The sequence below is a fragment of the Chionomys nivalis genome, chromosome 15, assembly GCF_950005125.1.
Source record: "Chionomys nivalis chromosome 15, mChiNiv1.1, whole genome shotgun sequence".
Taxonomy (NCBI): domain Eukaryota; kingdom Metazoa; phylum Chordata; class Mammalia; order Rodentia; family Cricetidae; genus Chionomys; species Chionomys nivalis.
The window spans coordinates 61,117,428-61,189,516 of NC_080100.1; positions in this window are offsets into that span (position 1 = coordinate 61,117,428).

Sequence of the window (72,089 nt, forward strand, 5' to 3'; positions counted from 1 at the left end):
ACAAATTTTCTTAAAAAAAAAAAACAAAAGAAGAAAGAAAAGCCTGATTTGTAATGTTTGTAATGGATTTTTCCCTTTTTAAAAAGTTTCAGTCGTAATGGAAAAGAATATTTGTGACACGAAATCAGTAAAAGAAGAAATGTTTCATTCGTTTCCACATCTATCGTGTTTTTTTCTCCTGGGGTAGAGGGCACCTTTTATAGTTTCTTCACACGCTTGGTCAGTGGACATCCCCCGCAGCAGCGGTGCTACCATGGCTCACGCGGTTAAACAACAGCACCGAACTAACTAGCGCTCACGCAGCAGCTCTGTTTCCATAGCTCCTCAGCTGGGAGTCAGAAGTCACACCCACCCGCTTTCTCCAGGATGGGATTCTGTCCGGTGTAGGGAGTGTGCAGTAAAAGCACTAAATGGGAGTTTGGTGGGCAGCCTGTGCTGTTGATCTCTGTAGTTGGCTGCTTGTGCCTTTCTGTAATGATCTTCATCTGCAGCAAAAGAAACATTTTTGATGATGAATGAGAGCAACTCTTATCTGAGTATATGAGGACAAATATTTAGAACACAGTTGTAAACTAGGCTTGTTTAGAAGAGTGCAGTGGTAGGTTCTTTTCTAGTTTCCATGACCTAACCAGCTATGGGTAGTTGGCCATTTTACAATGCCAGGCATGAGTTCCCAGGTTTTATGTACAGCTTGGTGGATGTTGGTCACTTCCAGGACATAAGTGCCACTGTTATAGTTTTCCAAGTATCTTGTCCTAGTGCTCGTTATTGTGGTTTCTTGGTGTTCTAACTGGATATGACTATTGACCCTTGACCCCCTTGAGAAACTTCATGGCTCCATTGACTATTATGAGAGCTAGTTCTCAGCATGGAGGATCCCACTTCAGATATAGACCAATTCCTTCATATCACACATCCAAAGCATTTGGTGTCTTCAGCAATAGGATCTTACCCATATTCTGTTCTTACAGGAACCACAGATAATAGCAATAGCTTATATTTTATGGGGGGGGGTCTCTTGGATAACTCTGACTAACAATTCAAAATGAGATTTTCCATTCCTAAAACTGAAGCTTTTGCTAGATAGTCTATAGCTTTGGGAGGGGAGAGGCATTTGTGCCTCAACAGGCATAACTGCAATTAAACTATGCACACATACACACACTCACACGTGCACGCACACACACACATATGGATACACATATGCATATATATACATACAAATAAATATAAATATATATGTATGTATAATGTAATTTTAAGAAACAATTATATTTATTGGAGGGCTACTGATTTGGTTGAGTTGATCTTGTATCCTGCCACATTACTGAAGGTATTTATCAGTTATAGGAGTTCCCCAGTAGAGTTTTCAAGGTAACTTATATATACTATCATATCATTTGCAAATTGTGAAAGTTTGACTTCTTCCTTTCCAATTTGAATCCCCTTGACATCATTTTGTTGTCTTATTGTTCTAGCCAGAGCTTCAAGAACTATGACAAGATCTCCTGAGTAAATTGAAAGCATGAGGACCTTGGAGGAGGGTTAAAGTGCAGGGGAAAGGCAGGGAGGGGAGCAGAGAAAAATGTAGAACTCAATAAAAATCAATAAAAAAGAACTATGTTGAATAGATTCAGAGAGAGTGGACAGCCTAAGACTCTAAGCAATAGAGGAGAGGGTGCCCAAGCTGGCCTTGCCTTGTAATCACATTGATGAATACTGTAAAAGTCACCAAAGACCCTTCATTCAGCAACTCATGGAAACAGAGGCAGAGATCTACAGTGGAGCACTGGGCTGAGCTCCCAAACTGCAGTTGAAGAGAGGGAGGAGTGAGAATATGAGCAAAGGTGTCAGTACCATGATGGGAACACCTACTAAAAACAGTTTACCTGAGCTCATGGGAGCCCATCAATTCCAGTCATATAGGAAAGGAACCAGCAGAGGACCAAACTAGACCTTCTGAATCTGGGTGACAGATGTATGGCTGGGGCAGATTGTGAACCCATTGACAGTGGCACCAGGATTTATCCCTACTGCTTCTACTAGGTATTTTGGGATCCTATTCTCTTTGTATGGATACCTTGCTGAGCTTAGATATATTAAGTAGGGCTTTAGGCCTTTCCCAAAGCAATGTGCCTTACCTTCTCTGAGGAGTGGATGGGGGATGGGATGGAGTGGTAGGTTGAAGGAACCGTAGGAGGGAGTGAGTTAGAACTGGAATTGGTATGTAAAATGAAAACAGGTTTTTTTTTTTTAAAAAAAAGACAAAACATGTAAAAAAAAATTATAGCCAAAAAAGAAACAATAATTCAATTTCCTGTGGCTTATCAAGTGTTATTTATCCTACTTTTTGTCCCTCTCCCTTTGTTGCTCTCCTTCTGGACTCTCAGGTAATTCTACATACTGTGTGCTTCTATTCCTCCCTTTATAGCAACTGTATTATTCTATTCTCCTCTCTAGTGCCCATGTCCCTCCCTCATTCTACCACACTGTGCTCTTGTTTACTTTCCTGGTACCTACTGTCACATCAAGCTGTATGCGGTCATTTAAAGTTTCAGAGCTGGCATCCTTGAATAAAAGAAAAAATATTCCACTTGTCTTTCTAGTTCTGGGTTATTTCATATTGTATAATAATATCTACTTCCTTCTACTTAGCTGTAAAGTTAATTTTTTATAGATGAATAATATTCCATGGTGCATATGCACCACATTTTTATGATCCAGTCATCACTTGAAGGATATTCACAATGATCCCATTTCCAAACTCTCTTGAATATGACAGCAATAAACATTCCTGAGCAAGTATCTGTGGAGTAGGATGTAGAGTCCTTTGGACATATGCACAGGAGTGGTGCAACTAGATAGGGTCATATGGTAGATTTATTCTTAGCTTCTTGAAAATGCCCCATACTGATTTCTAAAGTTGCTGCCTCCAGTTTGCAATCCACCATAGTGAAAGAAGGTTCCCCCTTTCTATACGGTATTTTTTTTATCAGTTATTTTGTGGATATTAACAATTCACACTGCGGTAGAATGAAATCTCAAAGTTGTCTCAATTTTTGTTTCTCTCGTTGCTCAGGATGTCAAACACATTTTTGTTTTTCTACATTTTGAAAAGCAGAATTTGAATTAAAGTCTTATGCATTTCTTCTTGTTATTTCTTGTATTCTCCCCAGACCAATAGATGGGTCAAGGAAATTCATTTTGGCAGCTTATCTTTTCATAAACTGAATGTACATACATCATATATTTAAATTAAATATAAATAATGAAAGAAATTAATGAAAGTTTAGATATTTCCCTTAAAAGTTATACAATAATATTTACTCTTCAATCATCTTGCTCCCTGTCTTTGAGGGCAACATAGAGGATGCAGAGGAAACTCCCAAAGCAATAAATCCTGCATGCTCCCCTCTCCCACTGGCTCAGTTCTACCTCCTTCTAATTTGAGCTATTGGAGATGAATTTCATGGACACAGTAGCAGTTATTGAATGTTTTGATTGTTAATCATTGCAAGTATCTACTGGATTCTTCTAAGCACTTTTTTTCAAGAAAGAGGTTAATTAGCATTCATATGACAACAAATAAAAATTTTTGTTGAGGGCACATGTTTGATGAATTCATATTTAAAAATTATCAGAAATTATCTTCATAAAGATGAAATTAGTAGTGACAGAAATATTAAAATAGGTTTAAAATGAATGCTATTTATTCATAGTACCTTTAAGGGTGAATTGTTATGTTTTGTTTCCTACTACATTTATAACATATTTAACGCCTTAAATAATGCACAATTTGATGGTCTCTATGGATTAGAAGTGTGGGTATAACTTAGGACCTTTCATCCAAATCTCATGAGTGCACTCAACATAGCAGTCTACTTGTGATTTTCTTATATATAAGGATTAATCTCAGCATGCAAAAACAACAAATGCCCATTGCAAATATTAAAGAAAGCTTCCTAGTTGTTGCTCTCATTGTGTAAACAGTAGGTTCAGAAGGAAAGATGATGCTAACAAAATAAACAACAAAATGATAGTTAAAGATCTTTTCAGGAGCAGAGAAACTATACCCTGAAAGTAGAAATAGGAGAAACTGGCCCTATCAAAAACATTGTGGAAAGATTCCCCTAGAATTACTGATCCATCTCTGTTTAAAGATGAGTATAAGCTGTTTTCTTGAACATTAGGGACGGAACATCTTTGAAAATAAAAGTTTATTAAAGTTTATTGTTAAGATTAGACAGTATACACTGTCAAGTTGACAGGACCTAATAGCACTGAAGAGACATGTGCCTTTGGGTGAAACAATGAGGTACTGTCTAGTACATGTTTATAGAGTGAAGACCAGCCTTAACTGTGGTTGGTTCCATTCCATGGCCTGGATCCTGGTTTGAAGAAAAAGTGACATATTGCTGAGCATGGGCATGATCTTCCTTTCTGACTGTGGGAGCATGTGACCCGATATCTCCTTCTCTACCCACTACAGGCTCCTTCCTCATAATGAACTACATTGCCTCAAACAGTAAACTTTATATTTTGTCACAGAAACAAGTTGGATCTGACCTGAGAGTTTCCTCTGTGAGGACTAACCTTCATGGCACCAGAAGACACCATGCAAATTTCAAGGGAATGGAAGCAATCAGTGGTCTTACCTATGATGCTATGAAAAGACAAGTGGTAATTAACCCTAAGATGGCATAGCGGCAGATATATCTTGATGATAATCACGAATGGTAGTGACATTTCATTTGTATTTTAATAAATAAAGCTTGTCTGAGGATCAGAAACGCAAAGTAGCTACAGTGGCCAGCCTTACAGACCAGGCAGCAATGAAACATACCTTTAATACTAGCAGCCACAATGACACATACATCTAATCTCTGTAGCCACACTAGTTTGCTATAGAAGCCAGGTGGTAGTGGTTCATGCCCTTAGCCCCCCCAGAACAAGAGAAGAATATAAAATGGGAGGAGACAACTCTCACCCTCAGTCTCATTCTGAGATTCCCGGAGGCAGGATCGCCATTTCATACTGAGGTAGAGGCAAGAGCCAGTGGCTGGCTGTTTTGCTTTTCTGGCCTTCATGTTGAGCCCCAATTTCTGTCTCTGAGTTTTTAATAGTAATGCTTCATTTGGCACCCAACTTTTGTTGTATGAATTTATAAAACAGCCATTTGCCTGAGGTGTTTTAGGCACTGGAACAGGCCATAGCTGGACCCCCATAGCTGGGTTTGAGAGAAATACTAGCTCCCTCAGCTTCCATTTGCCCCAGCTTAGCTTCCATGTAAAGATAAATTTGAATATGGTATATTATTCTGTTGTCTTTGAATTGTTTGACTGCTGGAGAAGGAACAAGAACTGCTAAAAGACATTTGATTATAAATGTTGCTGGATTAATCCAATTTATATATTTTGAAAATTCCTTAAAAGACATTTGATTATAAATGTTGCTGATTAATCCAATTTATATATTTTGAAAATTCCTTGACTTCAGAATTTAAGTCAACAGGTATGTTACTTTAGAGAAGTTTCCACAGGAAGTGAGAATGAGGCTTGATCAAGGAAGGCCCCCTGAAAAATCTCCTATAGGACTGGATGGTGCAGGTAATTCAACATTTTAGAGCACCTCTGTTGCAGGCCTTCTGAGTTCTACATCCAGAACAGCTTCAAGACTGCTAGCTGAGTTGATCCAGGCTCACAGACTACTCTAGCCAGGACTTACGGCAAGCCCTGCACTTCCCCGTTATGCATAGACCTCTCCCAGTTCTTAATAATTAACACAATTTTTTCTTTCACGATCTCCCAAAGAAACTGTCACCCCCAGAGAACAGGAAGCAAATTTAAGAATATGACACCCACCTTCCCAAGAGGTGGGATGTGTGTTTTTGGTAGTTCAATCAATTATGGATATTTTAGATACAATAAAATAGAAGGGTAAATTATCAAATCTACTCTGAAAAGAAAAAGGGATGATACAAATAGGATAAAAGAAACTCTACTTCATAAGAAAAACTTTCCTGCTTTAACTAGATACTGATATGACAAATGGAGAGAAGGAAACATTAGAAAAGTACTAGGAAATTCAATAGGTAAGGACTCACTGAAAGAGTGGATAGACTATATGATCTATCTACACCTTTTGCTGAAGTGGTAAAAGAGGTTTTGTATAATAGAATTTTCACATTAAACTTGGAAAGTTGGAGGTACCTTTAGGAGTTTAAATTTGAGTTTCCAAGTGGTTATTTATATATTCTGATCTAGAGATCAGATAAAAAGTCTGGATTAAAGATTCAGAGTTACAGTTGATCTCTGATTAAAAGGCGGGTGGGTATAAATGAGATTGTTTTAAAGGAGAGAGTGGGTTTGTAAAAAAGGATGTTATAGGATTAATTTGTTAAGAGTTAATCATTAAACATTTACTACCCTCATTAAAGTTAATGGTGAAGAGAGGAATACCATATACTGTTCTCAAATTTATGAGAAAAATTAAAGAAACATAAAGTGTAATAGTACTTTTTGAAGAGTGTAGCAGTTCATATTTGTAAAATCTTTGGTGTAGAATGAACACTTTATGCATAAATACTGTCATAATTTCTGATAGTATTTTTTTAAATATTTTGGTCTGTTTTTCATAGTTTCCTCTGCATCTCCATTTAGCTGCTTTTAGGCTACCAGAATTCTGCTGATTGGAATCATAAAAGTCATCTTCACATCTTAAGTCCAATTACAAACCCATGAGTTATAGAGACTGAGGACAGCTACGGGCTTTAATGTAGTGTGAGAACATCTGTTACAGATGTTCAAAGTTCCTAGGGTGGAGTTATTCTAATGGTAATTACTTAAAATGCTTATTGCTGTTTGGCAATGTGTTTTAACATTCCTTTTTCACCATTTTCAAGCTGTATGACATATATACTATGTTCAGCCTCTGGAGTCTGCCTGGTTTTTACTCTGTTGGGGAAAAAGCACAACTCTAGATGAAAATAATAATCATTTTCTCTACAAAATTGCAATTTGATACTCAAAGAAAATTTAAAAATTTTTGCATTTTCTTTAATTTATTAATTTGACTTATATCCGCATTTGTTTTTCTCCAAACATTTAAAATTCTTTTGAGCACGAATTATTTATCTTACGAATGAGCATGTTTTATTTATCACAAACTAAAGAGTAGTAAGAGATTAGCAAAAAATACATAAGAGAATTCCTCAGTATCTGTATTCTGGAATAGTAAGAGGATATTCAACACTCTCTCCTACATCGACAGACACTTTTTTTTTAATTAAAAATTTCCATCTCCTTCCCTCCTCCCACTCCCCCCCTCCCACTCCCCCTCTCCCTCCTCTCCAGTCCAAAGTAGAATCAGGGTTCTTTACCCTATGGGAAGCCCAAGGTCCTCCCCACTCCCCCCAGGTCCAGGAAGGTGAGCATCCAAACAGACTAGGCTCCCAAAAAGTCCGTCCATGCAGTAGAATCAAAACCCAGTGCCATTGTCCTTGGCTTCTCAGTCAGCCCTCCACAGTCAGCCACCTAGAGAATCCGGTTTGATCATATGCTCCATCAGTCCCAGTTCAACTGGCCTTGGTGAGCTACCATTAGATCAGTCCCACCATCTCAGTGGGTGGAAGCACCCCTCGCAGTCCTGACTTCGTTGCTCATGTTCTCCCTCCTTCTGCTCCTCATTTGGACCTTGGGAGCTCAGTCCAGTGCTCCAGTGTGGGTCTCTGTCTCTATCTCCATCCATCGCCAAATCAGACACACTTTTTAATGGCAATAAAAGCCATAGATATAAGATCCCAATAAAAAGGTTTTAATGGAAAAATCTGAGATAACTAAGAATTGGATAATAGTTCGAATATAATATCAAAAGCCTTAAGTTCATAGCAATGTAAATAAATTATCAAATAAATGAAAGAGGCAAGTCAAATGTCTCATGCAGGAAAATGTAAAACAATTTATGCAGATAGTCTGTCTTCAAGAAGATGGATGACCATTTGACATCGGATTACCAATTAGTTCACTTTTTCCTAGAAAAGAATAATTTTCCCATTCTTACCATTCTTTAGTTCTTTGTTGTTCCTTTTGTAGGGTTGAGGTATTGTGGCCTTTCCCTTGTCCAATTTAGCATATCTATTTGTGTCATGGTTATTTAGTTCATGTTTAGGCAGTCATGTTAATAAGACTTTATGGGTGTGGTTTCTAACATTACTAGGAAATACAATCTCACAGTTCTGAAAGCAGACACATGAGTAACACTACAGAAAAAGAAGTTATATTTAAGAATATATATACATATATCTACACATATATGCATGGAATAACAATTAATGAAAATAGGTTATGGATATGAAAGAGATGAAGGAGTATAAAGGAGAATTTGGAGGGAGGAAAGTGAAAGGAGAAATGATATATTTATATTCTAATCTCAAAAAGAACCTCTGCATCAGTCACATGGAAAAGGCAAAGAAATAATGATTGTTGTTTGTGTTTTGAATATCCTCCATCTGTGGAAAAATGTCATGTATAGAAATTCCATAGATAACTGAAAAATTAATTAACCCAAATACTTTTTAAATTAAAATGTGCATTCACACACACACACACACACACACACACACACACACACACACATGCACACACTCTGGTACTAAGCATAAAGACACATGTCCATAATGTTAAGATTTGGGAAGTAGAGGCAGGAGAATGGATTATGAGGTCAATGTCATAGTGACAAGCATAAGGAGTTTCAGTCTAACACATTACATTGAATGAGTCTACCTCTGAACAAAGAAAGAGACAAACAAGAAATTGAGCATACAAAAGATGGATTGTAACTGCCGCAAAGTGAGTAAAGTTTGTACATATTGTCGTAGTTTGGATGAGAATGGCCCCATGGGCTCAACCCTCAGTTGGTGGCTTTGTTTTTGGAGGGATTAATGAAGTGTGGCCTTGTTGGAATAGGAGCAGTAGGAGTATTACTAGGGTTGGGCTTTGAGGTTTCAAAGTTTCACATCAAGTCTCTCTCCTCTCCTTTTCCCCCTCCCTCCCTCCCTCCCTCTCTCCCTCCCTCCCTCTCTCCCTCCCTCCCTCTGTCTCCCTCCCTCCCCCACTCCCCGCCCTCTCTCTGCTTCCTGACAGAGGATCAGATATGAGCTTTTATCACTGCTCCAGTGCCAGGCCTTCATGATGATCATGATGATCACAGATTTACCTTCTGAAACTGTAAGCAGGTCCCCTGTTAAATCATTCTTTTTGCCTTGGTCATTCATGGTATTTATTCACAGCAATAGAAAAGCAATTAAGGCATGTACTGTATTTTTTAATATTATGGCATGAATTGGAGAAAAATACTTTTATAGTGAAGAATGGTAGCAATCACCTCAGCTTGGAAGTCAAGTTTAGTGTCCAAAATGAAGCTGAGATATCAGGATAGGGCCTGGTTTTTCTGTAATGAGAATAGTGCTTAACTGTGTAGCCTTACAACCCTTTAACTTCAGTATAATACCAGAAAAAAAATTGGTCAAATTCCATGATGGGGGCATTTCACAAAAGATTTAACTAGCATTCCTCAAAACTTCTAAGGTCATCATCAATGTCAAGGAAAGGCCATCAGAACAAAGAAAAGTAACTGGCCTAAGTGTACAACAACAGAGGGATGGAAAAAGACAATGGGATTTTTCTTAGTCATAGAGAAAAACAAAGCTATGTCATTTCTTATTCTAGATCCTAGCTTTTCTATAGACACATAAAATTGTGTGTGTGTGTGTGTGTGTGTGTGTGTGTGTATATCTTCTGTCTCTCTCTCTCTCATATACATATGAGAGAGAGAGAGACAGAAGATATGAAGGTAGAATTAAAACTCTCCAGAGGAGCCAGACAGTGGTGGCATATGCCTTTAACTCCAGCACTCGGGAGGCAGAGGCAGGAAGATCTCTGTGAGTTTGAGGTTAGCCTGGTCTACACGAGATAGTTTTAGGACAGGCTCCAAACCTACAGAGAAACCCTGTCTTGAAAAACCAAAAACAAACAAACAAAAAAACCTTTCTAGTGGACAATGGAGGCAAACAAGATGAGGATATGTAGAAATATTGGGGTTAGAAGAGGTGTTAGAGAGAATATGGTCAACATTTAATAAATAGCATGAAAGCTGGAAAATTTAAGCAATTTTTTTTAAAAAAATGACTAAACAGACATGGTGACAGCATAGAATTTGCATATAACCTATGTGCACCCTTCCATATATTTCAGACCATCTTTAAATTGCTATGATAATGATATGTAAATTAATTGCAAAATTACTTCACTGAGCAAATAAAAATAATTTAAAATATGCAATATATATGTATATATAATGTATATGTATGTATTGAGATGAGGGTTCATTATGTTGTCCAGGTTGGCTTTGAACTTCTATGCTCATATAAACTCTCTCCTCTAACTTCCTGAATAGTTACTGCCTTGAATGTATGAACTTATATCCAATTTGAACACTTTTTTTCTATGTGTTTCTTCTTTTTTGTTTTATGAGAGAAGGGAAGAAGGTCTTGTGGTGACTTGGAACTCACATCCATGCTCCTGCCTTGACCTTTCAAGGGTTTTCAACCTTCATTAGTTGTATATAGAAAATTATTGTAATAAATTATACATTTAGTTAATTGTATCAATTCTAGTTTTTAAGTTTTATGTTATTTATTTAGTATTTAAGTTTTACATATTTCTCAGTTGTTGATCATATCCAACACCTACTTTATCTTTCAACTTCCCTCAACCTTCCTCACATTCCCCTCCCAATTTTATATCCTCCTCTCTCTGTCTCTTTTTATCACACAATTCAATACTGCCTGAATACTACATTTTTAGTTGTCCCAGATAAAACATGTTAACGTAAGGTATAAATTATAAGAGCAACTGGAAACACAGTAAAAAGAAACACACAATACTATGGTCCTAATTTTTCAAAGCCAGGAGTGTTTTAATAATAAAGCCTGTTGAAAAGACACTCAACAAAACAAGCAAACAAAAACTCAAGTGGTAAGATTGCATCCATTCACGAACCTTCACAGCAGTAGTTTAGGGCCAGGGGGTGGGGGATTCAGGAGGAGAGGGACTACATGCTGTGCAAACCTGGTCTCTAAGTTTGATCACTAACACCCAACACTTAAAACTCTGTATTGTGGTACAGATGTGCTACTAGCAATCTCGGGATGACATGTTAGGCAAGGGTAGAATAGACTGAAGGAACCATAGTTTGCTATCCAGAATTACGAGCACGGTAGCAGAAACAAGAGAGTCTGCCTCAAAGATGAAATGTGAGAACTCACTCCAGAAAGTTGTTCTCTGACATCCACAGGCATGTGGGTATGGCCACACATACAGACATACACACAAACCAAACACACTTAGAAGTAAATAATCAAATGATAAGTACGGAAATAAATAATGGAAGTGACATTTTAGTTTTTATTTCATGCCTGCCAAACCAAAGTGTGTTTTTATTTCCTATTATAGCCTTTTGTTGGAAGCTAGCCAATATAAAAGCTCCTTTAAACATGCCCGTGTCATTTTCAAAGTCTTTAAGTAACCTGAGTTTTTGAAAAAGGAAAAGTTTTTGAGTTCCCCTGATATATTTGTGAGCTTGGTGACAACTTGTAATTATATAACTTCCCTGGATTCATTTTTCCATCAATTAATAAAAATTATAGAACACATATCACATGGCTAATTTATAAAGTTCAGCATCTCTTACAGATAGATTAAGAACAATAAAAGCACTAGAAATTACTATTATTATCATTATAGATCTACATTTTAATCTATTTTTTCTTATTTCTGTACATGAAGATTAGAAGACAAGGAAGTAGTTTCACATACTCAAATGTTGACAAAGAAATATGTAAAAGTAGGGGATTGCATCAAAATTCTCAAATTTAGGGAGAAGAAATTTGAATTTAAAATATGGGATTGCACAGTAAAGCCCTGATGAACCCATTCCTCTACATTGTTTATAGTCATTTCACTTCCGCTTAACCTAGAATAGCAAAACCCAGAAAAAGAACTTGTGTCTGGACTGTCTGGCTCAGCCAGACACTAGGGTACTCACATTTTATTGGCATGGCTTATTTTGCTGGGGAAATCCTGTGGTCTTTCTCATCATCTTTGTTCTTCTTTTGCCTTTCCATGGAACTCAGGTATACTAAATAGGCAAAAGGTTCATTTTTATACTATTTTAATCTTAACAAGCATGGTTTTGCTTCATTAATAATTCTAAGAAGACTTCTGGGTTTCTAAACACCAAGACTGTGGTCAGACATATGCGCTATAAACATTTCTGTTGCAGACACCTGGGCAGTATATCTGCCGCCACAATCTGACTAGGCTGTGATTACCTTTTCAGTGAAAGCTTTCCCCAACATCATTGTCCACTTGAGTCAACTTAGAACATTTTCATCATACAGTATCTTGAGGAATACCTCAGATAATATGTGTTCTCTGTTGTTGGACATGAGTAGTCACAAGTGTAAATAGTTCATTGGTTAAGATAGTGATTCTGTTTTGGATTCTAATTTAATGTAGATATATAAAGATGTCAGTGTTATGTCCGTGAGCACTAAAGGAAAGGGTTTCACAGAGGCTCATTATGGCTTATTTTCTTCTTAGAAACATATGCTACAGAGACACCTCTTAGCAATAAATTGATCTGAAAGTGGATTAGCATTAATTGAAAGGTTTTAACAATAAATTGGTAATAATAAAATTATATGCATTTTCCGTTCTGTACCTTGTAGATGATGGAATATTGAAAAAATGTTATCAAGACATTGCTTTTCACGTACATTCATTAGTAATTCAAAGATTTAGTAGCTGATGGTGATGTTAGCGTAATTAGCAGGGAAAAATGGAAGAAACGCATGTTGCTATAGCAATATGTTCATCATGAATGATCTACAGCATAAACACCCAGATTAATTTGCAAGATGCCAGGTAGAAAACTGCATGGCTGACTAGGCTACTCAGATGCCATGGTATTTGCTTTTATTAAGTATAAGCATTTCAGTGGAGTTTTCAAGGTATGTGTGCTTGTCACTGTCAATTACACAAAGGTTGCATTTCAAAAGAATTTTCAATTCATTTAAAACATTTTCACAGATAAGAGAAACATGCATTTTCAGAGGAAAAAAATGTGTACAAGTACAGATGACATTTTGACACCAAAACAAGTTTACCAATCTCCTCATTCACAGGCACAGTAAGCGTCTGTTTCATCTTAGCTCACATCCAGCAGTATAGGAATGTTAATGTGCAAGCCTATTTAAAAGACCAAAACTGGAAGTCACAGTATCAGGAAGCAAAACCCCGAAAAAAGCACTTGAACACTTGTAGATATAACGATGAGCTGAATGACATTTTAACCGACCATACTTTATCACTAGAGACTTAAGGGACAAAAATGCATCCTTACCTCATTGGGCAGGGAAATGTGATATGTGGGTATATATAGGTGTGTATTCATAAGCACGTCTGAAAGATAGAGTTGCCAACTGGTTTCTGGTTGAAGATGATATTTTGAGGACTGGAGCCAGACACATGGGATGGTACTAAGGACTCACATTCCTCAGATTGGTTTTGGATGGTTCTGTAGCCTTAGCATAAACATAGACCGTGTTTATGATATGACCCCTTCATTCCATCGTCAAAATAGATGAACTAAAATATTGAACAAACATTAATGGGGCTGGCGGGGTGGAAAGGTTGAGAGAAAACCTCAAATATTTCCTGATATGTATAGCTCAGATAATCTCATCTTCATTCCACACTACTCATATTTATGATTCCCTGGTAATGTAAATGCCGAACACGAAATGTGTGGGTGATGTGCAATGGATAAGATTCTTGTCAATTTATTCACATGTTTTAAAAAGTGCAAATTCTGGAGTATGAATGAATTTTGCTCAAGGATTGTTTAAAAGGACTCAAAAAGTGTGGAGAGGTCATATTCTAATGGGACATCAAGGTATAATGTCCACATTCAGTCACCATATGCTTCTAGATCAGTGTAGCACAGAAAAACCATTGTGTCTATGTGGTATACGAAGTTATAATGATACCTAGTGCATAATTCTTAGTAGTATGCCAATAAAACTAGAGGGCAGAGCCTTCAAGGCACTGTCAGAGAGAGGAAGCTATTTTCTCTTGGTCTAGAGAACGATTTGGTTTCTGAGAATGACTCCCAACATCTGGTTAAACCATGTATGTTATGAGACTTGGCTAAGGGGAGTTTTAAACTTCAAACCAGGCCTGGCATTCACCAATACTAACATGAGATTTAGCCTGAAGGCAAGAGGTTGCCAAACCCATGTTTGGACCCTGCATTACTTACACTGTGTGGAGGAAATGAACAATAAACATCATGTCCTCTGGATTTCTACAAAGGAAAACAATAAACTTGCTTCAATCCTGCTTCCAAGAAAGGATGAGTTTCTTCAGGCTACTATCCAAATAAAGACTGTTGCAGACAGGCAGGGAGGCCGTCCCTGAAGAGACAAGCAACTTTCTTTGCTTGCTCCACCCTGTTAGGAAGCCAAAGCTGGCCACCAATGAAGCTGGTGCTAATCTAATCAGGATGTTTTGCTGTAACTTCTGGTGTGGCTTTGTGTCTGGATTGAGAAGGAAGAAAGGGTTTTCAAAAATGCTACAATTCCAGCTGAAATTGTTTCTGTGGGTGTCTCTGTTGTTGATCTAATATAAGTTACCCTAGTAACATTGGTTTATGATGGATTTAGACTTTTCTAACCTTATTTAAAGTATCAAACAATGGTTCTCACTTTGGGATAATTTTGCTCTTCACTGGAGACATTTGGCAAAGTGGAGAAACATTTTCAATTGTTATGACTGGGTTGGAAGTACATGTGTGCTACTGGCATCTAGTGGGAAAGGCTAGGGACACTGCTAATAGCCTACAGTGCACAGCACAGCTCCTTACAGCAAAACTTTATCTTGTGTCAAAAATGTTTGACAGAAACTCCAATCTAGTGATCTAGTACACTTATATAAATATACCTAATATTGACAATGGACCACATGCTAAGAAGAAACATCTGAAGGCATATTGAAAACCAGAAATAATGGTTTCATTTTCACCGTCGAGTGGCAGACACACACACACACACACACACACACACACACACACACACACACTTAGAAGTTATATAATCATATGTATAATTTACAGAGACCTGTCAAATATATTGAAAAATATATATTAAGTTAGAGTAAAGGCAACCAGTTACATAAAAACATTTCAGAGTCTTCTTAGGATTTTCCAATACAATCGAAGAATGAAGATTTACTGATAGTATAGTTTTTGAAGAATGATGTTTCACTTTCAACTTAGGATCAAAAATATTTCACATTGACTGTGTCTGTACTACTCTCAATACAACTTACCTTGTCTATAAGAGATTTCAACTTCCCCAAATATTTATAATGTTCTATATGCTCATTGCTGTGTTATTTGGGAAGAAAGCATTAAATTCTCTAGTTGGGAAAATAGCATCTTTAATTTCTGAAATATTTATATTTCAAGCTCTGATACGTATAGCATCTTCTCTCCCCACCTCTCTATATATGGATGTATACATAGATATGAGTTATATATAATTTGAGTTTCACAACAAATCTTTCAGAAAGGCATAATTATCCTATGACAGATTATGTGAGGTAACTATGCTAATATTTGAAACTATGTCTCTTTTGTCTTGAAGCCTTATTAGGTTTTGTTTGTTTAATTTGTTTGTGAGTGTGTGCATGCATGTGCCTGTGGGTGCATGCATGTGTGTGTGTGCTTGCATGCACATGTATGTGTGCATGCATGTGTGAATGCATGTACATGTGTGTGTGCGTAGTGAAGTTGTGTATGTGTGTGCATGTGTGGGTTTATGCATGTGTGTGTGTGTGTGTACCTGTCTGCCTGCCTCCATATAGATCCAGAAGCTGATGCTGAATTAAAATTCCTTAATTGTTCTCCACCTTATTATTTTTTTATTTTTTGTTAAAAATTTCTGCCTCCTCCCCGACTCCGCCTCTCATTTCCCTCCCCATCCCCCGTTCCCCTCCCCCTCCCTCTCCAGCCCTAAGAGCAGTCAGGGTTCCCTGCCCTGTGGGAAGTCCAAGGTCCTCCCCCTTCCATCGAGGTCTAGGAAGGTGAGCATCCAAACAGCCTAGGGTCCCACAAAGCCAGTACATGCAGTAGGATCAAAACCCAGTGCCATTGTTCCTGGCTTCTCAGCAGCCCTCATTGTCTGCCATGTTCAGAGAGTCCGGTTTTATCCCATGCTTTTTTAGACCCAGTCAAGCTGGCTTTGGTGAATTCCCAATAGATCAGCCCCATTGTCTCAGTGTGTGGGTGCAACCCTCGAGTTCCTGTGTCAGAATGGCTAAAATCAAAAACATCACTGATAGCCTTTGCTGGAGAGGATGTGGAGTAAGGGGTACACTCATCCATTGCTGATGGGAATGCAAACTTGTGTAACCACTTTGGAAAGCAGTGTGGTGGTTTCTCAGGAAATTTGGGATCAACCTACCCCAGGACCCCGCAATACCACTCTTGGGAATATACCCAAGAGATGCCCTATCATACTACAAAAGTATATGTTCAACTATGTTCATAGCAGCATTGTTAGTAATAGCCAGAACCTGGAAACAACCTAGATGCCCTTCAATGGAAGAATGGATGAAGAAAGTGTGGAATATATACATATTAGAGTACTACTCAGCAGTGAAAAACAATGACATCTTGAATTTTGCAAATGGATGGAAATAGAAAACACTATCCTGAGTGAGATAAGCCAGACCCAAAAAGATGAACATGGGATGTATTCACTCATAATTGGTTTATAGCCATAAATAAAGGACATTGAGTCTACCTTATTTTTTTCTTTATTTTATTCTTTTTTAATTAAAATTTCTGCCTCCTCCCTGTTTCCCATTTCCCTCCTTCTCCTCCCACACATCGCCCCTCCCCCCACTCCCCTCCCCCCTTCCCCCCACTCCATTCCCCCTCCTTCTAGGTACTGAAGAGCAGTTCAAATTCCCTGCCCTGCGGGAAGTCTAAGGTCCTCCCACTTCTATCTAGGTCCAGGAAGGTGAGCATCCAAACAGGCTAGGCTCCCACAAAGCCAGTTCATGTATTAGGATCGAAACCTAGTGCCATTGTCCTTGGCTTCTCATCAGCCTTCATTGTCCACCATGTTCAGAGAGTCCGGATTCATCCCATGCTTATTCAGTCCCAGTTCAGCTGGCCTTGGTGAGCTCCCAATAGATCAGTTCCACTGTCACAGTGGGTGGGTGCACCCCTCGTGGTCCTGACTTTCTTGCTCATGTTCTCCCTCCTTTTGCTCCTCATTTGGACCTTAAGAACTCAGTTCGTTGCTCCAAATTGGGTCTCTGTCTCTATCTCGGTCCATTGCCAGATGAAGGTTCTAAGGTGATATGCAAGATATTCATCAGTATGGCTATAGGATAGGGTCATTTCAGGTTCCCCTATCCAGGCGGATGATTCTACGTTTTTCTTTGGGTTCACCTTCTTATTTAGCTTCTCTAGGATCAAAAATTATAAGCTTAATGTCCTTTATTTATGGCTAGAAACCAATTATGAGTGAGTACATCCCATGTTCATCTTTTTGGGTCTGGGATACCTCACTCAGGGTAGTGTTTTCTATTTCCATCCATTTGCATGCAAAATTCACGATGTCATTGTTTTTTACCGCTGAGTAGTACTCTAATACGTATATATTCCACACTTTCTTCATCCATTCTTCCATTGAAAGGCATCTAGGTTACAAACAATGCTGCTATGAACATAGTTGACCAAATGCTTTTGTCATATGATAGGGCATCTCTTGGGTATATTCCCAAGAGTGGTATTACTGGATCTTGGGGTAAGTTGATCCCAAATTTCCTGAGAAATCGCCACACTGCTTTCCAAAGTGGTTGCACAAGTTTGCATTCCCACCAGCAATGGATGAGTGTGCCCCTTCCTCCACAACCTCTCCAGCAAAGGCGATCATTGGTGCTTTTGATTTTAGCCATTCTGACAGGTGTAAGATAGTATCTCAAAGTTGTTTTAATTTGCATTTCCCTTATAGCTAAGGAGGTTGAGCATGACCTTAAGTGTCTTTTGGCCATTTGAATTTCTTCTGTTGAGAATTCTCTGTTCAGTTCAGTGCCCCATTTTTTAATTGGGTTAATTAGCATTTTAAAGTCTAGTTTCTTGAGTTCTTTATATATTTTGGAGATCAGACCTTTGTCTGTTGCAGGGTTGGTGAAGATCTTCTCCCAGTCAGTGGGTGCCTTTTTGTCTTAGTGACAGTGTTCTTTGCTTTACAGAAGCTTAGGGATATAAGGTCGTACCTAACTATAATAAAAGCTATTTATAGCAAGCCGACAGCTAACATCAAATTCAATGGAAAGAAACTCAAAGCCATCCCACTAAAATCAGGAACACGACAAGGCTGTCCATTCTCTCCATACCTCTTCAATATAGTGCTTGAAGTTCTAGCAATAACAATAAGACAACATAAGGGGATCAAAGGGATTCGAATTGGAAAGGAAGAAGTTAAACTTTCATTATTTGCAGATGATATGATAATGTACATAAGCGACCCCAAAAACTCCAGCAAAGAACTCCTACAGCTGATAAACACTTTTAGTAGTGTTGCAGGATACAAGATCGATTCCGAAAAATCAGTTGCCCTCCTATACACAAAGGATAAGGAAGCAGAGAGGGAAATCAGAGAAGCATCACCCTTCACAATAGCCACAAATAGCATAAAATATCTTGGGGTAACTCTAACCAAGGAAGTGAAGGTTCTACCTTATTTTTTGAGACATGATCTTTCATCTGTCATCTACCCTGGAGCTTGCTGATTGACTAGAGTGATTGACTTGAAGGACTCAGGTATACTCATCTCTGCCTCTCTAGTCATGGGATTAGAGGTATTGCTACCACATTAGATTTTTTAAAGGTGCTGGGGATTTAACTAAAATCTTCATGTTTATGTAGCAAACTCTTCACCAGCAGATCTACCTACTTCAGACATGGGCCTTAGTGTTGTCTACTCCACTAAACTAGTTCTGATTAATTTCTAGAGCTTCTGTTTTATGATTTGTAGGATAAAAAGTTTGATGTTAGTATGAAGACAGATGGGCAAGACTAAGATGGAGAAAGTGAAGGAATATAAGATCGACAAAGACACAGAAGGTATCAGGATGAATGGAAATCATCAGGTATTAATGAAAGGAAAGGGTGGGAGGAGTGCTCATTTTCTTGGGCTATAAAAAGAATGTAGCAATTTGTCACATTTTTTTATCTCTGTTTCTAAACTGTGTGCAAATTTTTATAAGTACATGCTATTTGAAAATTTTAAGAGAAAAATTTAAGAGAAGTTCAGTGTTACTGGATTTATGTTGAGGTCTTTGATTCACTTGGACTTGAGTTTTGTGCAGGGTGATAGATAAGGGTCTATTTGCATTCTTCTACATGCAACATCATTGTTGAAGATGCTTTCTTTTTTCTATTGCATAATTTTATCAAAAAACCAGGTATTCTTAAGTGTGGAAATTTATGTCACGGTCTTCTACTCAATTCAGTTGATTCATGTATTTGCTTTTATGCCAATATCAAATTACTATAGCTCAATAGTAGAACATGAAGTCAGGGATGGTGATATCTCTATGTTAATCCTACCTATCCATGAACATGGGAGATCTTTCCATTTTCTGATATCTACTTCAACTTTTTTCAAGAGAAAGTGGGAAGTAGCCTTGAATGCATTGGCAGAGGATACTACTTCCTGAATATAATACCAGTAGCACAGAGAATGAGATTGGCAATTAATAAATGGGACCTCCTGAAACTGAAATGCTTTTATAAGGTAAAGGATACTGTCAACAAGACAAAACGTCAGCCTAAAGAGTGAGAAAAAATCCTCACCAACCTCATATCTGGGCAGAGAACTGATCTCCAAAATATATAAAGAAATCAAGAAGCTAAGCAGCAAAATACCATATAATTCAATTAAAAATGGGGCATAGATCTAAACAGAATTCTCAATAGGAGAATCGCAAATGGTTGAAATACACTTAAAGAATTGTTCAACATCTCTAGTCATCAGGGAAATGCAAATAAAAACAATTCTGAGATACTGTTATACCTGTCTGAGTGGCTAAGATCGAAAACATTGATGACAACTTATATTGGAGAGGATGTGGAGTAAGCACTCCATTTCTTGTTTGAGGGCAAACTTGCACAGTCACTTTAAAAGTCAGTATGGCAATTTCTTAGAAAATTGGGAAACAATCTACTTAAAGACCCAGCTATACCAATTTTAGGAATATGCCCCAAGGGAAGTGAAATCATTGTATAAGGACATGTGCTCAACTATGCTCATAAAAGCATTATTAGTAATAGCCAGAACCTGGAAACAATGTAAATGTCCCTCAATCAGAGAATGAATAGGGAAAATGTGTTACATTTACACAATGGAGTATGACTGAGCTGTAAAAAATGATGAGGTCATTAAAATTGCTGGCAAATGGATGAAACTAGAAAAACATTCTGAGTAGGGGAATCCTGACCCAGAAAGACAAATGTGATATGTACTGCACTCTAAGGTAGTTATTAGAAGTAAAATATAGAATAACCAATCTAAAATCCATAGCCCCAAAGAGGCTAGATAACAAGGATGGGTCAAAGAAGAATGCATTATTTTTTCCTGGGAAGGGGAAGTAGAAAATATCTCCTGTGGTATGGGAGATCCTTTCTGTCTATGTATTGTTTTTATTGGTTAATGAATAAAGAAACTGGCTTGGCCTGATAGGGCAGAACTTAGGTAGGTTGGGAAAAATAAACTAAATGCTGGGAGAAAGGAGGCAGAGTCAGGGAGAAGCCATGTAGCCCTTACCAGAGACAGATGCTGGGAACTTTACCCAATAAGCCACAGCTACATGGCGATACACAGATTACTAGAAATGGGTTAAATTAAGATGTAAGAGTTAGCCAATAAGAAGATAGAGCTAATGGGCCAAGCAGTGATTTAAATAATATAGTTTCTGTGGGATTATTTGGGGGCTGAGCAGCAGAAAACCAACAAGAAGACTCATTCAATACTCCTGGGTACACTGAGGTAGGGGTTGGGAAGGATGAAGGGATGAGAACTAGAGAGAGCAGGTTGGCCGGGTTGAGTTCAGGAGACAGGTTGGAGGCAGGATGGAGGAGGAGAGTAACAAAAGACATGTCTTGATGGGGTGGGGGCATTTTACAATCAAGTATTTAGAAACCTTAGAGAAGATGAAGCCAATTACTAACTGTACTTTCAATACTTCAATAAGATTCTCATTTCCCTGAAAATCCTCAATGTTGTATGAACAATATGGTCAGATTTATTCACACTTCATCAATAAAAGGGTAGCATTTATTAATTCTCTCTCTGTCTCTCTGTGTCTATCTCTGCCTCTCTCTCTTTCTCTGTGTGTGTGTGTGTTTGTGTGTGTGTGTGTGTGTGTATGTGTGGGTAAATCCAAACCAAGCTTTTCTCCCTGAAATGATCTTTTAGTTACATAATTTTAAAGATGATGTAGAAATTCACTTTTTTTCCTTCAGCAAGGGTTTGAAAATTCTTTAGATATAAGCATGCGTACAACTGGAACTGTGCATTAATCAGAAATACAATGAAATTTCACTGCATTTGTTCTTGAGAAGATTATAACACTGTGAAGTCCATTTCTCCACTATGATCACTTCACATTGCTTTTTCTGAATAAATACATGCAAAAGTTCTGACACACTAAGCCTGGGAGGGAAACTTTGGTTAACCATGTAACTAAATATCTCAGGAAGAGCTTATAGTTCTGGTTTTATAATTTTACTTCTCATTTTCTCTGGTGCCTTACTCCAAAAGGTCTTGATATATGTAATTGTTGGTAAATATGCTAATGAAGAGCATTGAGTGTTATACTGAGCTCTATGGAACACCAGCATTTAAGTTCGCCATTGAGAATGAGAAATAAGAGAACAAAAGCACAGATTACAAAAGAACACACAGTACTGTCAAGAAAACTAAGGGAAAGGAGCACATGGAGAAAGGTGTGGTCAAGAAAATCAAATGCCACAGAAGTCTTGGGTCACATATTTTGTAGACAGCTGTCCCAGCTGCCACTTCGTCATGACAAGTTGTTACTCAGATCATAGAATCATTAGGGAGCATTCTGAAATCAATCCTGGGATAGAAATCTCTGTAGTTTTGTGTGAATCTAGATGATTTTTAGACAATGTCAACAATATATATCTAGACCGGATGCCCATGATGTCTAGAAAACAATTATTTCTGTGATCTGAAATCAATCTGTAATGTTATGCCTGTACTTTGATGTATGGTGTGGTAAAACATAATTTTGGATAAAACATTATTGATATTGAGTCAGTTACAAAACTGTGTATTTATAGGAATTTGTACAATTTTAGGGAATGTGTAGTTTTATAAAAAAATAAAAAACATTTTAGTGAACCACCATCTAAACACAAATTGTGGGATTTATTTTGACAAATGATAAACATCTTTCATTTAGCCTTAGAAATTGTTATAATTTATCTTGATTGTTGATTATCTCCAAATGTATTTAGCAAGGATTGATAACATGTTTGATGAGTTTTATAATTAATACAATGCAATTGCACTGCATATTAAGGGAGTCTTTTCATTTTGATCATTATATCCATCTTAGTTTATATACATTCAACTCTTTGTAACAAAAATGTAGCATTATTGAGCAGGTAATTGAATGTATGGTAAAGGAAAAAAATCAGGTGTTCATAAAGGACAAAGCAAAATACATCACATTAAACTAACATTATATAATTCACATAACCCAGAATTGATATAATAGCTTAAATAGCATCATGGATATTAAACTTCATCACAAAAGACATTTAATAGCTAAAAAAAATTCTGAGAAATATAGTATGTTTAAAATTCTGAGTCAATAAACCTTATTTTGTAGGACTTTAGTTCACCAGTTGTACTGTTAAATTGATTCTGAAAATCATTCCAGAATATTCTTGTAATTTCCCTCATAAGGATAATGGTGAAGGGAGCTTATGTGCTCTTTCTGTCTAGGAGGTGTAAAAGTGGGAGGACATTTAGTTTGTGAATATGTGGGAGGCAATATTGCAGACTCTGCTGTCAAGGAGTCATCTCTGGTCAATCCTTCTAAAATATTACCTTGCCCCTAACTGTACACCATACCATAACAATCTCTATATTTTTCATCTGTCTGTCATAAAGTTAATTATCATCTTCAAACTCATGTTTTTTTTATTGCGTATTATTTGTTAAGGATTGTAATTTGATGGGGTTGAGTAATTTGTCATGTTTATTTTCATATCCCAGAATCTAGGGCTCCACCTGACATGTAGTAAGCACTCAATAAATCCTTTCTTAAGTAAACAAACTAATATTTCTACTTTTCCTCTTTACCTGATCACCTTAAGTATAGCAACAATTTATCCATTTTTAAAATTGTTTATACTTTTAGAAAATAAGATGCTTTAGAGCATTCTAATTGGTTGTAGAGTTCCAAATATTCAGTCCTAAAATATGCATACAAGTAACATACAGAATGAACATAATATTATATTTAGAAAAATACGTACACACACAAAATAACAGTTAGTGAACAAAGAGGTCATGAACAGTTACTGAATAAAGAGGTCATAAATTTGTAAAAGAGATGGGGAAGATACATGGGAGAATTTGGTGGGAGGAAAGGAAAAGGAGACATGCTGTAATTATATTATAATCTAAAATTTTAAAAATAATTTAAGAGGAAATATAAAATTCTTTAATTGATATTCTGATGCATCATATTTCCAAAAAAAGTTAATATTACAAATTTACAAATTTATCTTTGTCTCCAACAAACCTGGCAGTTACTGAATATTTTTCTTAAGGAATAGGTAGAGTACTCTTTAGCCTAGAGCTATTTTTATAGAAACCATTGTTGACCATGTGCTTACAAATCTATATGTTTAAACAATGACTATCATCTAGTATGTCACCAGAAAGCATGTATCCCAAAGCAGGGTTAGCAGCTATGGCCTTGCCATCATGATGGCCAATCAATAATAGGTGTACCAAGTGGAAGTGAAGAGTTCAAGAAACTGGAGAAAAGCAGAGATGTCCTGGTCAATTCACTATCAAGAGCCCTTGCATGTGGCTCTTCCAACCCAGACTCTTTACTTGGTTGATTATTTTTGTCAACTTTGAGTTGAGTTTCTATCACTTGCCATTGAAAACATTCTAGGGCTTAGTGCAGTTTTCAGTCTTGCCTTCACTCTCTGCCTCTAATAGTTGGCTAAGTCTCTGGTCCTCTCTCATAGACGGTTTCTGGTTTCTTCTTTCTCCTCACCCTACAGGGTCCTTTTTCTATGAACTATGGGTAACTTGCTAGTAGTGTTGTATAGCTCTTATTTAATGGCTTAAATTTTACAAAGGCTCATGATACTCAGATGACATCAGGAAAAAAATTTCAACTTTTAGAATAGAGTATCCAGATCTATCATTCATTGCCTTCTATTTTCTGGAACACGTTGATGAGACAACATAACTTAACCTTTGCCTCTTCTCAACAGAAATTAATTGCTTTTTTTCTTTTATTGAAAATTGATTTGTTTCTCACAATATATTCTGATTAGGTTTCCCTTTCTCTACTCTACCCCCCTTCAATCTGATGTGCCCCTTTTCTGAACTTCAGGAGATAATAACAAAATGTACTATCCTATTATACGCAATACCATATCAGACCATGCCATACCATCCTATACTGCTAGTACATCAGTTTAGCATCAGTTTGGATAAAACAAACAATCTGAAGGAAAAGAGACCTAGAGAAGACACAATAAACAGAGACTCACACACACACACACACACACACACACACACACTCACACACTCTGGAATCCCATAAAAACACCAAATTGGAAGTTGTGAGAACTATGCAAAAGACCTGTAGGTTAAAAAGAGAGAAAAATATAAAATAAAAATACAATAAAAATAAATAAATACAAAATTTAAAAAGGAAAAGCCCTAACACATTATGAGACAAGGAAACTCTAAAGATTCCTTTGTGTTCATTTTTTTATTGATCATCTACAGTTGGACATGTAGCCTACAATTAAGGGTGGTTTTTTTCCCCAGTAGTCTTCCTTGGAAGGAACTAAAGTTTTGGTCTCAAGTAGCTATCAATTGGAGATAGCTTCTAGGTTAGGGAGGGGAGCATGTGCCAGATCAGTCAGCTCAGAACCCCATCTGGCGCAGACCCATACGTGTCCTGTGTTCGCCTCTGTGAGTTCACATGTGCTTTGTTGCCTTGGTGATCTCCATCTCCTCTGGCTTTTATTCTCTTTCATCTCTTCTTCCTTGAGTGCTGAGAGAGAGGTTTGACAGAGACATCCCTTTAGGGCTGAGTACTTTCCACTCTCTGTGAGGTTAGTTGCTCATTCCCCTGTGTCTCTGTGGCACTTTCCACATTCATTCATTAGCACTGTGTAGTTAGATCTCACTTCTAGATTATGGGCCACTGAGATCCAAGTCTAAATGAAAACATTTTTCCCAACTTACCCAATGGCCTCATATGTCGTGAACTTTTAATATAATATTCGCTGGCTATGTGAATAACGCGTAGAATTAGTCTCCATGGCTACATTTCGAAGCTTGCACTCAGTGCATATTCACAAGTACTTCCTTGACAAAGGAAACAATTTAAAGCAGACAATACCCAATATCTAGCGCCTTATATAGATGGTTCCTCACAGAATTTACAGCTGCACTCATGAATATTGTTGGTTAACTTACCCAAGTTTAGACTCATTTTAAGACTTATAATTTTCTTTCTTTTTTTCTGAAAGACTTCTCTTACCTCAAAATGAAACAAAGTCAAAAAGCAAGAGGAAGCCTAAGGTCTACTTGCCTGTATTTACTTGGTCTAAAATAGCAGTGGACTTTTGTTACATGAGGTTTTCATATGATTTGGGAGGAAAAATTTTAACCTGCTGCTTTGTTTAAACAGTAATAGCAAAAACTAAAAATAACACAAGATTCCAAATGCGTATATGGAAATTAAAACACAATTTTGGGCAATTGCTGTAAAAACTTCCACACTCCTTACACACCTTTAAACTTAGCCCCAGCCACCTCTGCCCACAAAGGCGACGCTTAACTGATAGGTCTGCTCAGTCAAGGGGCCACAGCTTGGGGGGTTTGGGCAAGGGAAGTGTGTGGTTCTCTCTAAATTTCATCCAGAACTTCTCTCCCTATTTGACCCTAGAAATTGCTGTAATTTTGGCTTCCTGTGGTATGCAGTTAAAAAAACAAAAAACAAAACAAAACAAACAAAAAAAAAACCCTAAATCAGAAATGATAGAAATACACTTTGCCAAGTGAATGGAGCTTATAAACTTGCTGTGCTTCAGCTGGCTATGAATTGACAAACGACACAGCCTAATTCAGTCTTTACCAGACATTAACCATTCAGATTCCTTGAAAACGATTCAGTCACCAGGGCTACTGTCATGAGTACGTGTACATACATACATGTATACACAAATTATAAATTACCTTAAAGCAATTCTTTTAAAAATAAGAGATGAAAACTTTATGTATTGTAAGACCTTATTCAGGAAATGTCTGTCTTCAGATGACAGGGTAAGGCTGGAGAAGAGCGGTGTGAAGAGGAGGTCCCTGGCTAAGCGGGCAGTGTGAGTAGTTACCATAAAAAGAAAGGTCACAGTGAGGCAGCCAGCTAAGTCGTCTGAGCTAAGAATACCACAGAGCTGCCTGCTGCACTAAGATGTCTTTGATGAAAAATGACAAATGAGATTGACAGGGGCATGTGAACCATTGCAGCTGTCCCATTTCAGGCGTTCTTCTCCAGGGCGGCTACTGCTTGGACTTTAGAAGCTGCCGACAACAGCCATTTAAAGAAATGGACACTGTCGAAATCACCTGAGAATGCAATTTGGAGCAGAGTATCAGTTTGATCAGAATATGTGGACCCTAGCCACCTCACCATTTCAGCTGGCCTCTTATGATCTCAGTGAATTTCCCCTACTATCTTATATTGCTCTAGTCCATCCTTTACCCTAACCTAAAGAGAGTTTCCAAAGTTTAAGGTCTTTAAATATTTCACCTGCTTAAAACACTATGTTAATGTAAAATATTATAGTATTAATTTGGAAATCCTTGATGTAAATGCATTTTATTATTTAATTGATGAATTATTTATTTATTATTTGTAAAGCATTTTAAAATTTGATATGCATTGGTAACTCCTATGTGAACCTCATTAAGATATGCATTACTAGCAACATGAAGGGAGGTATAATTTGTGGGGCATTGGGGTTCTTTTAGGCAGTCGACGGTTCCTGGAGGCAGCACCATTCTGCCATGTGGAGTAAACTGCATTGAAACTATTTATAATTAAAAGACAGCATGTAGGAGAAACAGGTGGTTAGCTCTCCTTGTTTTTGAGGCCAGCCTAGTCTACCTGAGCAGTTGCAGAACAGCCAGAGCTCCACAATAATGACCATGTCTCAAAAAATCAGAAACAAAAACAAATAGTCCTGCCAACTACATATAATTATACATTAAAACTATGAATATTATGTATATTTGAAGTAAGCTGGTAAGTAATATATTTCCCCATGAATCTTTAAAACAGTCTTACTGTCAATTATTCCTCCTTCTTTGGTCTTCCTCTCTGTTTTAGGTTCTATTTCTCATTTCCAGGTAAGAGCTCATATATTTCATATGCTGATTTTATTACTAAGACTCTCTAATTAAACTTTAAATCTGTTATGGTAATCTCTCCAGCTCCTTTTTGGTTAGGATTATTATGTCTATCTGAAGACATCTGTGTTTCAGATGAAGTTTAAAATGTTTTTCTCTATTTCTGTGAAGAGTGTTGTGGGATTTATTTGTAATTGTATTGACACAATTTTATTCTTTGGGTAGGATGGACATTTTCACAATATTAAATCTTCTAATCATGAGCATGGGAGATCTTCCCATCTTCTAATGATTGCTTTAACTTAATTCTTCAGAAATTAAAATTCTTATTGTAGAGGTCTTTCATCTCTTTCTAAGTTTTTTCTTTTTGGTATTTTGTGAATGAAAGTATTCCCATGATTTTCTTTTTATTATATTTGTTATTAATATATTGAAAAGCTACTATTTTATAGTTAATTTGGTATTCTGATACTTTACTTGAAGTGATAATCTTTTCTAGAAGTCTTTTGTAGGAACTCTTAGGATTTCTTATGTGTAATATATCAAATGGGAACCATTTCTTCTTTTCTTGTTTGTGTTCCTTTGATTTATTTTTCTTGTCTTATTGCTTTAGTTAGAACTTTATACACTGTATTGAAAAAGAGTGAAGATAGTAGAGATACTGTCTTGCCTTGTTCCTGATTTTAATGGACTTAAATCTGGGCTTTCTCCACTTAAGACTATTTCAGGAATGGGTTTGTTATGCATAGGCTTTCTTATATTGAGCTATGCTCCCTTGGCCCCTATTGTTTCTACAACTTTTGTCATAAAGGCATACTAGATTTTTCGAAATTGTGATTTCTACATCCATCAATATGATAATACGGTTTTGCCTATAAGTCTTTATATGATCTATCTTATTATTGGCTTATATGTGTTAAGCACTCCTGCATCTATGGTAAAGACAACTTGGTTGTGGAACACAGATACGCATGTATGTATGTATATATGCTTGGATTCAGTTTGGAACTTCTTTGCTGAGAATGTTGCATCTATTTTTAAAGAAGCCCCCAAAGCAATGTAGGTTATTGTCATTGCCCTCAGTTTCCCACAAGAACAGGAAGGTAAGATGCTATTGTTGAAGATGCTACACACTTTGATTATAGGATATGAGTAAATCAAGCTACTACTGAACTAAAAGTCTCCCTGCTGAAGGCTAACTCTCCATGAGGGTTAGTCTGAATGTGCTATGTAAGCTGCCAAGAGAAAGAAGCTGTCAACTATCCTACTCAGCTGTAAATCCTGAGAACAAAAATAATGATGTGGCCTATAAGCTATCTCCAATGGTGTAATAGTGGCGTTTGTATTTTAGTGGCAACCAACAGCTGTCTAATTGTTATTAAAGCTTGCTAAATTGGATGGAAATAGTGCCCAGTGTTGCAAATTGAGCCAAGAATCTTTGGCTTGTTAAGTCATAGCTCTTAGAGAAGAACCTACTAACTGCTACCATAGTACTAAGGTAATAGAGTTTCCAACTGGCTTCTAAATATACATCTTTAAATTTACATAGATAAGTGGAGCTCTCATATATCATCAACAAGTCTTCTTTTCAAAGCAGATGGAAACTTTTAGAAAAAATACGCAACTAGTTAAAATCAGAGACTAAGTGGCTATGGGGTGCAAGCCCAAATAAGACCTAAATAACAAGCCTCCACCTAAGGCTCAAGGAAAATCATGAAATAGTGGATGAAGAGATTGTAAGAGCTTGAGGGCTGGGTCATCTATTGTAAGGCATCATCCTGTACACAGGAATGGGATATTGCTTCCAGGTATCCTCAACAATATAGTTTCTTGAAAAGACCTGCAGTGACCACACACATCAACATGACAGAACAGATGAAGGAAATTTTGAAAGAGATCTACCCCAGATGATGAACTTTCAAGCAGTCAATGGCTGATGAAGGAAAGATAACCTAGTTTTTGTTTTAGTTTTGTTCTGTTTTGTTTTGTTTCTCAGGGATGAGATCCCCAATCCTAAAAGCTAAACTGAACTTGATACATTTTATGCGGTGTGTGTGTGTGTGTTTGTATGTGTATGTGTGTGTGTAAAGGTTTATAAAACAAGGTTATTAATTTTAAAGGAGGTGATAGATGATATATGGGAGAGGTTGAGGGGTAAGGGAAGTGGAAAGAATGTGAATACGGTGCTATAGAATATAGAATCTTCAAATTAAAAATATATGCATTATTTCATGTACCATTCTGGTGGTGTAAACAGCTACAATTTCTTTTTATACAATATCATACTTTATCGTACACTTTGCGTGCTTTCATCACTCCGAATTCATGTGTTGGAAGCTGATTGTCAAACCAATAATGTTGGAAGTGCCTAATGAGAGATGTTTGGGTCATGAGGCCTATACCATCATGAAAGGATGAACACTGCTATACAAAGAATATTCAGGAATGCTTTAAATTGTTCTGATCTTCTGCCACATGAAAAATAATGTCTCTCACACACACTGGAAGATGCACTATCCAACTTGCCATTGAGTAATGGGAGCCTAAGACCTCATTTCCCAACAGATCTAATAGGGCGTTGATGCCAGACCTTGAAGTTTGTAGAAGCATTGATATGAATGTCTGTTCCTTGTGCATTGCTCTTCCTTTGGTTTTCATTTGCAACAGGACAGAACATACTACGCAGTCATGCAATGCTCTTTACCGTCTGTCACTCCTCACCCTTGCACTAAAGATTTCACTCTTTGTCCTCTGAAATTCATTCTGGTATTCTGCAGCTACCATCTTTCTCTCTGCCACAGCTTTTGCACCCACCGTGCTGCCTCATACAATAATGAGTTCAGCTTTTTCCTAAACATAAGAATGAGACTGCGTATTTTTGTCTTCCTGAACTTGGCTTTTGTCACTTTTAAAATGCCATACATGTTCATCCATATTGTGCCATAGTAGCTTAGATTTGATGACTAGTAAAGCTGTCTATTGTATATTTGTGTACCTTTCTTTGAAACCAAGATATATATTTGAGTCTTACAGTTAAGTTCTCGAATCAGTCTAAGCTGTTGCATCAGTATGTTGACTAAGGATATAATTGAGTATTTCTGTATGTGGAAGTCTACTTGCCCCAATACCTGTATTTAAACAGTTATCTTCTAATTTATATGCTTGATATTTATGTTGAAAATCATTTACTTGTAGGTGCATGGATTTGTTTTGATGTTCACTGTTATTTTTACTTTTACTTCATTTCTCCCTTATACTGCTCCTTGATCTCTTTTAAAATCATGGCCTCTTTTTAAATTAATTGTTACATATATATATATATATGTGTGTGTGTGTGTGTGTGTGTGTGTGTATGTATACACAAACATAACTGTAAATACACAAACACAGGCTGCTCAGCTGTGTATTATTTTATGTATCTTTCAAGCTGAGCATTTGGCACTATATAACCCCTTGCGGTACTCTTCTGTAGCATTCCTCTCAAACTGATGTCCTCTGTCCCACTCAGGCTTTGTATTGCTGTTATTAAACAACATGACCAAAACTCATGTTGTGGAGAAAAGGGTTTATGAGGTTTACACTTTACAAATGCTCTTCATTACTGAAGGGAGTCAGGACAGGAACTCAAACAGGACAGGATTCTGGAAGGCAGGAATTGATACAGAGGCCATGTATCAAGGGGAGCAGCTTACTGGCTTGCTTCCCATTGCTTGCTCAACTCACTTTCTACTAGAAGCCCAGGGACGTCACCACTCCCATGGACTAAATGAAAAAATACCTTACAGTTGGATCTCAAGGAGTCATTTCTCCTTCCTCTGATGACTCTATAACTGGTGTCATGTTGGCATACAAAACCAGCCAGTACAGCTTCTTTTTCTTGAGGTCACTGTTATGTATACACATAGTGTACATAGTGTACATATGTGTATACACAATCCGCTAGGTTCACTTTTGTTATTTATGTACATAAAAGGGCCGACCATTGATAACCAATTACAGGGCCCATCTTTGGGAGAAGGTGATTCTCTCTCTCTCAGAAAACACTAATTGCTTGTTCTTATTTGCCTTGGGGTGGAAGTCTTTGAGACTTTCCCTGTTCTGAATTAGCATGTTTATTAATATCGCCATTGCTTATGTCTTGTTTAGACAACCAGTTCTAGGAGACACAGCTCACAGCATACTTCCTGGTTCTTGTCATGCTCAGTCCTCTTCTGTGATTTTCCCTGAGCTTTGAATACAGAAGTTGTGCATCTGTTGGTCTTTGCATTGTGTTTAGTTGTGGTTTTCTGTAATGTTTTCCATTGGCTCCAAAGAGAAGCTCCTTTGATGAGTACTGAGAGAGCTGAGAGCTACACTTATCTGTGAGTCTAGCAATAATTTTTATCTAATACTTTTTGTGTTTGCTGTATGCTTTTGATTACTATAGCTTTACAGTCTATTTTGAAGCTACTACATCTTCCCTCGAGATAATGAGTAGAATAGTGCATTTTAAAGCCATGAATTAAAGTAAAATATATGAAGAATCTTTTATTAAATTTAATGTTTATACCTGTAGTCTATTTCATATAAAATATTTATTTTATTATGCTATAAATCTTTTTGCAAATTTGTAAATATTGTATTAAGGCAAGCTAAATTTTAAAAATACAGTGGGGACTCAAACCTTTTTACAATTTTCATAATTTTCTAAAATTTGAAACCTTTGTCTTCATACATTATTTTATTATATAATATCTTTATATACATTATTTTATAGTTGTAGGCCACTCCCTTTTGATAAAGTATATATATATATTATATACATATGTATCTTTTTTACAAGAAAACTATATATGGATAAATATGAATAAACATTTGAGAATATGCATTTGTACCAAGCAGATAGAAGAATTTTTCTGTTACATTATTCCATGAACAATGCAGAATAACTGCAACTCATATAGCAAATATATTCAATTGGATGTTATAAACTAGGTAAACGTTTATGTAATATTATAGCATTTAGTGTAAAGTATTGCTGGTACAATCATCCCAATGACTACTGAAGGACAATCAGCTCCTGCACATACATGAATACACATGATAAATGTGTGTAAGTGATGTTTAGGAGGACATCACATAGTTAATGTAAAAATAAAAAAAAAAACTCCTGCTATCTGTAGATTTAGAGCATTCTTAAAATACCTAATTTAGAATTAAAATGAAGTCTTAGCATTTGTATAAAGCAAAACAACCTAAGTATAAAACAATGATGTCTTTTCCATATTCAATTTTGTCATAGGTTCTTTGGAATATGTCAGTAAAACGGTTAGCAACATTTTAGTGTATGAATCAGATCAGATCAAGATACACTGGACTAAAAACATTCCATGTTAATGATTTTGAACTGTATATTTTACCTCTATAACAACAGTGAAAGTGTTTAATAATGTTCAGATCAAACAATGTTGATTATATCTGTGCGGTGAAGAACGTTTCTCTTGTCATAATTTAGTTTAAATAATTTTTACAGTAGCTGGATTCTTTTTTTGCACAAACATGATGTCTTTGACATGTTTCTTGCACAAAAACAATGTCTTTGTTTTTTATTCTGAGGAAGGGCCTTTTAAATTTAAACTTGATCTGTTGTATTGGCTTTAAATACCAATATATTGTTTATTACCCATCAAGAGACTCTTTTTTTCTGCTATTCAGAATTAAATAAACCAAGACACAACACATGTCTTAAAACCACAATAGTTTATTTATGAGAAGAAAGACAGCCTATCAAACTTTCCACAGGAATTTTAAAAATCCACTGGGACTCCAAGCCTTTCCTTTCTTTCCATTCATATAATTTTGGTTTTGGCTTAACACTTAGTACAATATTCACTTCAAAGGAATATCCCTTGCATTTAAAGTAAACAATCGCTGTTTTACACAGACACTTCATTTTTTCCCTCTGCCCTTTGCCTCTTTTCTTCCATTCTGAGACTTTGCTAGTATTACATTCAAAGCACATCAAATAGAAATTTTTTTATACTTTGATATGAAATACAAATTATGGGTAATCAAATTGTTACTTTTTTCATTTTCAATGACTTTTTACATATAGTTTCTTAACATTTTAAAATGATACTTGTATTATAGAGAAGGAGATCCATGAAGTAATTACAATTAGAATGAAATACATTCTATCTTAGGAAACTAAAGTCAGTTTGAGCATGATGTGGGCAAAGAACTTTCATTCTGAGACTCAAATTCTGTGGTACCAGATAAACCAAAACATATGCTGTTGGGTGGCTTTAGTTTCATCCAAAGTGGGTTTCAAAAAATAACTTAAAATCTCACTTCCAAGGAGCCTGGTTAACAATAATCAAGTGAAAGTCGACAATGAATATTTGCAAATTGCAAATCTTGTCTCTTGCTCCTCTGTCTTAAAAAAGTTAATAAACTGTAGAGACATCTGACAGCCAGTGCTCTCTAAAATACATAACGTTCCATCGTGTCTGATTCACTGAGATATGAAGACTTAGTTCAGTTCCATTTACACTGAAAATCCCGAAGGATTGCATTCTTCCAATGATTCTGGTTCACAAAACTCTTAATTCAAACAGTATACTTTTAGATAAAACACATTTGGACTTGCCAATAATACAAAGTGCTTTGATGATGATAGTGAAAAGAATCGTTGCCTTTCTTTATAGAAACATTGTGGAAAGCATTGTCTGAAAGAGTAGACAACGCTGTCTTTGGTCCTGAGGGTGTTCACGGACTCTCCTATTTTTCTCATAGGAAACAATCTAAGTCCTGGGGACAAACAAAGTTGTTCTCAGTCTTACTTCATATTCTTTTCCAAAGGCATTTGCAAATAGTCTTGAGGGGATTGAAATATGAATTTATAAATATGAATCCCACTCTAGAATATAAACATATTACAGAATCTCTTAAAATCTAGGATATTTTATTGTTTTTATCCATACATATGTTTACTGTAAAGATATCTTTGCCAATGTGGTACTTATTAATTCTGAATCAATACATGATTATGGCCTATTCTTGCTCTTGGTCTTACTTGACCTCTCTTTCAATTCATGGTTAGGAGGCAGTAAAATGGAGTATGAAAAGCCCAAATACAGTAGAAATACCTGAAACTTTTAAAAAAATAATTCAGTGGGCACAGAAAGAAAATCAGTTCTCTGTGGTAACTACTAATATCCTGTAACTTTGTTTCCTGCCATCTGGCCTCCAACCAACACCTTCATTTTTGCTGGGAAATTAAATTTAAAAAATGCTCTTCCAATTTTTAAACATTATATTTAGGAGAGCTCAGTTTTTTAGATTAAGTATTTTAAAGTTAGACATTTATTCTGCTAACTTCTAGTTTAGTAACTAGGATGAGAAGAGTCATCCATTTCCCCTCTAGGTGCCTCACCTGAAAAGTAAGCTTAAGAAACACAAACATTGAGGGGATGGGATGGTTGAGACGGGGAAAGGACACAGAGGGAGAGCATGGAAAGAGATATCTTGATAGAGCGAGCCATTATGGGGATCTGGCACCAAGGAAATCCCCAGGAATCCACAAGCAAAGATGACACAAGCAAAGACCCTAAGCAATAGTGGAGAGGGGGCCTAAACTGGCCTTGCCCTGTAGTCAGATTGATGACTATCTTAAATGTCACCAGAGAGCCTTCATCCAGCAATTGATGCATGCAGAGATGCACAGCAGCACACTGTCTTGAGCTTCCAAATTCCAGTCAAAGAGAGGAAGGAGCAATAATATGAGCAAAGGACCATGATGGAGATACCCACTGAAACAGATTACCTGAGCTAATGGGAGCTCTCCGACTCTGACCTGACAGTGGGGGAGCCAGCATAGGACCAAAATTGTCCCTCTGAATGTGGGTGACAGTTGTGTGACTGGGGGAAACTGGGACCACTGGCAGTGAGACCAGGATTTATCCCTACTGCTTGTTCTGACTTTTTGGAACCCATTCTCTTTGGAGGGATACCTTGTTCAGCCTAGATATAGTGGGGAGACCCTTGGTCCTGCCTCAAAGTAAGGTGCTAGACTTTGTTGGCTTTCCATGAGAAGCCTTAACCTCTCTGAGGTGGATGGAAGGTGAGATGGGGGGAAATGATGGAGTAGGAGGAGGGGAAGAAACAGGAACTGGAATTGGTATGTCAAATGAGAAAAGATAGTTTTTTAAATTAAGTAATTAAAAAAGAAACATATTTATAATTAACATTTCTGAAATCAGGGGAAATGTAATAGAATTAAATAACAACTTGCAATATTATTTGTTTGTTAACTGTGTAGAGCATGATTTCATGTCTAACACCATGTAATACCTTAATCAATTTTATTTTAATCTCTTGTAGGGTGTTGCAGAGTTTAAAAGAGTTAATGCAAATAGTACACCTAGCATAGTAGCTGGCAATAAGCATCTTTTACCACTGTATGTACATCATAGAATCTTTTGATTCTAGTTGAGACTGTCAGATGGGGAGTATCACATCCTGAAGAGGGAGTCAGACTAATCTATGTTACAAAACTCAACAAAATGAGACAGTTAATTGCCTTGACATTTCCATTATATTGTGAAGACTTAAAAACAGAAACCGAGTTTCCTCTTTTTACTAACTATTACACTTTCACAAACGTTAGGCTACCGTTAGCAAATGCTTATGAATCATGTGTCACCTATTTTGTTTATTTAATCTTTCTATCTACAAAACAATAAGAAATACTTCATATACACAGTGGAATTTGTAGACAGCTGTATGGAAAAGTGAAATAATAACATTAGAAGGAAAAGCAGATGGAAATGGACATTACTATGTTAAATTTAATAAGCCTGAGCTGGAAATACAAATACTTTATGTCTCCTCTTATATGCAGACTGTATATTTCAAATTTTATACACAGTGTGCCTATATGTGTGTAGATCATAACACTAGGTAGTGTATCATGAGAAGGGGTTTGAAGAAAGAATGAGAATAGGAAGAGAGAAAGAATGTATGTGTCACTGAAGCAAATCAGGACACTGTCTAGAAGGAAGCGGGCCAGCACAGCTTGATGCTTCAGGGAATGCAAATTGGGTTTGACTACAATGACACACAGATATGAAATACCACAATTAAATTCATTGCTTTATATTTTAAGGTAAAAAACACTTAAAAGAAAGGAAAATTAGAGAAAGCTTAAGAATTAGAGGACACAGTGGTACCTACCTGCAGTACCAGTACTCAGGAGGCTGAACTAGGTGGATCTTTAGTATGAAACTTGTCCAGGCTATATAGTTAGATCTTGAATCCAAAATATATAAAAATATTAAAGAATCATCAAATTAACAAGTAAAAAACAAATGAGCATTAATAATGCTTGATCAAGCCCCCTTTTAAAAAACAATGTTTTCTTTTTTTTTCAGAATTCCATGCAATGTATTTTGATCATATTCATCCCTGCTCCAGCCCCACCCAAATTCCCAGCCATCTCACTACTTACCCACCCTCCTGTTATCAAATATCCCTACTTACCAAATATACCCTGATATCTCATGGGTATCAACAAAGCATGGCATATCAAGTTGCAGTGAGAATAAGCACTTTCCCTTGTCCTAAAACTGGGCAAGGTTACCCAGTATGAGGAATAGATTCTCAAAAGTCAGCTAAGGCATTAGGGACAGTCCCTGTACTTATTAGTAGTCCCACTTCCAAGCTGCATGGCTGTCACATATATGTGAAGGTCCTCAGTAAGTCCCATGAAGGCGCCCTGATTGTCAGTTCAGTCTCTGTGAACTCCTATGAGCCCATGTTAGATGTTTCTGTGGGTTTATTATGCCCTTTACCCCTTTAGCTTCTATAATCCCTCCTCCCTCTCTTCAGCAGGATTCCCAGAGCTCAACCTAGTATTTGGCCATGGATCTCTGCATCTGTTTTCATAAGTTACTGGATGAAGGCTCTCTGATGACAATTGAGGTAGTCACCAATCTGGTCACAGTATTTGGTCAGTTGACTATGTATCCACTGTTGCTAAGAGTCTTAGCTGAGGTCATCCTTATAGATTCCTGGAAGATTCCCTTGCACCGGTTCCTATCTGATTCTGAAATGTCACCTCTTCCAGTCATCTCTGTCAGTACTCTGCCCCTCCAACCCCTCCCAATCTGATCTCTCATATCCCCATGCCCACCTGCCTCCAGTCCACCCACAAGGTCTCTTTTGTTTCCCGTTCCAAGGGAAATCCATGCCCCCCTCCATGAACTCTCCTTCCTACTTAGCCTCTCTAGGTCTGTGGATTGTAGCATGGTTATTCTTTACCTATCAGCTAATATCCACTTAAAAGTAAAAACATACCATGCTTGTCTTCTGGCTCTTGGTTACTTCACTCAGGATGATTTTTTTTAAAACTCCATCCATTTGTCTTCCAATTTCATGATGCCATTGTTTTTAACAGCCGAGTAATATTCCATTGTGAAAATGTACCACATTTTCTCTATTCCTCGGTTCATGGACAACTAGGTTGTTTCCAGTTTCTGGTTATTACAACTAAAACTGCTATGAACATAGTTGAGCAAATGTCCTTGTGGCATGATTGAGCATCCTTTGGGTATATGCCCAAGAGTGGTATAGCTGGATCTTGAGCTACATTGGTTTCCAACTTTGTGAGAAACTATGATATTGATTTCCAAAGTAGCTGTATAAGTTTGCACTCTACCAGCAAAGCAGGAGTGCTCTCTTGTTCCACATCCTCTCCAGCATAAATTTTCAACTGTGTGCTTGATCTTAGCCATTCTAACAAGTATAAGATGGTATCTCAGAGTCATTTGATTTGATTTTGTCTACGGGCTAAGGATGTTGAACATTTTTAACTATGTATCTGACTTTTGAGAATCTTCTGTTGAGAATTCTCTTTTTAAATCTGTCCCATTTTTTTAAAACTGGATTTTTGGTTTGTTGATGTCTAGTTTCTTGAGTTATTTATATATTTTGGAAATTAGCCCTCTGTCATATGTGGGGTTGATGGAGATCTTTTCCTATTATATGGAAATTATTATGTTTTTCTACTGATAATGTCCTTTGCCTTACAGAAGCTTTTCACTTTCTTGAGGTCCCATTTATTAAACATCTGTCTTAGTGTGTGCGCCACTGGTGTTCTATTTAGGAAGTTTTCTCTCATGCCAATTCAATCATGGTTACTTCTCATTTTCTTGTCTATCAGCTTCAGTGTATCTGGGTTTATGTTGAAATCTTTGATCCTCTTGGACTTGAGTTTTGTGCAGGGTGATAGATATGGATCTATTTGCATTATTCTACATGCTGGCATCCAGTTAGACCAGCACCATGCATTACAAATGCTTTATTTGTTCTATTTTTAATTTGCCTTCTTTGACAAAATTGGGTGTGTGGATTTACCTCTGGGTTTTTGGTTCAGTTAAGTTCTATTGATTCACCTGTCTGTTTTATGTCAATAACATGCTGTTTTTATTGCTATGGTTCTATAGTATAACTTGAAATCAGGCTGGTGATACCTCTAGACATTCTTTTATAATATAGGATTGTTTTAACTAGCAGGGTTTTTTTTTTGTTTGTTTGTTTGTTTTCCCCATATTAAGTCGAGTATTGTTCTTTCAAGGTCTTTAAAAAGTTTTGCAGGAATTTTGGATGGAATTGCTTTAAATGTATGGGTTGCATTTGGTAAGATGGTCATTTTTCCTGTGTTTATACTATCAATCCATGAGCATAGAAGAGCTCTCCATCTCCTGATATGTTCTCCAAATTCTTTCCTCAAAGACTTGAAGTTCTTATCATACAGGTCTTTCACTTGCTAGGTTCTGGTTACCCCAAGATATTTTATATTATTTGTGACTCGTGTGAAGGGTGTGGCTTCCATAATTTCTTTCTCAACCTATTTATTATTTGTATATTGGAGAGATACTAATTATTTTAAATTAATCTTATACCCAACCACTTCACTAAAGGTGTTTAACAGTTGATAAAATTTTTATATTCACAATGTTAATCCTACTAATCTATGAGCATGGGAGGCCTTTTCAACTTCTGATATATTTATTTATTTAATATCTTAAAATTTTATTATAAATTTTTTTCAGATCCTTAGTTACATTTATCTTTTTAAAACTTTAGGCTATTATGAATGGTATTATTTCCCTCATTTTTTCCCTTGGGATGTTTATTATTAGTATACAGAAAGGCTATTGATTTTTTCTACAAATTTTGTTTCCTGCTACTTTGCTGAATATGCTAATCTGCTTCAGAAGATTTCTGATACAGTTTTTTGGCTCTTTTATGTACAAAATCATATTAAATGCAAATAAGGATACCTTCATCAATTCCTTTCCTGTTTAAATGTATTTATCTACCAATCTATTCATATTATTAATACTTCAAGCATTATATACTGAACAGGAGTAGAGAGAGTGAACATTTTTGTCTTGTTCCTGATATTAGAGGAAATGCTTTGTGTTTTTTTTTAACCTTAATGTTGTACATGGGATTGTATATTTTCAATATTATGTAAAGTATGTCCTTTATAGTCTTATATTCTCCTGTACTTTTATCATGAAGTGCTGGTAGACTTTGTCAAAGGCATTTTCTGCATCTGAATAGGTTTTTGTGTGGTTTCTGGCCTTTAATCTATGTGATTGTATTTATAAATATTGAACCATCCTTGCATCTCTGGCATTAAGTATTATAAATAATATTTTTGGTGGGATTTTAAATTCAGTTTACAATTCTTTTAAGTTCAATACTATTAAGTTTATTAGAATTATATATTATTTCATAATTTTACAGACTCATTTTTTAAAAGCTTGTTTTAAAATGTATTAAGAAATTTTGGATATACTTTTAACAAAGAGATTGCTCTAATTTGTTGGCTTTTTGTATTATTTTAGTATTAGGTAATATTAGACTCATGTAAAGAATTTGAAAATGTTACTTTCTTTTGTAATTCTGAAATGCTTTGAAAAATATTGGTCTTAACTCTCATTAGAAGTACTGAAGAATTTTCCATTATATCTATCTGTCCCTAGATGCATTTTAGTTGGCAGATTTTTTAAAACAATTATTGCTTGTGTTTCATATATTATTATGGATATCTATAAATTATTTACTTTATCTTGGGGTTATGAAGAAACCTGATACTAAGGAAATTCCCAAGAATCTTAGCAGCAGTAGAAGGGGTGCCCAAACTAACCTTCTCCTGTAATCGGATAGGTGAATACCCCATCTATCACCACAGAGCCTTCATCTAGAAACTGATGGAACCAGATGCAGGCCAAGCTCTGGAAATCCAATCTAAGAGAGGAAGGAAATATATGAGCTCAGGAAGTGAAGATAATGACGGAGAATTCTACAGAGATAACAGAACCGAGATCATGGAAACTCAGGAACTCTAGCTGGACAGCTGTGTAGTCTCCATGGGACTGAACTAGGTCCTCCATATTGGGAGATAGTGGTGAAGCTTGGACTACCTGAAGCACTCTTGGCAGTAGAACCAGGATCTCTCCCTGGTGCTTGAACGAGTTTGCTAAATCCCTTTCTCTATGGTGAGATGGCAAGCTCAACCTTAATGCAATGGAGAGGGTCTTGGTCCTGACCCTACTTAATGTGCCAGACTTTATTGACTCCCCATGGGAGCCCTTACTCATTGGGAGGAGTTGGTGCAGTGTGATTCAGGAGAAAGGTGGGGGGGGGGGCAGAAGAAAGGGTAGAAGGAAAAACTGATTGGAATGTAAAATTATAAGAATAAAAAAAATTTAGGTAATATATGTTTAGACATTAATCTACTTCTTTTATATTTTCCAGTTTAGTATAGATTATTAAAGTATAACTTATTAAAGTTTGACCTTATGGTGTTTTGATTAGTCTTAATGTTTGTTGTATGCTTCTCCTTTCAATTTTGATTTTATTTATTTTTGTTCTTTCTCTCTTTCTTTTGGTTAATTTGACTCCAGGTTTATTAATCTTGTCATCCTTTTTGGGAACTAAGGGTTCAATTCACTTATTTTTTTATTTTTTATATTTCAATTTTATTAATTTCAGTCATTATTTTAAGTTTTTCTTTTTATGTACTGGTTGAGAGAACTGTTATTTTTCTATTTCTTAAGCCTTTAGAGGCATTAGTAAGTTAATATTAGATTTTTAAAGAAATTTGATAGATGTCTTTAGTCCTATGAACTTTCTTTCTATTTTTATTATGTCACATCAATTTTTGTATGTTGTATTAAAATTTTTACTTAATTCTGGGAATTTTTAAAGTTCCATTTTGAGTTTTCCCTTGACCCAATTTTCTTTCAATAGTGTCTTATTTTTTTTCCAGGATTTGTAAATTTTTTGCAGTTTCTATTGCTGTTGAGATTCCGATTTGCTAATTTGTTATCAGAATTTCAGGACGTTAATTCAATTTTCTTGCATTTGTTGAGATTTGCTTTGTTTCCTCATATGTGATTGATTTTGGAGAAAGCTCCTTTTCTTCTAAGAAGAAAATGTATTCTTAAGTGTTTAGATGAAATCTTCTGTAAGTATCTTTTGCATTTTTAAAAAAAATGTTGTCATTTAACTACAGAATTTCTCTATTTAGCATTTGTCTGGCTATCTGGCTATTGGTGAGAGTGGAATATTGGTGTCACCCACCCTCACTGTTTTGCGTTCCGTCTGGGGTTTTGTATGGAATAGCATCTCTTTGATGAAATTTGGCACTACTGTGTTTAAATAATCTTTTTTCTTTTTTTGATGAATATGAAAGATCTTCCCCAACCTCTTCTGATGTGTGTGTGTGTGTGTGTGTGTGTGTGTGTGTGTCTTTTAAGTCTATTTTGGAAGGTATAATAATAATCACATCTATTTTGTCTCCATATGTTATATCATTGGGGAGTTCAGACAATTAACAATGAATACTGCTATTGAAAATGCTTATTGATTTCTGTTATATTATTATGCTGGTGCTTTTTTAAGATCATTTTTGTTTAATTATTCTGGAACTGCTTATTTTTGTCTGTGTTCTTGTAGGTGTTTAATCTTCTCTTCACACTGATATGCTCCTTCTAGTGTGTATCCTCTGTAGAGCTGTCTCCTTAGTTATGAATCTCTCATATCTGTTTTCCTCATAGAAATAATTTCATTCTTCTATTATAAACTGACTTTTTTCTGTGTATAATTGTCTAGGATGACGTCTGTGGTTCTTCCAGAACATGTAGAACACCATCCCAGAATTTTCTGGTTTCTAACATCTCCATTGAAGTGAAATGATATTCTGAAGTGATTACTTTTATATATGACATGATCTTTCAGCTTTTCAGTTTTAAATGTCCATTATTTGTTCTGTACATTTAGTATTTGATTATTACATGATTTATGAGGTTTGTTTTAAGTCTTCTGTATTTTGTGTTCTTTTTTCTCTCTTAAAGCATAAGTAGGTGTTTCTTAGATTAGAAAATTTTCTTCCACATTTTTTTCCCATAATATTACCTGTGTCTTTCACTTCTACACCTGTAATTCATATTTTGTGCATTTTCAAAGGTGGTAATTTGTTCTTGTTTTTTTTTTGTTTTTTTTTTTTTTGCTTTTAGATTTAACATCTTTGACTGAGTAATCCAAATCTTTTATCTTGTCTCCAGTATTAGATATTCTCTATTTCACTTGATACAACTATTACTGATAAGGCTTTTCTTTGATTTCATAAGGTATCTGTTGTTGTTGTTGTTGTTTTGAGTTTTATTTTATTTTAATTTTTTAAAAATATTACAATCATTATTAATTCTAATTTCAAAATCTTCAATTGTTGTTCCTATTTCATTACCTTCATTTTAAGTTTTTTATCTTGACATTAGTTGTATCACTTTAAATTTCTTCAATATATTTATAATTACTAATTTGAAATCATTGGTTTATTACTAAGTTCTTTCCTCATGGGATATTACAGTGATGTTTCTAGTTTCTAGAACAAGCAAATTGTTTTTGTTTTACATGTTGTTTGTTTTTTTGCAATGAGACCTAGGCATCTAGACTTAGATTGATGTTTTACTTTCTTGATAAGGATACCTGGTTTTACCTTGGTAGCTTGGGCATTTGTATATAAATGTAGTTATTCTATTTTATTTATTCATGGATTGGTCAATAGTGCTTTGGATTCTGCTAGGGGAAACTGTGTTGTGTGAATGGGTATCAGAAAAGGGTTGAAGCATAGCTTGGGTTAGATGAAAATTCTGAGCTCAGGAGCAAAGTTCTGTAAAATTAGAATATTCTCCTAGATAGTCTTCAGAAGTGGAGGAAAGACTTGCTGGGTTCTAAATGTAATCTTTTGGTGGCAGAGGATAGAGTCATAGCAAAAATGGAAAATGTCTGTGGGTTCAAGTCACAGAATTCCTCATAGTCCTCAGGTGGCTTTTGTTGGGATGGAGGCTACTGTGAGTGACTACTTGGGGATGAGATCTCAGAATGCCACATGCTACTCGTGTATCTCATAGGTGGAGGGGCTGATGGCTAGGCAAGTGGACAGACTGTGCCCTCTGGGTCATAAGAAGTCCACTGTTCCTGAGCAGCCCAGTGGGAGGAGACTGGGGGGTGGGAAGGCAGACTGACTGACTCTGCTGATTCCTATGTGAGATTCCAGGCTGTAAGATGTTTAATGGTTTCCCTAGAGGCACAGTGTTGTGCAGTGACTGCCAGTTTAGTAGTCAAACTGGTTCATTCTGGGATCATGAGTTGCAGGACACCATGTGACCACTTGAAGTCTGACCGTACATGGTGCTGTGGGTCTTATCAAGCTTCCTAAACCATTGACAAATATTTTCTCTTTAAGTGGGAAGCACACTTGAATTCATTGGCACAAGAGACCATTTCCTAAATATAAACGCAGTAGCACAGACACTGAGAGAAACAATTAATAAATGGGACCTCCTGAAACTGAAAAGTTTCTGTAAAGCAAAGGTCAACAAGACAAAATGACAGACTATAGAATGGAAAAAGATCTTCACTAACCCCATATCAGACAGAGGTCTGATCCCCAAAATATACAAAGAACTCAAGAAATTAGTCATCAAAAGAAAAAAATAATCTAATAAAAAAATGGAGTGCAGACCTAAACAGAGAACTCTCAACAGAGGAATCTAAAATGGCTGAAAGACACTTAAAGAAATGATCAACATCCTTAGTCATCAGAGAAATGCAAACCAAAACAACTCTGAGATGGAAATCTTATACCTGTAAAGAATGACCAAGATCAAAAGCACTGATGACAACTTATGCTGGAGAGGTTGTGGGGAAAAGGGAACTCTCCTGCATTGCTGGTAGGAATGCAAGCTGGTACACCCCTTTGGATGTCAGTATGGTGATTTCTCAGAAAATTAGGAAACAACCTTCCTCAAATCCCAGTAATTCCACTTTTGGGTATATATTCAAAGGATGCTAAACCGTGCTACAAGGATATGTGCTCAACTATATTCATAGCAGCATTGTTTGTCATAACCAGAACCTGGAAACAACCTAAATGCCCCTCGAATAAAGAATGGATAAGAAAAATGTGGTACATTTACACAATGGAGTACTACACAGCAAAAACAAAAACAAAAAGAAAAAAAAACTAATAATGATGACATCTTGAAATTTGCAAAAAATGGATGGAGCTAGAAAACGTCATTTTGAGTGAGGTAACCCAGACCCAGAAAGACAATTATCATATGTACTCACTCATAAGTCGTTTTTAAACATAAATCAAAGAAAAACAGCCTACAAGTCACAATCCCAGGGAATTTAGACAACAATGAGGTCCCTAAGAGAGAGTTACATAGATCTAATCTACATGAGAAGTAGAAAAAGACAAGATCTCCTGAGTAAATTGGGGGCATGGGGACCTTGGGAGAAGGATGAAGGGGAGGGAAGAGGTAGGGAGGGGGGCATATAAAAATGTAGAGCTCAATAAAAATCAATAAAAAGGAATTATTTTCTCTTTAACAAAAACATTTTACTAGTATGTAGCCTGAGGAACCATAATTTAATGGGTAAATGGGACCTCAAGCATATTTATGTATAAGTATGCTGAATGTTTTCATTATGTCTCTAGTTTATTATTGGTCCCACCTTGAAGTTTAGTAGACATCTTATATTTTTAATATGTCTTCACTATGGATGTATCTAAATATTTCTTCTCTTTTGCTCTGCTCATTAAAGAATAGAGAATTCTGGGTAGTCTCATTCTCATGTTTTATTATTTGAGTGATGCTCTGTTGCAAAAATTGTTTCCACATGTTTATTCCAAAACTTACCATCTTCTTTAAGGGAAGTAAGTGGTTACAGTAAGTCAGCCAAGATAACCTAGAACATTGGCCTTTCTGTGGCCTCCTGAAACCTAGGAGTGATGGGCTTTGAAGAAACGGCCTGCGGAAGAAAGTAAGGAATACTTGAAAGTAATCCAACTTTTTACAGATTGAAGGAAAGTAGATGGAGGAGGAAAGAGACATCTGACTATGTTTGGCCCTGAAGTTTATAAAGTTCCTAATTCAATGTCAGGATGAATAACCTTTAAAAATAAATATCTAGTTAGAACTGTTTGAGACTTTGCTGATCATATGGTTTCTGTTGCCACAATTCAACTCTATTGTGGATCAAAGGCAGCTTTAGACTACATAAACCGAATGTACCTATGATTCAATAAGACTTTTACAAAATGTATGGGAAGCCAAGTGTGGGGAATATGTTTAAGGCCATAGATTGATAACTCCAGTTCTAGATAAAGACATTGAATTACTATCTTAATGTATTTATTAAAATAAAATCATCTATTATTTGCTCAGTATATACTTTGAAAAGTCACAAGCCACTTTTTTTCTCCCAGTTTCTGTATATCTTTACAATTGTCTCGTGGTTAATATCTCATTGTGAGGTTGGTCATTTATTTTTCCAATGATAAACATTTTAGGTTTATATTATTTTATGGATGACAGGTCTTATGTGTGCCTGAGAATGAAATGTATATTGGATGTGCATTTGGTAGAAATTAGTTTTAATAGAACAGCTTTGTCACATATTTTATTTAAAAATCATCCACACGTACATTGCAGTTATTTCCTTTTCACCTACATGGTCATTGCCATAAGATGAAGGAATTATGATCTTGAAAATACTTAGAGGTGGTATCCATAGTTCTCCCTGGGATATCAGTGACTCTCTTTTTCATGATGATGTATTATTTCTTTTTCTGTATGGATACTCTTACTAGCCTTCCAGTGACATAAGATTGACATTCCTTTATAAGCTTCTTGTTTAATATTCTTTAATTAACCTCACCATTCATAGTGTCCTACTTGTGGGAAATATGTGTTGAAGCAATTAACATAGTTGTGTCATGCATGACTGCAGAAATTGTGCTCATGCTTTTTGTTTGTTAACTAGCATGATACTGTGACAGTAAACATGAGTTTTGCTTTGATTCAACGTGTTTAATATGTTCACTATGTTCATCCTGCAACTGGAAAGGTAAAGGCAAATTCTAGGGCTTTGTTTTATTACACACGTGGAGAATGTGCAAATAGTTATGACTTTATTTTTTCCATAGATTTATAAGTCACAGTTTTCCTCTCAGAAGTAGCTATATTGGCACTACTACAAACTTCTTAAACAAGAGAATAATGCTTTGAAGTAAAAATATCTGTCTTTTTCATGTAATATACAGTTAAGCATTATGTATATTTTTGCTCTTTTTGCCTACTACTGTCTATGCATTAGGTACTAGAATTGTCTCCATGATTAGATGCTTTTCAGGCATTTGTCTTAAATTAAATTTCCATATGTTTAAGGCAATGAGTTACAAACACAGAATTTTGACATTCACATGCATTTTATTCTGTTGCAAACTTCTATTGCATCTGTAATTATTTAATGATCAAAACAGTACTTGATCTTGTCAATATTGTTATTTCCAACGACCATATGAAAGTGGAGATGTTCTCTTTCCCCTTTTCTCATATTAATTATCACATGAAATTGAAAAACAGAGGGAAATAAGTTTTCACTCTTATGCAATTATTGCTTGGCATCCCAATCTGAGAAGCCTTGAGCTAAATGAACAGTACTACATTTTTTTTGTTTGTTTTTGTTTTTGGTGTTTGTTTGTTCAAGACAGGGTTTCTCTGTGTAACAGCCTTAACTGTCCTGTTGTAGGTCAAGCTGGCTTCCAACCCAAAAAGTCCTCCTGCCGCTGCCTCCCAAGTGCTAGGATTAAAGGTGCATACCACTGTGTAAGTACCACTTTTATAAATACAAAAATCAAGTTTAAAGTTAGATTTTTGTGAGATCTCTGCAAAGCAGCTTACTATAAGTTAATAATAGTTATAATTTCTACATTTATCATAAAGGAACACTAAATACCTACTTTGCTAGACACCTGGCTTACACAATACTGAAAACATACTCAATGCTCATAAATAAAAATAACATCATATTTCAAAAAAAATAGATTCACAGACTCTTCTATACTTCAATATGACCTCTTTATTTATTTTCTTTCTTTTTTTTTTTTTCGGTTTTTCGAGACAGAGTTTCTCTGTGGCTTTGAAGCCTATCCCGGAACTAGCTCTTGGCTCTTGTAGACCAGGCTGGCCTCGAACTCACAGAGATCCGCCTGCCTCTGCCTCCCGAGTGCTGGGATTAAAGGTGTGTGCCACCACCGCCCAGCTATGACCTCTTTCTAAACTAATTTTATTTCATTTCATTTTAAAAATTAAAAAATTATAAAACATCCCAAATAATACTTTATCTATTACCCATTTATGCATCTGATTTTCAAATTCCAAGTTAAGAATAGTAGCTCTATTGTCTGTTTGTGCCCAGAATGACTGCATGGAGTAGAAAACATGAAGTTTGCAAGAATAATAAATAATATTCCACTAGGGGACTATAAAGGAAAGCTCTACCTAAGGTCCATGTTAAATGTTAAACTTTAATAAGCTCATAAAAATGACAAGATTTTTGAGAGAAAAATCTAGTTGGTTTAAGTGAGTTATTTAAGCTTCTAAAGGAGGAAGAAAAGCAATAAATAGCAACAGATAATAGTCTAAACTACTGGACTGAAGACAGATGTTAGTACGGCTCAGAGAGCAGAGGATTGGGCAACAGAAGAGAAAACTTCATATGATGGATGTCGAAATAAACCAAAAGTTCCATGAAGTAAAGAACTAAATGTTGGGAGGATGTAGAGGTTTTATTGAAATGTTAATATCTTTATAATAAGAAAGGTTGGAATTATATTATAGTGGTTCAAGGAAGAAATCCATAGTATTGGTTAAGAAGAGAGTACACAGTCAAATAGGCCTATGAAAGGCTCAATTTTGTAATATAATTTCTGTTCAGTCTGATTTTGAATGTATTAATATCTAAGGAGCCACTCTGTGACTTCAGGTGAGCACTCTCCTGGACTCCAGTCCCGCCTTCTTTTGTGGAGATAAATGCTCGGGCTCATGCTCCACCTTTTTCCCTTGAGATGATATCAGAATTTTCCTCAGTGTTCTCTAGGAAGAAGTCCATTTTGGAAATTTAGAGCTCATAATTGAACTAGTATTTTGTATTCCTGTATACTTTATATAATGTCATTTTTTTTCCCTTTTTAGGATTGTGGAAGGGAGACTGAGTGAATTATATTAGAATTTTTTCTCAGACTATGGCAATGAAAATTTGCTCTAATTCTGTGCTCCTTTCCTGCCCATCAAGCTATTTTCTTACCTCAATTTTCTCTCAATTGCAATCATTACTGTGCCATTGTCTTCCAATATTATGCTTTAGGGCCACTTGGTTTTTATGATTTCCACCACAATTATTTAATGATAACATTTACTGAGAATCTTTTCCTAGAAGACTCTTTATACATGCTATACTTCATGTAGTTCAGTAGATCAAAGGAAAGCAATTTAAAACTCTTCTGTCAGATTTTTAGTTTGTATTTTTGTCTCTCAGGGGTTTCTCTCTCCGGGACTTGGATGGAGTTATAGGCCTTGTGCCAGCTGGAAGCTGGACTGATTTCTATGAGTGGAGTCACAGCACTCATAAGTTAGTATAGAATTACGGTGGTTTTCTGTTTTCCATTAAGCATTTAAGAAGCACTCAAATGTGATCAGAATTTTGCAATGTAAGTTCTCTATAACACTGGAAGCCCTGGACTAGTGACACAAAAATGGGAAGCACAATGAACAGCCACATTCGGAGAGTCTCAGAGCTGTGTGAAATTTGGGCAAGAGTGATGGAAGGTCACACATCCAAGAGTAGATAGTAAAAACAAAAACCGACTTGTTGGGATTTTAAAAAGAGGACACAAAGTTGGATAGATGGAGAAGGAGATGGATCTTGGAGGAGGCCTGGTGGGTGATCTGATCAAAGCACATTGTGATAAATCCTCAGCAAATATCTCACAGTGATTATGTGGCATAGACGCCGCATAATAAAATCAGACTGGTACAATGGTCGTGAAAGGGAGCAATGTGCACAAGCAAGTCAACTGGGGCATGCTAAAGGAGGATTTGCCTTGTGTTATAGCTGCCCTATTTGTGGGAAGTTTGTACTATCTAAAAATAATATTCTTTCCCAAGATTATTCATGCCCTCTCCCAGTTATTTGCTTTCTTCTACCTGTGAGAGCCCCATCCCCATATATTTTTATCAGAATGTTATCTCCCTCTCTTTCTTCCTGTTCTCCCATACTCACCCCCCTTCACACACACACCATCTTTCTTATATATTTCTTTCCAGTGAATATATTAGTCACATTTTCTCACAATTTCTAGGACTCAATGTGATGTCTTAACTGTAATTGATTGAAAGAATCAGAAAATTCTTGAATGGGATAATATGGCATGATGATAGTTAAAACCCACCAACCACTGTTTTAGATTTTTCTTCTAGCCCGTCTTCATTCCTTTGTGTCAAATACCTATACTATCTAGCACAGACCCCCAGTAGCCACACTGCGCTGAGACTCAATGGATTTTACTATCCTTGCTGTCTTCCATTAAGATCATGTCAGACTTATTTTTATTCTGGTTAGCGGCTTGCTTACAAGAACTCTTTCTTTTAACCTACATTCATTCTCTGGGGATTTGATGTTCCTTATGGACCTCAATAGTCCTCGATTTTTATTGTAACTCTGCTTGAACTTCGCTCCCAGCCTAACTCCATTCTTTTCTATCATGTGCTGACTTGTGGAAATGCACTTTCTACCATGCACCTTGCAGCCACCATACTGTCCTAGGATCCAGAGAAGGCAACAGAGACAAAAGGACAGAATGCCCACCCGACAAAGACAAGGCTAGTTAGTGACACCAAGAGATCTCTCTAAGTCATAACTCCAGATCCCAGTACTAAAACATAACCATCACCTCCAAGAAAATATGCATCCAGAACATGTCAGTAATGCTATTGCAGTGGATGTTCAGAAGTGCAATGTATCTTCATCATAGGACAAAGACTTAAAACAGCAGCCATGATTATGTCCAAAGAGGACATGAGTAAATCCCATAATGAAGTCCATGAAAACAAAAACAGTTAGATAAAATAATGAAAACAATTCAAGACATGAAAGCAGAATTTAACAAAGAAATAGTATCTCTGCCCCTCACATACACACAGAAAGTTAAATAAAGTTGCAAATGAAAATTTTAGAATGTCAAACAAAAAACTCAGAGGTAAGCCTTACCAACAGATTACAGGAAATGGAAGGGAGAATCACAGGTGTTGAAGACAAGGTAAAAGAACAAATGGATAGCCCAGACAAAAAAAAAAATGTTAAACCTAAAATAATCCAGGCATAAAACATGCAGGAAAACCTGAGACACAATAAAAATACCAAATTTATGAATAATGGGGATAGAAGAAATAGAAAAAAAAAAACAGAACAAAGAGACAGAAAATATATTTTTAAAAAATTAAGGAAGTTCCCCTAAAGTAAAAGTCCTCTATCAAAGTAAAAAGAAGAGCAGAGATTATCAAATATGGCCAGAAAGGAAATTCCCCATGATAATAATCAAAACAGTAAATGTACAGAACAAAGAAAGTATATTACGAGTTATAAGAAAAAGATGTCATGTAATATATAAAGACAGGCCCATAAGATTAACACCTGACTTTTCAGGGGACATTCTGGAAGCCAGAACAGCCTGGATAGATTTTGTACAAACTTCTAGAACACCACAGATGCCAGCCCAGACTACTATACCCATCAAGACTATCAATCACAATTTTAAAAAAAAATATTCAAATATTTGACAATAAAACCAAATTTACAGAATTTTCCACACCAGTACAAATTTATACAAAGCAATAGAAGAAAGACTTCCGTCTGAAGAGGTTAAGCACACCCAGTAAGACATAAGGAGTGAAAAACACAAACATAAATAATACTCTTTTTTCTTAGAAGCTCATGTAACTTTCTCTAAAATTGACTGCATCCTTGATACCAAAGAAGGTCTTAAATGATATAATAAAACTGAAATAAAATCATGCATCTAATTGAGCACTATGATATCCACAACAACAGAAAGTGTGAAAACTCATGGAAGGAAAAAAAAACCTCACTACTTAATTCAAAATGGATCAAGATTTTAAGATTTTAGAATTGAATGGAAAGGAAAGCATAACATGCCCCAAACCTATGAGAAACAATATACGCAATTCTAAGAGAGAAGTTCAAAGTCCTAAGTGTCTGTATAAAGTAATTGGGAAAATATCATATTAAGAAATTAGTGACAACACCTGAAATGTCTAGAGCAAGAAGAAAAAACAATGACCAGTAGATGCCAAGAAATAATCAAACTCACAGATGGAATCAATGAAATAGAAACAAACAAACAAAATAATACAAATCAATCAAAGAGTTGTCTCTAAGAGAAAATTAATATATTGATTGATAAATGCTAAGTCAAATTAACAAAAAGATGGAGAGAAAAGACTAAAATTCATAAAATTATAGATGCAAAGGAGGGCATAACAATTACAACACTGAAGAAATTCAAAGAATAAGAAAGATATACTTTAAATATCTGTATTCCACCCAAACTGGAAACCTAAAAGAAATAAGTAATTTTCAAATTTATGTTACCTACCAAAATTAAATCAATATTAGATAGCAATTGTAAAAAATAACTCCTAGTGATATAAAAACATTAATTTAAAAGTTTCCAAATCTAAATAAGTAAATAAAATCCTAAGGCCAGATGGATTATGCATAGGATTCTAAAGATCTTCAATGAAGAATCAGTGACAATATTCCTCAAATTATTTTACTAATAGAAGGTGAAGGAACGTTTTTCTATTTCTTTATGTGAAATTACTGTTATCTTTATACTAAACCCACATAAGCCCCCCAAAAAAACAAAATTATAGACCAATATCTTTTGTGAACGTAGATTAAAAAATTCTCAATACAATACTTGTAAAGTGAGTCCAAAAACACATCAAAAGAATTATCTATTATAATCAAACTTATTCCATCCAAGAGATGAAAGGATAGTTTTGCTTATGAAAATCAATAAATATAATCCACCACATGAACAGGCTGAAAGAAAGATATAACACATGATCATGCCATTAGGTGAGAATAAGTCCTTTGACAAAATGCAACACCCCTTTATGATAATGTCCTGGAGAATGTAGGTATACAGGGGATATACCACAAAATAATAAAAGGAAATGCATAGCCAACACATAGCCACTATCCACCTAAATGGAGAAAAACCTCAAAGCATTTTCACTAAAATCAGGAACAATACAAAGATATTAATTCTCTCTATACATATTCAATACAGTACTTGAAACCTTAGCTAGAGCAATAAGACAACTGAAGGAGATACAAATAGGAAAGCAAGAAGTTAAAATATCTTTATTTGTAGATGATATGATTTTTATAAACAAAAGACCCTAAAAAAAATCTACCAGAAATCTGCTATAGTGGAAAAATACTTTCAACAAAGTGGCTTGATATAAATGTAATATATAAAAAATGGTAGCCATCCTATATACAAACAACAAACAGACTGATGAAAAAAATCAGTGAGACAGTACCCTTCATAATAGAAGCACACAGAAACACTCACACAAATAAAGTATTTTGGTATAACTCTAACCAAGCATGGTGTAGGAGGTCCTTCTGTATTTGTGTTGCTTTCATTGGGAAAACAAACAAACAAACAAAAACAAAAAAAAACAAAAAAAAAACTGCCTTGGCCTAGTTGATAGGGCAGAACTCAGGTAGGTGGGGAAGACAGAACAGAATTCTGGGAAAAAGAGCAGAGTCAGGCAAATACCATGAAGCTCTGACCCAAGATGGACATAGGTTAGAATCTTTCCTGGTAAGCCACAACCTAGTGGTGCTACACAGATTATTAGAAATGGGTTAGATCAAGATGTGAGAATTAGCCAATAAGAGGCTAGAGCTAATGGGGCAGGCAGTGTTTTAATTAATACAATTTCTGTGTGCTTATTTCAGGGGTTAAGCTAGCTGGGCAGTGGGACACAGCCCATCCCTCCTACTACACAAGCAAGTAAAAGACTTGTATAATTTTAAGACATTGAAGAAAGAAACTTAAGAAGACACTAGAAGATGGAAAGATCTCCCATGATCATGGACCAATGGGATTAATATTGTGAACATGAACATCCTCTCCAAAGCATTCCACACTTTCAAATACAGTCCATATCAAAATTCCAACACAACAAACATCCTCTCCAAAGCAGTCCACACACTCAGGTATACTTCACATCAAGATTTCAATACAATCTTCACTGAAATTAAAAAATATCCTTAACTGTATAAGAAAACAAAAAATTCAAGCATAGCTAAAACAAGCCTGAATAATAATGATAATTATTAATAATATCAAAATCAGTTGGAGGTATTATTATCCCAAATTTCAAGTTTTAAGACAGAGGTATAGTAATAAAAACAGCATGGTATCAGCATCAATACAGACACATTGATCAAAGAAACTGAATTGAAGACAGACAAGTTCACATGCCAATGCACACCTGATTTTTTTTTTTTTGATAAAAAAGCCAAAGATACACACTGGAAAAAAGATAGCAATTTCAACCAATGATGTCTGCCCAACTGCTTGACGGCACATAGAATAGTGCAAAGAGATCCACATTTATTATCCTGCACAAAACCACTTCCTGATGTTTTAAGATGTTAACAGAAAACCAGACACCTGAATCTAATTGGAAAAAAGCTGAGGAATAGTCTTAAACTCATAGACACAGAAGAGGGCATTTTTCCCCTTTTGGTTTTCTGATACAGGGTTGATCTGTGTAACAGCCCTAGTTGTCCTGGAACTAGGTCTTGTAGATCAGGCTGACCTCAAACTCACAGAGATCTACCTGTTTCTTCCTTCTGAGTGCTGGGAATAAAGGTATGCCACTACTGCCCAGCTAACAGAAAAGGGCATTCTGCACAGAACTCTAGCATAGGCACTAAAAACAAACAATGAATAAATACAGCCTTATGAAGCTGCGGAGGTTTTGTCACATCATTCAGGCAAAGCAACAAGTTACCAAATGAAAAAATAAATTTTCCAATACTACATATGATAGCTCATTTATATAAAATATATATAAATATTTTATAAAATATTTATAAATATATAAAGATTTAAACAAACTGAAGAAAAAAGACAAAAATAACCCAATTAAATCATTAGTTACAAAACTAAGCAGATAGTTCTCAAAAGATGAAATGCAAATGGCTGAGAAACACTTAAAGAAATGATTAACATCCTTATCCACCAGGAAAATGCAAACTAAAACTACCTTGAGATTTCATATTATATCTGTAAAAATGGCAAGATAAATATAATGAATGACAGTACGTGTCACAGATGCTGGGAAAGTGGAACACTTCTTCATTGCTGGTGGGAGTGCAACTTGTATAGCCACTCTGAAAATCAGTGTGGCAGTTCCTGAAGAAGCTAGGATTCCGGCTATCTTGAGATATAGCTATGCCATTCTTGGGTATATATGCAAAGGAGTCTGTCATTCTACTGAAATATTGCCCATTCATGTTTATTGCTGCTCTTTTCATAATAGCCAGAAATTGAAAACAGCATAGTTGCCCATCAATGGATAAGAAAAATATTCAATATTTACACAATGGAATAATATTTAGCTGTTTAAGAGAAAAAAATCCTGAAATGTATAAGTTAGTGTGCAAAATAAGACTGTTCATTCATTTCCTGAGCATCCAGACCCAAGTAATCACACAGAAATTATATTAATTGCAGCATTGTCTGCATATTTATATCTAGCTCTTACATCTTAAATTAACTCATTTCTATTAATCTATGTATCTCCTCAAGGCTGTGGTCTACCAGTAAATGTCCAGCATCTTTCTCCTTTGACAGTTACATGGTGTCACCATGACTCCGCCTTCTTTATCCCTGCATTCAGTTTAGTTTTCCCACATAGCTCTATTCTGCCCCGTCATAGGCCAAAGAAGCTTCTTTATTATCCAATGGTAATAAAACATATTCACAGCCTACAGAAGGGAATTCCACATCATTAGTAGGTGGAAGTAAGGAAAAAATATCATCCTGAGTAAGGAACCCCAGGGTCAAAAAAACAAATTTGCTTGTTTCTCTTTTTTCTTATGTGTGGATATTAGCTTTTATGACTTCAATAAGTGTGCTACAATCTGAATGACCACAGAGGCTAGGTACCTCCTAAGGGATCAGGGAAGAAGTTTAAGACCACTTTGGGACTGAATGGCCCTTTCACAGGGGTCATGTATCCAATGTCCTGAACCTCAGACATTTATAGTATGATTCACAAAAGTAGCAAAATTACAGTTATGACATAACAACAAAATAATTTTATGGTTGGGGGTCCTGAAGAACTGTATTAAAGGGTTGCAGCTTAGGAAAACTGAGAAGCACTAGACTGGGGGAAGAGAGAGGATCTAGCTAGTAAGGGAAAATAGGATATATTGCTATGGAGAGACAAACAAGAAGACAGACTAGGAAGATTAAATAAGGAGCAGCATGGAAGAGATGTGTAAAGGAAGGAATATGTGAAGGAAGAAATAACACTGAAGGTCATATAAAATATGGAAATTTAGTATTATAGAAGCTTTCTAGAATATATATGAATATGAAAGAAATCTAATTGGAGTCACCAAATAATAGGGAGGCAATGCCCCAACTAGACATCTTAAGCCACCAAATAAAACTTTTAGTGCCAGCAATATGCTATATCTTGTTGAGTTTTTGGTCAAAGGGGTCCTATGAAACTATTCACATATCTCAGACTATTTACAAGGCTATTTGTTACTCTCTATAAGGTGATGGTAAGGGTAAGGTCTTACTACTGAAGATAGCACTTAACACATGACATTTAATATAAAGAAGTTGAGCTGGTGTATAGCTAGAAGTTTTACCCCTACTGGGTAGCATTCAACGTACTAGAAGGTACTCTGAATGCTACTAGATGTCTTCAGTCTCTCCAGTCTCTCTCAGCTACAAATCCTATTACCTAAAACAGTGAAATGCCTGTACTGGTTCAAAAGTGGAACAGATATTATAGAAATAAACAACTACTTTTTGGTTTGATATAAGGCCCATTTCAAGAGATGGAACCCATATCTGACATGACTAATGTGACCAAGGACCTCCTAAAGGAACACAGCAATTTAGTAAATCCTAATGACATGCTGCTATGCCATCGATCCATGCTTTACTTATAAAAGAAGCTTATTTTGGTGATAAAGGTGAGCTAGCATGGAGACCCACAAATGAAGGATATGCAGAGAGTAGGAAACTTTGTAGCACTAAGTTATAAATATGATGTCCTTATAAAATTCCATCCTTCAAGTCTCAGGAACCTATGCAGAAAAAGAGGAAGCACGATTATAAGAGCTGGAGATTATGAAAGCCTCCAACAAAACAGCGCTTTTGTGATTGTGTGTGTGTTTCTTTTACTTTTGGCTTGAGTTGATTTTTGTTTATTTGCTTGTTTATCTTTAGAAAGAAAAAAAGAAAGAAGATAAAGTTGGGAGTATCAGAATTTAGGAGAATTTGGGAAAAACTGGGGAGACGAAATATCAAAATTTATTGTATGATTTTTTTCAATAAAAAGCAATCAACTGTTGCTGAACAATGGTGGCTCACTCTTTTAATCCCAGTACTCAGGAGGCAGAAGCAGGTGAATCTCTGTGAGTTGGAGACCAATTTGTCTAAAGAGGTAGCTCCAGGACAGCCAGGGCTACTCAGAGAAAACAAAAACAAGAGAAAGAGAGAGAGAGAGAGAGAGAGAGAGAGAGAGACAGAGAGAGAGAGAGAGAGAGAGAGAGAGAGAGAGAGAGGGAGGGAGGGAGGGAGGGAGGGAGGGAGGGAGGGAGAGAGAGAGAGAGAAAGAGAGAGAGAGATCTGTACAACTGTACATGCATGGGTTATTTCACTTTGTTGGGCCAATTCAACGACCATCAACCCCTTCCCACATAAAGAAACAATATATGAATGCCTCTGGAACCCTCTAGGGTCATCTTTGAGCCTCCCTTTGCCCAAAGTATGATTTCTTTGAATCTTCTGATTTGAGGTTGTTAGAAAAGTACTGCAGGAGGTTTGATACAACTCAAGTTTCTAAATCGATAAACGCTAGGAAATATATTCTAGGTTCATGAGTATGCTGAGAGTAGCCCTGTCTGTACTTATCATCACATGTTTTTAGTTACCTCAGCATGCAATGGCAAATCCTAACATGTTGTAGTGTGAAGAGATCTAATGGGGCTGCGGGAAGATGATTCCAGCTTGCACTGATAGATACAATCTTTGGCCCCTAAGGTATTTGCAGTCATGAATCACGATCCAAACCACAAGTATGACAATTCCTTGAGCCATACTCGTCAGCAAGTACTTTGTAGTGTGACCACATTAAGGCCCAGCCCACATTGCTCTGGAGTGTTCAGGACTTTCTTAACCCTTTTATGTCTGGCTAATATCACAATGTGCCCTCCATATGTGAAGCCAGTTAAATCAAAAGCTGTCTTTTTCCATTCTGGAAATTTTTATTTACTATATTGAGTTGTTAACTGTGATATATGAAGGTAAAACTACAATGTGATGCTCTGAATCACAATAAGAAACAAAACAAGCACATTGCTTTTGAAAACGACTCCTAACAGAGCACCCTTCATAGCAAATAAGTCATATTACTCATGTTATTGGAGAAGCCTTTCCAGTGTTGATCTAGCTGGGAATAATGTATTCACTTTTAGCTTTGAAGGACAAAAGTCCCACAGAATCCTGAGACCACCTTTAAGCAGGATGGTTGCTGGGATACTGGCCTTTGTGTTCCAAGTGTCACAGTTAAAGAGACACCACTATAAACACACTATCGGGCAATAGACTGACTTATTTATGATTTTTCTTTCTGAACAATCTTGGTAAGTCAAGTAATTCAATTAATTGAGCATTATTTTATTTCCCATACTTAGGGATTTGGACTCTAGTGTTATTAAAGAGCACCTTTGTGTTTCAAAAGAAAAATGTCCTTTGGCTAATTTTCACTCTTCTGGCAAGAGAAGGCTCAGACTCAAGAATATATTCTCAAGAAAATGGAGAAAGGCCTGGGAGAAATTATTAAAAACAATTTAGTTTTCCTTTGGATAATACAAATTTAGGGTGTATAATGAGTGTGGTTATTTCCAACTCTAAAAGTCAGAAATGAGGTCACTTGATAGTTCTGGTCTGTGAATCAACAAAAGGTTTTGTTCCTAGATACTTGTTTCAAAGATAAAGGAAGACCTGTGAGTTTTTTCTCTACCAGTACACCTTCACAGCCACCTCAGAGAAACACTGTTGTTTCTTGAGACTGTTGATGTCACTTCCTACTGCTCTCCTTCCTTTGCTTTTGCTCCCCATCAAATGCCATTTGCTGTCCTAATCTGACTCTGGAAACTGCACTTCCGGATAGACTAGCACAGGTTCTTCCCCCATTTCTTTGCCCGAGAGCACTTGTGTCTATTGACTGAATTGAGACCAGTCCCTTACTTTGTAGTTTATGTTGAACTTGAACCACAAGGAGATATTGATAAGAAACAATTGGTGATGAGAGGAAAATGATGCGACCCACACTAGTCAGGCTGCTTCGCAAGAACAGTAAGGCTCTGTGGAAAACCCAGTTCTCTTGTGTTGCCCTTCATTTCAGGGATATTTGCAGCTGTGCCCAAGTTTGGGGTCCTCTTCTTTTTCTCCCCCCCTTTACATTTGCTGTCATGCGGGAAGAGAAGTTCTTCCTTCCTGCTGCCAACAACTGCATCTGACTCCACCCCTAGGCTTGCTGCTGCCCTTGTCAACACTCTGTTAAAAACATGAACTTTAGTCATGGTTAGATCATTCACTAGCTATCAAAATGTTAAGAGAAGAGTAATTAATACTATAGAACTCACCATTTTAAGTATATCATTTCGTTGTTTTAGTATTCTCATAATGTTGTGAAACTACCACAGTCTGAATCTAGTATATTCTTGAGACTAGCATCAGTCAGCAGGCATTCTTGAGTTTTCCCTGCTCCAAGTATATCCAAAGACTAGTCTGGAATTATACACTGTCTCCATTTTTTTTTAATTTTTTTCTGACAATTTCAGTATTCCAAGAATTATCTACACTGTAGTGTGCATTTTATTCCTTTCTTTAAACTTGTGATATTTAGTTTTATGGATTTATTATATTTATGTCATTTCTACCTCTGAGCTATTGTTGATCCTGCTCCTGTGAAAGAATACTCATCAGTTCTTTAGAATGAGCCTGCGGTTTCAATTCTCTTATGGATATAACTAGGAGTATATTTGCTGAATCAGAAAACTGATGAGATATTTTCTGTAGTGATTTTACCACTTTACACTCTGTCAACAGCAAATGAGCATTATAACTTTTCCACATTTTTACTTCATTTGCTATTTTCTCTTATTTTTAACAATAGCTATTCTAGTGGACACTATTTGCAATATTTAACTTTCAGTTTCCTGATTGTCAATAATGTTGAGCTTTTTTTCTGTCTGCTTATTATCTACTTGAAGATGTTCTTGAAAAAAATGACTAATTAAATTCCTTTGTTTGTCCCTTTATTGTGTAACTGTAATAACTTGTTTCTGTAGTGCTAGGTGTTGAACACAGGCTAGAATATGCTATGCAAGCTCCCAGTCACTGAAATACATGCAGCCCTTAACTGGTTTCCTATTACTGAATTTCAAATATTTTCTCCTATGCTATTGATCAGTCTCCTTTCTTGATGACATCATTTAATAGATGAAAACTTTTAACTTTCATAAAATTTTGTCTGAAAAAACTTTTAATTGTTGTTTTGGTTTTGGTGTCATATGTAAGGAACCATTCTTTGAACTAGGGTTATGAAGATGTCTATATGGATTTTCATCTACAGAGTTTTCTTATTTTTATTATTATTTAAGTCTTTTGTTAATCCTGATATGATTTTTGAACACTATATGGAGTGGTGACAATCTGCTATTTTTCATATGGCACTCATTTTTTTTCAGAAAATATTTTTGAAGAGGCTGTTCCTCCCAGTGAATGACCTTCTCAATTGTTCTAAACATAAATAGGTCATAGATACATTGACACTGTTAATTCTACTCTGTTAATATACATATCTATTGCTTTCTTCTGATTGCCTCAACTTTATAAGAGGTTGTGAAACTCAGAATTATGTTTTCTCCAGCTTTGTTTTTTAAGAAATAATTTCTCTTAAATTCTGGGCTCCTTGTCACTTCATATGAAATTTAGGATCTCTTTGTCCATCTATAAAATAGAATTCTAATGAGATTTTGTTTTATCTGTTATCAACATAGAGAGTTTGACTTAATTATGTCCAACATTAAATTTCACAATCTAGATCATAGGATTTATTTTCACTTATCAATTTCTTCATTTTGATGAACACTGCTTATAACAATGTGATTTTAAATGTTGACATACAGAGGCTTCCTTGTCAAATATTAAATTTGTCCACTGTTCTGTATTGTCCATTGGAATGATATGGAAGCAAATCTGCAGAGGACTGTTCTTAGTGGCTGAAGCAAAGCTTGACATTTTTTAATACTTTCATCATCCTTGTCCAATTACAAAGGACTGAAGGTACCAGACTGCCTAAGTGTGATCAAATATGCAGGAAGGAGAGGGGGAACATCCTCTGAGCAAGATCAGCATGAGAGGTATGGCTTTGCACATTTAAGACATAGTCATTTTATCTTAGAGCAGTTTAGGAAAATTATGAAATAGTATTTTGAGACTCTGTGCATTTCCCCTTTCCTTTCATGGCTTCCCAATAAGTTGTTGTACTTATAAAAGTCACTCATCTAGTAATATAATATTTCTCTTTTAAGATTTCTGTTTGCCTCTGGTTTATGTAACTCCAATATGGTATGTGTAACTTTGTGTGCTTGTCTTGCTTAATAGTTGTGAGATCCTATGATCTTGGGCTTTAATGATTGTCATTAGTTTTTGAAATATTTTTAGCAGCTATTACATAAAACATTGTTCTACCTCATTCTCTCTTTTACTTGTAACACTAAAATTTTGCAAATATGACAATGGCCCAAGTCACACAGTTCTTGATAGTCCTGTTCTGTATGTTTTCATTATTCTTTTCCATTTGACTTTGGTTTAAAAAAAAAACTCTATTGATCTATTTCCAAATTCACTGACTGTTTCTTTTGGCATATGTGGCCAGCTCCTGTGTTTATCAAAGATAGCCTTCATCTCCTAGACTTGTCTTCTCCAAGCAGCTATCATCTTCCAGCCTTCTTAACCAGAAGTGGGACTTCATGAACACCTTCCTACTCAATCCTGAGATTGTATGTGGCTTTTGCTTACATCGATCTTACATATGCTGTCATTACTGCTGTGATTGCTATGAGTTCTTACGTATATCTATGAAGCTGTATCTGGAGAATGTTTCCAATGTCAATTTTGAGTCTTCAGTTATGTGTTTTGGAATATTGGAATATTGATAGTGGCCAGGAAATTAGAGGAGAAGAACTGGGGAGTTTGAAGAGAAGAAAGACAGAATGCAGTAGTACAAAAAGCTAAGAAAGAATAATGGAAAAGAAAGGATTAGAAAGGATAAGGAATGTGAGGGCAGGATTGAGGAGGGAATGCTTAGAGGGATAAGGGGTGAAAAAGATATTTTTGAAGAGTCATATAGAAAGCTACTGCAGTAGAGGTTTCCTAAAATATATACATATCCAAAAATAAGAGTTCAACTGGAGTTATACTAAAATAGGACAACAAAGCCCTTACTAGACACCATAAGATAAAAAATAAAATCCCAGAAGCAGAAATGGGAATCCCTGGGATTTGTTGGCCAGTATGTCCCATAATCCTCCAGACATTACAGATCCCTGCCCCCCTCCAAAAATAATAATGCTTGGTTGTAAGACCATGCTCCTAAGGACACCATGCACATAAATTGTAGAACATGAAGAAACCAAACTTCACTGACCCAAAAGTTTTATCCCTACTGGACTGTTTTCTACTCAAGGAGAAAAGCAAGCATAAATCTTACCCAGCTGTGAATTCTATGAACTACAGTAGTTACTGGCCTGACAAGACATATCCATAGTTGCAACAACAGCATAAATGTCATGGAAGTAACCAATCACTCTGATGAGATTAAGACTCACTCAACATGAGGGAGCTTATGACTGCACTCTTGTATGGGTCAGGAACCTGAAGGTAGTTAGGTCATATTCCCTTGGAAAGGACATCATATTAAATCAACTACTAAAGACTATGTAAATTAGCACATCTCTGAACCCTATTAAGAGAAGGTTCATTTTGTAATAGTGATTAATGTGGAGAACCAAAAACTGGTCAAAGTACAGCAAAGAAGAGGCTGAAATTCCCAGCTAAATAGGACATGTATATCACACCTCCTCTTCCTAAGGCTCAGAGATCATTCAAGAAGAGGAGACATAAATACTGTAAGAGTCAAAGGTAGTAGATGAAGCTATTTATTTTAAATATCTTTGTGTAGTATATTGCTCTGTGTTATCTTTGGGATCCACAGTGATACTTTGATTTTCTTTCCTTTGAGCTATCATGTTTCCATGCATATTCATGATCTTGTGGTTTGGCATGCATCTGTGCATTGGAAGACATAGGAAACTTTTTTATGTAGTTTCAGAATGGCTTTAACTTAAGAGTGTGTCTGTAAGTTAAAGACTCTGATTGGTTACGCTGGTGAGGAATGAATGCTTTGAGAGTCTTTGGTGAGCTTGTTTGTCCACTTGTTCAGTGGGATAGAGGGTTTTGTTCTATGGCAACAAGACCCCACTTGGTTTATGAATCTTAGAAGACAGATTTGGCACTTGATAGCACATGAATGAATTCAAAGTCTAGCTTAATCTGAGCCAGATTAAAGTCTTAATTTTTTGTATGTGTGATTTTTTTGGGGGGGGCATTGTTTGTTGGTTTGTTTGTTTGTTTCAAGACAGGGTTTTTCTATAGCTTTGGAGTCTGTCCTAGAACTAGATCTTGTAGACCAGGATGTTCTCGAACTCATAAAGGTTTTCCTGGCAAGTCTTAGTTTTTAATTACAGGCATGGTACTCTGATGGAGGAAGGTCATTGGTTAATTAATAAAGAAACTGCTTGGCCTGATAGGTTAGAACATAGGTGGGTGAAGTAAACAGAACAGAATCCTGGGCGGAAGAGGAAGTGATCTCAGATGCCTTGCCACTCCTCTCCAGGGCAGATGCGATGAAACAAGCCACCAGGTCAGACATGCTGAATCTTTCCCAGTAAGACTGGTAATACACAGATTACTAAATATGGGTTAGGCAAGATAAGTCACTACCTCATGGTTCTACACACATTAATAGAAATGGGCCAAGCAGTGTTTATATGAATACAGTTTGTGTGTTGTTATTTCGAGGCATAAGCTAGCCGGTGGCTGGGAGCCTGGTGGCAGAAAGCCAGCTCACAGCTCCTACTACAGTACTCTATGGTAAACCTGATGAATCCAGTTTCATAGGCTCAGGTATTTAGGTAAAGTAATATAGGTATGCGTGAATAGTCTTAAGACTTGAAGCAAAAAGCTGGGTGGTGGTGGCCACACCTTTAATCCCAGCACTCCTGAGGCAGAGGCAGGTAGAGCTCTGTGAGTTCAAGGCCAGCCTGGTCTACAGAGTAAATTCCAGCACCGGCACCAAAACTACACAGAGAAACCCTGATTCAAAAACAAAATGGAGCAAAAAAACACATAAAAAACAAAACAAAACAACAACAAAAGACTGAGGCCACATATGCTGCTAGGGCCTCTTTGATGGTGTCTAAAGCTAGAGTCAAACCTGCCAGGCTTTTTTTTTCTTAGTCTTGAGGGAAAGGGTTAAAATCCTGGGCCATGGTGGCTGTTGATAAATTGTCATTTCTTGGAGTCTTGAACTCTATGTTTTAGTCTAGAATCTAGGCACAATTAGTGCAACCAAGCTTGTGCTAAATTGGGCCTAGTGTCTGGGATTTTAGCATAAGACCACAAGATGGGCTTTGGGAGTGGTTTGATGTCAAATGGAGCTTGACTTCCTGGGAGAAGTTAGGTTTATAAGGAATTACCTATCACAGGAGGCTTTGTGGATCTTGGTAGCACTATAGTGTACCTGGACCATGTTCATATGAAGGTATTGAGCACATGGTGTGGCATGGACCAGTAACACTGATGTGAGTTGGGATATTGAAGACAGTTATAGGCCTAGATCTATGACGGTGGCTTAGAATTAGGATGACCTTGGATCATCAGTCCATGATGGAAAATCTAATGCCTGGATCTTCAAGTACTGGTCCAACATCTGAGGCCTCTTGAGTCAGCTTATTTCTGGAGCTGGCCTGAATCCTGAGGTCATAGTAATGAGTTTAGTAATAGAGCAGACCTAAACACTATATTTACAGGGTTGTTCTTGTTCTGGCAAGAGCTTCACATCTGCATCTTTATTTAACTCGACTAATGCTGGGAAATGCCCATAGCTGAGTTTGTGAAAATTAGCCTGGAGCCTTAGCCTATTGGAAGAGGACTAAAATCCAAGTCCAACAGAACTATCTGGCTCTTTAGTGTTAGCTGTAGCTTAGAGTTTGGGGACTAGTGCTGTGCATCTGCAGGTTTAAAGCCTGGAGATATGGGAATCAGCCAAGTTTATAACTTCCCTGAGTTGAGATTGTTGCTGGGATCCAGAGTAAATTCTAATAGTATGTTGCAGAGGGGGCCGACTTGTTTGTCCTGGCCACCCCCCGCATAGATTAGCCCAGAAATAACCACACAGAAACTGTATTAATTAAATTACTGTTTGGCCCATTAGCTCTAATCTCCTATTGACTAATTCCTACATCTTAATTTAACCCATTTTTATTAATCTGTGTATCGCCACATGGCAGTGGCTTACTGGGTAAAAATCCCAGTGTCTCTCTCTCTCTGGCGGCTCTCTGGCGGCTCTCTGGTGGCTCTCTGATTCAGCTTTCTCCTTCCCAGAATTCAGTTCTCTCTTCTCTGTCTACCCTATCAACAGACCAGGGCTGTTTCTTTACTCATTAACAAATGAAAGCTGCACATGGACAGAAAGACCTCCCACACCAATAGTAAATCTTTTTTTTGTATAATCTGAATTTCTTAACTTCTTGCTTGGGTTTTTGGGAAGAGACTTTTTTCTTTACACTTCACTTTTTGTTGTATTGTTTTGTTTTAAATAAGCCTGTAATCTGGGAAATTTTCTGAGGTTTATTTCCATGTCTTAGTTGAAATTGTTAGTCTCATGTGTATTGGAATCTTGAAACATGTGATCAAGTTAGAGACTGAAAAATTAACTAAGAATATAATGTTAAAAAAAGAGGGAGAAATGTTTCTGTTTTAACTATACAATGGTGGATCTGCTGATGAAACTGTATGCGGCAACAACAAACCAGAAGAAAACAAATTTTCCTCTGTAAACTAAATTGATCCAAACTTCTCATTTAAGTAATCAATACCATTTACAATTTATTATCATATGTATAAAGAATTCTGCTTTAATTTTTCTAAGACTTGGTGGGGTTTTATAAAAAATAGTACAAAATAGGGGTAATTCCAATAGTTTTTTCCTGTGATTTATTTTGTACAGACATAATACTTTGCATGTAAAATAGTCTTCAAGAGACCACAATAATGCTGGTTTCACTGACACATCACATGTCCTATGTTCCCACTATGGCTGCCTCTTAGTCCATCAATCCTTAGTGAATGAACATCATTAGATCAAATGGCTGTAAAAGGTCTTAAGTGGAGTGATTTTGATGTGTTTCGCACATTTCCCCCGGGCTTTTGTCCACATTATATAATCACTGTGCATTTGGCACAGTATGTTGCTTTTGAAAGAGCTTCAAGTTTAAAGAAGCATGAAGACAGGATTGCTCATAAAATAAGAAAGGATATATGTGTGGGCTTGTGTGTATATGTGAGTTGGTGTGTGTGTTGCACACTGAAACCGTCCACCTTTACTGTAGAGTAAAAGCTCATGCTTAGTTAAAACTTTATGATTAAGGACTCAACATAAACAGCATTAAAGGCTATTTTATATTATATGTCTTCTCATTTGGTGAAGTTAAGAAAATCTGTTTACTAAGAAATTGAAAACTTCTTAACTTTGTTCTTTTGTGCATCATACTACCTTTAATTATCAGAATCTTAGAAGTTTTATAAAAAGCACTTGTTAAAGACTTTTACTTAGTTTTTTACTGCTTTTATTTGAGCTATGCATTTTTCTCTGCTCCCCTCGTTTCCTTCCCCTTCCCCTTCTATCCTCTCCTGTGACTCCCATGCTCCCAATTTACTCATGAGATCTTGTCTTTTCCTCTTTCTTATGTTGGTCCATGTATGTCTGTTTTAGCGTCCTCTTTGTTGTCTATGTTTTACGGGGTTGTGGACTATAGGCTGGTTTTCCTTTGGTTTTAGAATTTCTAAGAATGCAAACTTAAAATGAAACAGCTATTTAAAACTGTTAAAAAATATTATTGCCTGATTAATTCACTGAATGACAAAGCATAGTATTACATATGCTTTTGAAGTTGCTCATGTCTCATGTGACATACAGTAGAAATAGCTGCCAATGTCATGTCATGTTCGTGTTTTCTTAACTAATTGACCATTTATTTTTCCACTAGAGGGATATTTAAACTTGAAAGTCACTAAATTCTAGTAATTGGGACTGAATTACTATTTTATTGACTTCATAATCTTGATTAAATGATGCATAAAATCTTAAACCTGCAGTTTAAATTCACCTTTTTTCATATCCTATATACCGTAAATAGCACAAAAATTAAAGACATATTCTTCCAATATTTGAAAATTTGTCTTTAATTTATTGAAGTTGGTCAAACACATCATGGACATATGAGTACATGTCGGATATATAACCTTTCAGTTACTACAGTCACGTATTTACTATTGAAAACTTACAATCTACCTCAAATGATTGTAACATACATAATAAACTTACATGCATGGATAGAATCAGTCAGTTTCCAAAATAAGCATTGCTACATACATAAGAAGGGTTCTAGGGTCCACGAGAACTTGTATAGATATGACTACTGCAAACTCTGTGATTTAGCATATATGTACTACTTATTTGGTACCAAGTTGAAGCTGTTTTCTTTGATTATTGTTACAAGATCTCAATCTTGCTAGTAAAAACATGAGTATTTAAAATTTACTCTTTGAATAAGTGAAATACAAAGATCAAAATGAAAACACAAATTTAAAGTTATAAATTATTTCGAATGTGAAAAAATTCAATCTCATGCTATTTTTCTCCATAGTCCATGTCTTTTCTTAGCACAGTTTAATAACTTGTACCAGTTTTTGTTTTGTACATTCTCAGATGTATCTATATGTAGATGTGTCTGAGCACATTGTAGTATGAATTTGATATGGATATGTGCTTTACATATGTAATTATAAGCTTACTGAGAAATTAGCTTTGGAAATCTGTCTTAAATATTTATTTGTGAGGCTGTTTACTACAGTAAAGTAGAGAAAAACAAAAACAAGATTTATCAATAAGCCACACGTTTAAATAAGTTATGGTGCATCTATAAATGTGGTTTGTTGCATCGTTAGAAAAAGTGGAGGCATATATGCATACTGAAATGCTTAAATGGAGATATAATAATCCCATATTGTTATGTGAAAAATGCTAGTGAAACAATCTATCTTAATGCTAATCTTCATAAGAAATCAGAAATAATAAGGATTTTTAGGATGCCCTCTTTTTCCTTTAACACACATAGACAATTATCCTCAAAGATAGAAAAAGTGAAAATCAAATAATTAAATTTGAGAATTGAATAAATACTTTTTAGTGAAATCCAAATTTAAATAATGGGACAGATAAAATTGAGAAAAATAACAGATAAATATGGTATGTCTTCATAATGTGATGAAACTTAGTAGTGTGAGACTCATGACTTGGTAAAAAAAGCTTTCTAAAACAAAACTTATGTAAAGAAAGGAAAAAGTGGTCAAGGCTGACAAGAGTCTTATATGGGCCTTATGCCTATGCTGCCACAATGAACACACAGGAGGACTAAGTGTACTCTTTAAAGCAGGGACTAGTGATGATTTTCTTTTATTTCTTGAATCATTTTTATTTTCTGAAATGTATCACTTATTCCATATTGCTGGAGTAGGCGATAAACTATTTTTAAAATGTGATTGAAATCTTTCTAGAAAAGAGTAATTGAAGAATGAGACTCCAATTTGGTGTCATTATTAGTTGGGAGGAGGGGCATAAGTCATTCTTGATATAGAGGCAATGCCTACCTCTCTCATCCCTCCCCTTTTCCATAGGTGAAACACTTTAGGTTCAATACTTATTGCAGTAGATTCAGTAGATCAGTAACTAGAATGTAGGTGGCATAAGAGAAAAATATTTACAGTTATTACTCCATGGTAATTATAGTTTTGTAAAACACATTACAAAATACACTAGAAGACTGGCCTTATACATTTAAGTTTTATTAATTTATGGATATGTTAAGTGTCCTAGTAAATAAAACATTTTGCATTTCTGTAAGCTTAAATATTGCTTGAATCAGGCAACAGCATGAGAGACTTGAGATCAGTTATCAAAAATTTTCAAGAAAAATATTCTATACAAAAATAGTTTAGTCCAGAAGGGAGAGGTGACTGTCAGCACTTACAGTTCATTGGTTTTTTTCAGTGTATGGAAGTCAACTGCTTGCAAGATGATCCAACAAACATTCTCTTTTTCTGTGTCTGTGTAGTTTGTGTCTTTATCTTGACAATGTTCAGTTTTTTATATTGAATAGAAACTGAGCTGAATTTCCATTCGTATCTCTACAAAGTGAATCCATAAGCAATGCTGTGAGGACCCAGCCCTGTCTTCTTCACAGGACATTCTTTACATCTCTTTCACTATATCCTAACTCTTTGACTATTATCTTCGCTTGAGAAACTGGTTATAAATCTATTCTTGTTAAAGCTACCAGAGAAAAACCTTCCATACCTAATATTTTGTTCCTACCAAGTTCATATGCTATAACTTAATTCCTTTGGAAAAGCTTAGCCTGTTTAGACGCTCACCTTCCTGGACATAGATAGAAGACCTTCGTCTTCCCGCAGGGCAGAGAATTTGGACTGCTCTTCAGTATCGAGAGGGAGGGGGAATGGTGTGGGGGGAGGAGAAGAGGAGTGGGGATAGGGGGAGAGGAGTGGGGGGAGGGGGCAATATTTGGGAGGAGGGGAGGGAAATGGGAAACGGGGAGCAGGTGGAAATTTTAATTAAAAAAGAATAAAAAAAAAGAAATTTTATAAGAAACTCTACAATCTGAAGCGACCACCGTTTCACAAAGATGAACACGAACAATGAAATATATTCCAGCTACACAAATATTTTCACAGAACTTTATTCTTTCATTAGAAAAACTCTCTTTCTGAGAGTAAGTCTTTAATGCTTGTCCTTCCAGTTAGACTGTGAAGCTGTCTTTGAACAGAAAAAATAATCATTTGATGGTATAGACTTATTCCTGGTTCAGAATACTCACTAAGTGAAGGTCTCAACCATTCTTCCTGTATTTCCTAGAATGTCATGTTTGAGACTTATTTAGTGTTCTAAATGAGTTTTTAGTCAATTTAGAGGTTTCCTTGACCGACTTTTCTGTAATTTCTTATCTGGATTCCAATGCCATTTTTACGTTACAGTGTTAGATCACATTCTATTGTACTTTTTATTTTTTTTTTAGTTTTAGCAACATTAGAGTTAATTTTTATTTAAGGTTAATATTAAAAAAGTTTTCATATTCATTTTTGTCTTTTTTAAAGAATATATCAATAATAGAACTACTGGTTTAATAAAATCATTTTAAGAAAGTTTCCTACATATGAGAGTTTTGCTTCTTTTATTGTTTTATCTAATATTTATATATCTGTATGTTTCTAATAGATAAAGCAAGGTAAGTACAAATATGGAGATGAGTGGAATGGGGAAGGATAGGGCAGGGGAAGGAGGAGAAGGACCCACCAACCATCATCATCATTTATGCCCTGGCAATGCTTCAGCATGCAAGGGCAGCCCATTCATGGAGGTTCTCCAGTTATTATGTGTATACTTTGGTTTGGATTTTTTTAACTTTGATTTGAGTTTTCTATCTCTGTCTTCTATTATGTAATACCAGTTTGTCTGGATTAAGAAATGCCCAGAAGATTCAAATGTGATAACATATGCTTAGGATCATACACACTCTCCACTGACATGGGAGGACCAGAGCTACAGACCATCCTGAACTACACAAAACATGTTTTTATGGAATTTTAAAATAAAGAAGAGTAATTGATGGCAGAAAACAAAATATTAACTACAGGGAGAATAAAAAGTATGTATTGGAGGCTAATATCAAGAAATACACATAGTCCAAAACTATGGGGATGTTTACTATTTAAATTTAATACAATTTGTTGATTTGACAGTGCATCAAAAACCCTCTATGAGAGCAGAAACACTGGCAGTTTTGGCTATTGGTATATCCCAAAACCATTTGCTTGTCACATAGAGTACACGCTTAGCCGTTTAATCCATACCTTAGTGAATGAATTCATATAAATATTTTTGTGAAATATGACTTATCTGGGGATGTTAATTAGAGCTTTTTGCTGACAGAAACTGTACTGTACAGCACTGAAGTGCGGGCAGTTAGGTGATGAACTTGTGATTGGCCATGA